The 60,948-nt window shown below is 44.7% G+C and overlaps 1 protein-coding gene across 1 annotated transcript; it reads right to left on the bottom strand.

The window, feature by feature from the left end:
• Positions 1 to 26,965: 26,965 nt before the first annotated feature.
• adamts8a (ADAM metallopeptidase with thrombospondin type 1 motif, 8a) lies at positions 26,966 to 42,696 on the bottom strand. The gene is made up of 9 exons (XM_045716239.2): positions 42,661 to 42,696; positions 41,881 to 42,120; positions 40,726 to 40,858; positions 40,295 to 40,462; positions 38,053 to 38,363; positions 35,208 to 35,394; positions 32,941 to 33,113; positions 32,578 to 32,753; positions 26,966 to 32,358 (listed from the first exon to the last, which is right to left on the bottom strand). The coding sequence occupies exons 1-9, from the start codon at positions 42,694 to 42,696 to the stop codon at positions 31,626 to 31,628; spliced, it is 2,157 nt and encodes a 718-aa protein (XP_045572195.1). The 3' UTR covers positions 26,966 to 31,625.
• Positions 42,697 to 60,948: the final 18,252 nt, after the last annotated feature.

Here is a 60,948-nt window from a genome sequence, read left to right on the forward strand (position 1 = left end):
AGGTTGTGTTTTGTATTTGGATGTGCTGGCGATCTACTACTGTTCTATTTTCATGCATGCTGTGCACCTGTTGTTTGGGCACTTTGCATTTTTCACGCCCGTTGTGTTGGCGTCGATCGTGTTGTGTTTTTATTGAATAAACACACAGTTCCTCACCTCTGCTCTCTGCGCCTGACTCCTACCACCACTCCTAGCAACGACTGACAGAATCCCGCACCAGCTATGGAGTCAGCAGGAGCAGCCTCCCCTCCTCTCCCATCGATGGAGGAACGGGTCCTTCACCATACCACCATCCTCCATCGAATCGGCTCAGCGATGGAGCAGATGATGGAGAGGATGGACCGATGGGAGAGGAGTGGCCTCCCTACCGCATCCCCAGCACCAACTCCTCCTCCACCATCTACCCCTCCACCGACGTCCGGACCCGGAGCCCTACGCCTGGCTCTCCCCAGGGAGTACGATGGAGCGGCGGCGGGGTGCCAGGGGTTCCTGCTACAGTTGGATTTGTACCTGGCTACCGTTCATCCAGCTCCCTCCGGAGAGGAGAGCGTAAGCGTCCTCGTCTCCTGCTTAATGGGACGTGCCCTGGAGTGGGCCAACGCAGTGTGGTACGGCCCAGACTCGGCAAGGGATCACTACCCTGAGTTCACCCGCCGGTTCCGGGCCGTGTTCGACCACCCAGCAGAAGGCCGGGCGGCGGGTGAAAGGCTGTTCCACCTGCGTCAGGAGACGAAGAGCGCACAGGACTTTGCTCTGGAGTTCCGGACCTTGGCTGCTGGAGCGGGGTGGAACGACAGGGCCATGATGGACCACTATCGGTGTAGCCTCCGGGAGGACGTCCGCCGTGAGCTAGCCTGTCGGGACACTACCCTGTCGCTAGACGAACTAATCGACATGTCCATTCGTCTTGACAATCTGCTGGCTGCGCGCGGGCGTCCAGACGGGGCCCTGTTGGTTCCACCTCCAGGTCCTCCAGCTCCCATTCCTATGGAGCTAGGGGGGGCCGCGTCCAGGGGAACCGGAGGAGGAGGCTCCCCTTGTATCCAGTGTGGTCGGAGAGGACACACTACCGACAGGTGCTGGGGGAGCTCCTCTGGGAATCGGGATGGCAGGCGGAGCACTCCTCGTCCATCTCAGGTGAGTAAGCACCAACCTCACCCAGAGCTCCCTGTTGGTCACATGTTCGTTTTAGTAATTTTCCCCTTGTTTTCTCCCTCTTTCCAGCATAAGGCGCTAGTCGATTCAGGCGCAGCTGGAAACTTTATGGATCGTGGGCTCGCATTAAGGCTAGGGATTCCCCTGGTGTCATTGGACCAACCTTTCCCCGTGCACTCCTTAGATAGCAGACCATTAGGGTCAGGACTGGTCAGGGAGGCCACGGTGCCACTGGACATGGTAACGCAGGGGGATCATGGGGAACGGATTAGTCTCTTCCTCATTGATTCTCCTGCGTTTCCGGTGGTGCTGGGGATTCCCTGGCTGGCCAATCACAATCCCAATATTTCGTGGAGACAGGGGGCTCTCAGAGGGTGGTCAGAGGAGTGCTCAGGCAGGTGTAAGGGAGTTTCCATCGGTGCGACGACGGTGGAGAGTCCAGACCAGGTTTCCACTGTGCGCATTCCCTCAGAATATGCCGATTTGGCTATCGCCTTCTGTAAAAAGAGGGCGACCCGATTACCACCTCATCGACGAGGGGATTGCGTGATAAATCTCCAGGTAAACGCTGCACTTCCCAGGAGTCACGTGTACCCATTGTCACAGGAGGAGACGTTGGCTATGGAGACATATGTCACGGAATCTCTGAGACAGGGGTATATTCGGCCCTCCATGTCACCCGTCTCCTCGAGTTTCTTTTTCGTGAAGAAAAAGGATGGAGGGTTGCGTCCGTGCATTGATTATCGAGGTCTAAATTCCATCACAGTAGGGTTCAGTTACCCACTACCTCTCATCGCTACGGCGGTGGAATCATTTCACGGCGCGCGTTTTTTCACGAAACTGGACCTCAGGAGCGCGTACAATCTGGTGCGTATCCGGGGAGGAGACGAGTGGAAAACCGCATTTAGTACCACATCGAGCCACTATGAGTACCTCGTCATGCCGTACGGGTTAAAGAATGCTCCAGCTGTCTTTCAATCCTTTGTTGACGAGATTCTCAGGGACCTGCACGGACAGGGGGTGGTGGTGTATATTGACGACATCTTGATTTATTCCGCCACCCGCGCCGCGCATGTCTCCCTGGTGCGCAAGGTGCTTGAGCGACTGCTGGAGAATGACCTGTACGTCAAGGCTGAGAAATGTGAGTTTTTCAAATGAGCCGTTTCCTTCCTGGGGTATCGCATTTCCACCTCGGGGGTGGTGATGGAGGATGACCGCGTTAAAGCCGTGCGTAATTGGCCGACTCCGACCACGGTAAAGGAGGTGCAGCGGTTTTTAGGGTTTGCCAATTACTACCGGAGGTTTATCCGGGGCTTTGGTCAAGTTGCTGCTCCCATTACCTCACTGCTGAAGGGGGGTCCGGCGCGCTTGCGCTGGTCAGCATAGGCGAACAGAGCGTTCAGTCGCCTGAAGGAGCTGTTTACCGTCGCTCCAGTGCTGGCTCATCCGGATCCCTCTTTGGCATTCATAGTGGAGGTGGACGCGTCCGAGACTGGGGTGGGGGCCGTGCTATCACAGCGCTCGGGCACGCCACCCAAACTCCGCCCGTGCGCTTTCTTCTCTAGGAAGCTAGGGCCGGCGGAGCAGAACTATGATGTGGGGGACAGGGAGTTGTTAGCTGTGGTCAAGGCTCTGAAGGTGTGGAGACATTGGTTTGAGGGGGCAAAGCACCCTTTCCTCATCTGGACTGACCACCGTAATCTCGAGTACATCCGGGCAGCTAGGAGACTGAATCCGCGTCAGGCCAGGTGGGCCATGTTCTTTACCCGTTTCTGGTTCACCATCTCTTATCGGCCAGGTTCACTGAACACGAAGGCCGACGCACTGTCCCGCCTATATGACACCGAGGAGAGGGCCATCGATCCGGCTCCCATTCTTCCGGCGTCGTGTTTGGTAGCTCCGGTGGTGTGGGAGTTGGACGCGGAGATCGAGCGGGCGTTAAGGTCGGAACCTGCACCATCGCAGTGTCCGACAGGGGTTCAGTACGTACCGCTTGGTCTCCGTGATCGATTGATTCGATGGGCCCATAATCTCCCCTCTTCGGGTCACCCTGGGATCGAGAGGACAGTGCGGAACCTGAGGGGGAAGTACTGGTGGTCCACCTTGGGTAAGGACGTGCGGTTTTATGTTTCCTCCTGCTCGGTGTGCGCTCAGAGCAAGGCTCCTCGACACCTGCCTAGAGGGAAATTACACCCCCTTCCCGTTCCACAGCGGCCGTGGTCACACTTATCAGTGGACTTCCTCACTGACCTTCCCGTATCACAGGGGAACACCACTATCCTGGTCGTTGTGGATCGGTTCTCGAAGTCCTGTCGTCTCATCCCGTTGCCCGGTCTCCCTACGGCTCTGCAGACTGCGGAGGCCCTGTTTACCCATGTCTTCCGGCACTATGGGGTGCCCGAGGACATCGTTTCTGATCGGGGTCCCCAGTTCACGTCCAGAGTTTGGAGGGCGTTCATGGAACGTTTGGGGGTCTCGGTCAGCCTGACCTCGGGTTTCCACCCCGAGAGTAATGGGCAGGTGGAGAGGGTGAACCAAGAGGTGGGTAGGTTTCTAAGGACGTATTGCCAGGACCGGCCCAGAGAATGGGCGAGATACGTGCCATGGGCAGAAATAGCCCAGAATTCTCTACGGCACTCATCAACCAACATGTCACCGTTCCAGTGCGTGTTGGGCTACCAGCCGGTCCTGGCTCCATGGCACCAGAGCCAGACCGAGGCTCCTGCGGTGGAGGATTGGGTGCAGCGCTCGAAGGACACCTGGAGAGCCGTCAAAGACGCACTTACAAAGGCGAGTGGACGGCAGAAGAAGAGCGCTGACCAGCACCGCAGTGAGACCCCTGTGTTTGCACCAGGGGATCGAGTCTGGCTCTCGGCTAGAAACCTGCCCCTCCGCTTGCCCTGCCGGAAGCTGGGCCCGCAGTGTGTAGGGCCGTTTAAAGTCCTGAGGAGGATAAACGAGGTGTGTTACCGGTTACAACTTCCATCTTACTACCGTATTAACCCCTCGTTTCATGTGTCTCTCCTCAGGCCGGTGGTGGCTGGTCCCATGCAGGAAGGTGAGGTGCCGGAGGTTCCTCCCCCCCCGCTGGACATTGGGGGGTCCCCGGCGTATAAAATATGCGCCATTCTGGACTCCAGACTTCGGGGGCGGGGCCTACAGTACCTCGTCGACTGGGAGGGGTACGGGGGGGAGGAGAGGTGCTGGGTACCCAGGAGGGACATTTTGGACCCTCCACTACTGAGGGAGTTCCACCGCCTTCATGGGGATCGCCCTGCGCCTCGTCCTCCGGGTCGCCCTCGAGGTCGGTGGCGGCGCGCTGCGGGAGCCGCGCGTCAGGAGGGGGGTACTGTCACGAATCCCACCGAAGGTGGCTCCCCTGCCTGCTCGGGCGGCGCTCGGCGGTCGTCGTCACCGACCTACTAGCCGCCGCTGATCCTTTTTTCCTTTTCGTTTGGTTTGTCTTATTGGTTGCACCTGTTCCTCATTTGTCTTTTGATTTTGGTTATTTAAGCCTGGTTAGCCCGCCCAGTGTTGTGCGGGATTATTTAGCGTCAGGTTGTGTGTTGTATTTGGATGTGCTGGCGATCTACTACTGTTCTATTTTCATGCATGCTGTGCACCTGCTGTTTGGGCACTTTGCATTTTTCACGCCCGTTGTGTTGGCGTCGATCGTGTTGTGTTTTTATTGAATAAACACACAGTTCCTCACCTCTGCTCTCTGCGCCTGACTCCTACCACCACTCCTAGCAACGACTGACAGAACCTTTATTTTGAAGGGACAGGAAGTGTTGGCTGTGCATTTGGTCAATAACAGGCATTCCACATTTAATACCACCCACATGTGAAAATCTAAATATAATTTTTTGGTTGTTGTTTATTTGCAAAAATGAGAACAAAAAAAACAACAAAAAAACAAGCAAAAACACTAAAACCCCCGAAATAATAGATTGTGATAACGTTGCCGATTGCTCCGTTTTAACACAGAAAAGGAATTAACCACACGTACATGGACCTCATATATTTGTTATATTTGGTATTAGAACACGTCAAATAACAATACTATATGCTTTTAAACAATTTAATTCTGAAATCTATAATCAAAATATATACACTGATGTCATTTTATTGATTTTTTTTCTCACATTTTCTCAAAATCGCAAATTTGTTTGACACTGGAAGTATGATAGATAATGACAATTTTAAAATGTCAATGTGGCCTGTCTAGACACTTGTACTAACTTTGTTGACACCGCATTTCATGCATTTACATCAAACAGAATTTGTTCTGTGGCACATTTTGATATATACTAAATATAGTACAACCAAATATTAAAATAAGTTTCTTATTGAAAGATGGGAATCTGTAGGATTACCCATTGAGCACAAATTATGACCACATTTCCACTATCTTTCTTAAACTATCAGTATTTATTTATTCTATATAGCTGAGCATCTCTCTATCGTCTTCTTGAAATGCACTTTGAAGTAAATCTCAACAATTTATTGACCACCAATATTAGACCACTATACAAAAAGCCCTAAAATTGCTGAAATAAGTAGTCAATGAGAGAATATTAGATTAACTGATAACTGACACAGACATGGTGGCGTAGCAGGAAGTTTGGAATGACGTGAACTAAGCGGTTCAAATCCCAGGTGAGGATATGCTGAATAAGAAATTCTGTATAAATTAACATGCACAATGTTATCATGTACACTGAGTATACCAAACTTTAGGAACACCCTGCTAATATTGAGTTGCACCCCCCTCCCTTTTGCCGTCAGAACAGCCTCAATTCTTCAGGGCATGGACAGTTGTATCATGTTGGCTGGATGTCCTTTGGGTGGTGGACCATTCTTGATACACAAGCGAAACTGTTGAGTATGAAAAACCCAGCAGCATTTCAGTTAAGTGATGCCAGAGAAGCCGGTGTTTGGAGAATATATTGGCATGGGTGCTGTTAGGCCCGAAACGAAGTGGCAACACTGGCAACCATGTTCTGTATATTTTTTTGTGGGACACTAATGGAATATTGTCCTAACCCTCAGAAAACTAAATTGGTTCTCAGGAGGTTTTTATAACAGACATGTTCCCCTAACTAACGTAAAACTGCGACACTCAAACATCTGGGGAACATTATGGGCTACATTACGTAAATGTTCTCTCACCCTAGAATTGTTAGCTGGGATGCCTGGAATGTTTCATGCCAGGCGTCCTTGTGGTTGGTGGAACAGCGGGGGATTGAACACAGGTTCTGTTATATTGCCATGCTGGCATTCTCTCTCTTTACATCCTGGAATAGTGAGCTTTCTCTTGGAGTTGGAGATTTGTGATTTGTGTATAATGATTTATTTGACATAGGCTACGGCCATACAGTAACCTGTTTGAGTTGCATAATAAACCGTTTAATTCGAGAACACGATCCACTGTCCTGGATATTCTTTTATTCATAATATATCGAGGTCATTACATTGGTGTCAGAAGCAGAAACAAAAATGGAGGTAGTTAGCTGACTAACATTATGGTGGCTAGGTAGCTACGTGGATTACGGTAGCTGAGAAAAAGGACTGATAATACTTTGTGGTAGTCTGAGAGTAAAGGAGGAAGAGAAGGCACATTGGGAAGCTTTTCATGCCCAGTTTCAACTGTTAGCTCAATCACGCGAGTGGTCAGTTGAAGATTAGGCACTTCAGCTAGCTTTGTGCCTCACGGACGATGCTCTGTTCTGTTTGATATTAATTAGCCCGGAGGACAGACGTGATTATGAGGCTTTAGTTAGAGCACTGAAGAGGCGTTTTGGACATTGTTTACAACCCGGGCTGCTGTGCTCCGAACTGACTAATAGATGCATGCGGCCAGGGGAGCCACTATGTGTGGTAGCTAATGATTACAGAATGCCTTGGAGATGTATATGAAGAGGGAGATTGTGTGGGCTGGGGTTTCAGTGGGGGTGTGTGGAAATACACCCACTTTCCGGGCTGTGGTGCAAAGCAGCCCAGAGCCGTAAAAGCCTGCATGGGTGGCTGAAATAACTTAACTCATTCGTGCTGTAGCACTACAGATGGCATGCAACACACTAACTGCACGCAACACACGCTCTGGCCCCATGGTCTGTTGGGGTTGTGGAAAAGTCAGGCCATCTGCACAGGGATTGCCCCATGTCCCCCAGGGCCCAAGGAAACGGCGCAGTGTCCGTATAGATAGTGCAGTGTGGACCCCTGGCTCTCTTTCCCAATCCCCACCATTGTCAGGAGGAGCCCAATGGCACAGACAGGGGAGCAAGGCTCCACTTCCCCCAGATGTGTGCTGGACCTGTGTTGGGGACTTTTTTCATGTCCCTGCCACTGTGGAGGGAGTGCCCTGCTCTGCCCTGGTGGACACTGGGTCCACAGTCACCCTGGTGAGGCCAACATTGTACCAGGTTGGACACAGTTCAAGCCCACAACTGTGCAGCTCCACATAGTCACAGGTAAGCTGGCACCCATGAAAGGGAAGGGGATAATGACTCTGACACTAGGGGGCTGGACTGTGCATCATCCTGTGTGGGTAGTGCCTGTACAGGACCCCTGTATCCCTGGGGTTGGACTTTCTTAAGAGCACAGACTTCCAGCTAGACCTAGACAGGGGCACATTGAGCTTCCAGGGAGGGCCTGCAGTCACTATGCCCCCCCCCCCCCCAATGTCACATCCCAATAGCCCTCTAACGCAGGCAGTAAAAGCAGCAGAGACCAATGGCCCTCCCCATATCTATGTATGACTTTCCCCCAGCCCCTCTGTCACCTGCCCACCATAGCTGTCCCTCTCCCCCAGAGAGGGGGACAGGTGTCCTTCTTAGGGCACAAAGTGGGGGGAGAGAGCATCAGCACCATGGAGGACAAAGTGTGGGCTGTCCGAGATTGGCTCACCCCCACTGACCAGCAGCAGCTGAAGAACTTCCTGGGTGTGGCCTCATAGTACAGGAGGTTTGTAAAGGGATTATCTGGTGTCACTGCTCCAATAAACCACCTGCTGTCGAAGAACAAGACCTTCACGTGGACAGTGGAGTGCCAGGAGTCCTTCACAACCCTTCAGCATGCACTGGTCAAGGCCCTCGTGCTGCAGCCCCCCCCCCAGACCCCACCTTGCCCTTTATCTTGGAAGTAGACGCAAGCAATGTGGGCATGGGTGGGGTGCTGGCCTAGGTGGGGCCAGAGGAAGAGAGAAGGTTGTGGTGTACTTCAGCAAGACATTCAACAAACACGAGCGCCGCTGCTGTGGAGGGGTCCGTCAGACACTTCAAGTACTACCTGGTGGCCTGTACTTCACGGTAAGGACTGACAAGTCTGCTCTACAGTGTCTCATGTCTTTCAAAGAGCCAGAGGGGCAGGTTGCACGCTGGTTGGAGGAGTTTCAGCCATACAACTTCACAGCGTGCAACAGGCACACCACTCCAACACCGACACCATGTCCCGCAGTCCCTGTAGTACAGATGGGTGCCGCAACTGTGAGCTGAGAGAGGCCCGTGAGAGAGAGCTGTGTGCAGAGGAGGCATTCTATGCCTCAGTATGCAAAGTGTGCGTGCCTGTCTGCTGTGAGCTGCAGGCTGTAGACGTGGCTGAATGGAGGCAGGAGTAGGTCACAGGCCTACAGAACGTGCTACAGTGGGTGGAGGCTCAGCAGAGGCCACCATTGTCACGAAAACCCTCCGCCGCCTCTGAAAACGGACCTCGGCGATGGCATTCGAGTGGCCCTCTGATTGCACTGCTGTTCCCCTGGGCCAGAGTACGGCAGGAGACACCAGGACCGTCTGGAGATAGCTCACACCTTCGACACAGAGCAGCTGGTAGATGCAGGTTTGAGGCAGAAAAGGAACTATGATGTGAACATCCAGGGAAGGCACTTTAAGGCTGGGGAGCTGGTCTGGGTCTACAGCCCCCTGAGAAAGAAAGGCCGATGCCCCAAGCTTGACTGTCACTGGGCGGGGCTCTGCAGGGTCTTGGGGAGGTGGTGTACGGGGTCTAGCTATCTCCCGTGGTGAGAAAGATGGCACTGCACTGGGACAGGTTAGCCCATACAGAGGGGCCGCTTCTCCTCCACAAACCCCAGGGACCCCCACAATCCCTCCCTCTGGCAATGACATTCCCCAAACTCCCACACCCAGGCCCCACAGACAGGTTTCCAGATGGCCCACTCACCCAATCTCCACTGTGCCACTGCATGGTTCCCAAGAGCCATGGACTGTATGCCCTGTTCCGACTGTAGCCCCTGTTCCCTTATCCTTTTCTCCCATGTCCCTGCCTCCACCCCCTGTGCCCCAGAGGGACAACCCCCTACATTCTGTTGTTGTGTGGTTATCAGGGCACATTTACGAGTTACTCAAGGTTTCGCAGGGTCCAGCAACCCAGACCCCTGCTGTCTGCCAATCAAAAGAATACCTGGAATGTTTCGTGCCAGTGTCACGCTCTGACCTAGGAGAGCTGTGTTTTCTCTGTTTAGCTAGGCCAGGGTGTGATAGGTGGGTGGGCATTCTATGTTTTTGTGTTCTATGTCTTGGCTGGGTATGGTTTCCAATCAGAGGCAGCTGTCATTCGTTGTCTCTGATTGGAAGCCATACTTAGGTAGCCTGTTTTTCCCTGTGTTTTCGTGGGATCTTGTTTTTGTGCAGCTGTGTTTATGCTGCCCCAGAACGCCACGTTTGTTTCAGTTTCACCTGTTCTTGTTTTGTTCGGGTTCACTAATAAAATATGTGGAACTACCGGCACGCTGCGCCTTGGCTGATTTATGACAGGGAATTCGAAGACAGCACGCGTGACAGCCAGGCGTCCTTGTGGTTGGTGCAACTGCGGGGGGCTGGACAGGGGGCTAGACACAAGTTTGGTTATATTGCCATGCCGGTCATTGTTCTATCTTTCCATCCTGGATCAGTGAGATGGCTCTCAGAGTTGGTCATTTGTGATTTGTGTATAGTGATTTATTATAGCCTGTTCGAGTTGCATAATAAACCGTTTGATTCGAGAATGCGATCCACTGTTCTGGACATTCTTTTATTCATAATCTATTGAGGTCATTACAGTATGTAATAATTTAAGATAACTATTTTGCCTGTTCATGCTCTGGTCTGAATCGTTGCCTACCCAGGGAGATAGAAATTTTTTGCAATGTTACCCGTAATGTTCCCCTAATGTTTGAGTGTCTAGTTTTCTGTTAGTTAGGTGAACATTCTATCTATGTTAGAAAAACCTTCTGAGAACCTTTTTAGCATGTTTTGGTGTTAAAGTTAGGAGAACATTCCCTTAATTAAAGGAAAACTCCACCCAAAACGATATTTTGGTAGTTGTTTCATTAGTCCATGGTTGATATAGTCCCAAAACGTTTTGCATGTCAGCAATCAAGTTTTTAAGACATATAACTTTCAAAATACAGAAATAAAAGTGGAATGATGCATCTTGCATTATATGATGCTGTGCATTTGATCAGAAATTTGTATATTTACAGTAGCATGTCTGTACATTATTACATTTGCCATTTAAGCAATGATGATGCCAGTTATACCAAAACAATACACAAAACAATGTTCCAAGTTTATTGTGGAAAAATAGACAAATTGTTAAATAATGATAATTAATATATTACTTACAGTTTTATACATTTCATGAGTAACATAGTAATATAACGAGTTACTGTCTTCAAATATTGTAATATTATTACAGTTACTTTTGCAAGTAACCCATATATTACAGTGGTTCTTCCTTTAAAAGTTTTGAGCTTATGCCACAACCGTTTGTGGTAAATGGTGGCAGATTGTGGTAAATTGAGTCATTCTGGCAACAATGGCTGACACTTAAATAGCGTGCCATAGAATTCCTCGGCACCCCGCGAGCTGTGCCGCAGTGCGCCGCAACTTTTAAAGGACCTCTGTACTTTCAGAAGCATATCTTTACCGGCGTGTTATATATTTTCTAAGTCTTAATTCATGCTGTAGGCCAGCAGTTCCCAAACTTTTCACAATCCTGTACCCCTTCAAACATTCAACCTACAGCTGCGTACCCCCTTTAGCACCAGGGTCAGCGTACTCTCAAATGTTATTTTTTGCCATCATTGGAAGCCTGCCGCACACACACTATATGATACATTTATTAAACATAAGATTGAGTGTGAGTTTTTGTTATAATCCGGCTCACGGGAGGTGACAAAGAGATCTTATAGGACCAGGGCACAAATAATGATATAATAATAATCAATAATTTTGCTCTTTATTTAGCCATCTTAGATATAAAACGTTATTTGTTAATCAAAAATTGTGAATAACTCACCACAGGTTAATGAGAAGGGTGTGCTTGAAAGGATACACATAACTCTGCAATGTTGGGTTGTATTGGAGAAAGTCTCAGTCTTAAATCATTTTCCACACACACTCTGTGCCTGTATTTAGTTTTTATGCTAGTGAAGGCCGAGAATCCACTCTCACATAGATACGCGCTTGCAAAGGGCATCAGTGTATTAACAGCGCGATTTTCCAAGACAGGATATTCTGAGTGCAGCCCAATCCAGAATTCTGGCAGTGGTTCCTTATTAAAAAAAAAATTCACAGAGCCGCCTGTCGCAATTTCGACGAGGCTCTCTTGTTCAGATATCGTTACGTGGACTGGAGGCAGGGCATGAAAGGGATAATGAATCCAGATGTTTGTGTCATCCGTTACGGGATAGTACCTGCGTAATTGAGCAGCCAACTCACTCAGGTGCTTTGCTATATCACATTTGACATTGTCCGTAAGCTTGAGTTCATTTGCACACAAAAAAATCATACAATGATGGAAAGACCTTTGTGTTGTCCTTGTTAATGCATACAGAGAAGAGCTCCAACTTCTTAATCATAGCCTCAATTTTGTCCCACACATTGAATATAGTTGCGGAAAGTCCCTGTAATCCTAGATTCAGATCATTCAGGTGAGAAAAAACATCACCCAGATAGGCCAGTCGTGTGAGAAACTTGTCATCATGCAAGTGGTCAAACTAGTGAAAATGATGGTCAGTAAAGAAAACTTCAATCTCGTCTCTCAATTTAAAAAAAAGTGTCAATACTTTGCCCCTTGATAACCAGCGCACTTTTGTGTTGTAAAAGTGTTACTCTGTATCATTGTATAGTGCAGAAAATACACGAGAGTTCAGGGGCCTTGCTTTAACAAAGTTATTCACCATTTTCACTGTAGTGTCCAAAACGTCTTTCAAGCTGTCAGGCATTCCTTTGGCAGCAAGAGCCTCTCGGTGGATGCTGCAGTGTACCCAAATGGAGTCGGGAGCAACTGCTTGCACGTGCGTTACCACTCCACTATGTCTCCCTGTCATGGCTTTTGCACCATCAGTACAGACAACAACACATCTTGACCACCAAAGTCCAATTAATGTCACAAAGCTGTCCAGTACTTTAAAAATATCCTCTCCTGTTGTCCTGGTTTCCAGTGGTTTGCAGAAGAGGATGTCTTCCTTAATTAAACCCCCATAAACGTAACGGACTTATACCAGGAGCTGTGCCAGGCTTGCGAAGCAGTAATTGTTTCAAAACATCTCCTGCCATGTCACCGTTGTGTCGTGAAACAGTGTTGTTTGATGAAGGCATTTTCTGTATAGTTTTTTGGCCTTTTCCCCCAGGATTGTCCCAGCCATATCTGCGGCAGCAGGAAGAATTAAGTCCTCCACAATAGTATGGGGCTTGCCTGTCCTAGCCACTCGGTAGCTCACCATATAAGACTCTTCTAGCCCCTTCTTATTAACCTGTTATGGCTAGGGGGCAGTATTTTCACGGCTGGATAAAAAAACGTACCCGATTTAATCTGGTTACTACTCCTGCCCAGTAACTAGAATATGCATATAATTATTGGCTTTGGATAGAAAACACTCCAAAGTTTCTAAAACTGTTTGAATGGTGTCTGTGAGTATAACAGAACTCAAATGGCAGGTCAAAACCTGAGAGATTCCTTTACAGGAAGTGGCCTGTCTGACCATTTCTTGAACTTCTTTGCCATCTCTATCTTTTACAAAGGATCTCTGCTCTAACGTGACACTTCCTACGTCTTCCATGGGCGCTCAGAGCCCGGGAAAAACCTGAATGTCGTCATCCCAGCCCCAGGCTGAAACACATTATCGCCTTTCTCAAGTGGCCGATCAAGGGACTGTGGGGTTAGACGCGTGCCCTGGCCCCGTCTATGTGCCCTGGCCCCGTCTATGTGATTTTTCCTCTGTTTGCCGAAAAGGAGATTCCCGGTCGGAATATTATCGCTTTTTTACGAGATAAATTGCATAAAAATTGATTTTAAACAGCGGTTGACATGCTTCGAAGTACGGTAATAGAATATTTAGAATTTTTTTGTCACGAAATGCGCCATGCGTGCGACCCTGATTTACCATTTCGGATAGTGTCTGGGACGCACGAACAAAACGCCGCTATTCGGATATAACGATGGATTATTTTGGACCAAACCAACATTTGTTATTGAAGTAGCAGTCCTGGGAGTGCATTCTGACGAAGACAACAAAAGGTAATCAAACTTTTATAGTAAATCTGATTTTGGTGAAGGCTAAACTTGCCGGGTGTCTAAATAGCTAGCCCGTGATGGCTGGGCTATGTACTTAGAATATTGCAAAATGTGCTTTCACCAAAAAGCTATTTTAAAATCGGACATATCGAGTGCATAGAGGAGTTCTGTATCTATAATTCTTAAAATAATTGTTATGTTTTTTGTGAACGTTTATCGTGAGTAATTTAGTAAATTGTTAGCAAATTCTCCGGAAGTTTGCAGGGGGTATGCTAGTTCTGAACGTCACATGCTAATGTAAAAAGCTGTTTTTTGATATAAATATGAACTTGATTGAACAAAACATGCATGTATTGTATAACATAATGTCCTAGGTTTGTCATCAGATGAAGATCATCAAAGGTTAGTGCTGCATTTAGCTGTCTTCTGGGTTTTTGTGACATTATATGCTAGCTTGAAAAATGGGTGTCTGATTATTTCTGGCTTGGTACTCTGCTGACATAATCTAATGTTTTGCTTTCGCTGTAAAGCCTTTTTGAAATCGGACAGTGTGGTTAGATAAAGGAGAGTCTTGTCTTTAAAATGCTGTGAAATAGTCATATGTTTGAAAAATTGAAGTTTTTGTATTTTTGAGGAATTTGTAATTCGCACCACGCCTATCATTGGATATTGGAGCAGGTGTTTCGCTAGCGGAACGTCTAGATGTAAGTTAATGGAATCTGTTGCTTTTATACGTCTTACTACTCAAAAGTCATCTTAATTCGCGCTCAAAAAACTCCTGTGGCTTATTTTTCTAATTGGCATGTTTTGTTTCTAAATGTCTGCACAAGAGTGAAGATTTCAATGAGTTTTGAGATAGTTATTTTGCACATATAACACACTGTGGCTTAGGAAAGTGTCACGTCCTGACCCTTGTAAGAGGTCATTTGCCATAGTAGAGTGGTCAGGGCGTGACACTTGGTTGTTTTGGGTGGTTTTGGGTTTTCTGTTTATATGTGGGGTTTTTCTAGATTTCTATTTCTATGTTTTGTTTTCTTTGTTTTGGCTGGGTATGGTTTCCAATCAGAGGCAGGTGTCTTTCGTTGTCTCTGATTGGAAGCCATACTTAGGCAGCCTGTTTTTCCTTTGGGTTTTGTGGGTAGTTGTTTTCCGTTTTGTCAGAGTGTACCTTACGGAACTGTTGTCGGTCGTTTTATTGTTTCGACTGGCGGGCAGCTCTGGTAACTGTTGACTGGCACTCCAGTCTTGCCCCGTCAACCAGCCCTTGTGCCCCCCCCTAAAAAAATCTTGGGGGTGCCTCTCGGTCTCCCTTACCCGTCGTGTCTCCCAGTCCTCGCCAGCCTTCTTCCGCTGCTTGGTCCTGGTTTGGTGGGGAATTCTGTCACAAAATAAGTCTTACTCGTCGTTGAAAATGTCATACAGGAGAGAGAAGGACCAAGGCGCAGCGGAAGTGTGGACACTCATTCTCTTAATTGGTAAATGAAAAAAAGCATCCACAGGGAAAACAAAACAATGAACGGTACTCACGATTTACAACATTTTTGCAGGCTCTCGAAAACGCAGTGCAAAAACAATTCCCCACAACCCCAAAGACAAACACACACACCTATATAGGACTTCCAATCAAAGGCAACTATACACACCTGCCTTCAATTGGAAGTCCCAATCATCAACCCAACATTTAACAAACACAAACCCCCTGCCACATCCTGACCAAGACTAAGCAAAACGCCCTCTGCTGGTCAGGACGTGACAGTACCCCCCCCTCAAGGTGCAGACTCCGGGATGCACCTTAAAAAAGAAAAAACACAAGAAAATCCCCAATACCCCAACAAAACCAACAAACAATAACCCCTAAACCATAAGGGAGGGAAGGGAGGGTGGCTGCCGTCACCGACGGCACTGTGCTACACCCTCCCTCCCCAACCCACCTATCCTGGAGGTGGCTCAGGTGCAGGACGTGGACCTCGTTCCCCCTTTGGCGTCGCCCACTTTGGTGGCGCCGCTAGCTGCGCCGGGCAGACGTGCCACTCGGGCTGGGCCGGAGGACAGGAGGGCCACTCGGGCTGGGCCGGAGGACAGGAGGGCCCCTCGGGCTGGGCCGGAGGACAGGAGGGCCCCTCGGGCTGGGCCGGAGGACAGGAGGGCCCCTCGGTCTGGACCGGAGGACAGGAGGGCCCCTCGGGCTGATCCTGACTGACGGGCCACTCTGGCAGCTCCTGACAGGCAGGGCACTCTGGCAGCCCCGAACAGGCGGGCCACTCTGGCAATTCGGGGCAGTCTGGCCACTCTGGCAGCTCAGGGCAGTCTGGCCACTCTGGCAGCTCCGGGCAGTCTGGCCACTCTGGCAGTTCCGGGCAGTCTGGCCACTCTGGCAGTTCCGGGCAGTCTGGCCACTCTGGCAGTTCCGGGCAGTCTGGCCCATCTGGCAGTTCCGGGCAGTCTGGCCACTCTGGCAGTTCCGGGCAGTCTGGCCACTCTGTCAGTTCCGGGCAGTCTGTCCACTCTGGCAGTTCCGGGCAGTCTGGCCACTCTGGTAGTTCCGGGCAGTCTGGCTACTCTGGCAGTTCCGGGCAGTCTGGCCACTCTGGCAGTTCCGGGCAGTCTGGCCACTCTGGCAGTTCCGGGCAGTCTGGCCACTCTGGCAGTTCCGGGCAGTCTGGCCACTCTGGCAGTTCCGGGCAGTCTGGCCACTCTGGCGGCTTCTGACTAGCGGGCGGCTCTGGCGGCTCCTGACTAGTGGGCGGCTCTGGTGACGTATGACTGGCGGGCAGCTCTGGTGACGTATGACTGGCGGGCAGCTCTGGTGACTGTTGACTGGCGGGCAGCTCTGGTGACTGTTGACTGGCGGGCAGCTCTGGTGATTGTTGACTGGCGGGCAGCTCTGGTGACTGTTGACTGGCGGGCAGCTCTGGTGACTGTTGACTGGCGGGCAGCTCTGGTGACTGTTGACTGGCGGGCAGCTCTGGTGACTGTTGACTGGCGGGCAGCTCTGGTAACTGTTGACTGGCACTCCAGTCTTGCCCCGTCAACCAGCCCTTGTGCCCCCCCCTAAAAAAATCTTGGGGGTGCCTCTCGGTCTCCCTTACCCGTCGTGTCTCCCAGTCCTCGCCAGCCTTCTTCCGCTGCTTGGTCCTGGTTTGGTGGGGAATTCTGTCACAAAATAAGTCGTACTCGTCGTTGAAAATGTCATACAGGAGAGAGAAGGACCAAGGCGCAGCGGAAGTGTGGACACTCATTCTCTTAATTGGTAAATGAAAAAAAGCATCCACAGGGAAAACAAAACAATGAACGGTACTCACGATTTACAACAGTTTTGCAGGCTCTCGAAAACGCAGTGCAAAAACAATTCCCCACAACCCCAAAGACAAACACACACACCTATATAGGACTTCCAATCAAAGGCAACTATACACACCTGCCTTCAATTGGAAGTCCCAATCATCAACCCAACATTTAACAAACACAAACCCCCTGCCACATCCTGACCAAGACTAAGCAAAACGCCCTCTGCTGGTCAGGACGTGACAGAGACGTTGGCTATGGATACATATGTCACGGAAGCTCTGGAGCAAGGGTACATTCAGCCCTCCATTTCACCTGTCTCCTCGAGTTTCTTTTTCATTAAAAAAGGGGGGAGGTTTGCGTCCGTGCATTGATTATAGAGGTCTCAATTCTATCACAGTGGGGTTCAGTTACCCGCTACCTCTCATTGCTACCGCAGTGGAATCATTTAACGGAGTGCGTTTTTTCACGAAACTGGATCTCAGGAGCGCTTATAATCTGGTGCGTATTCGGGAGACGAGTGGAAAACCGCATTTAGTACCACATCGGGCCACTATGAGTACCTCGTCATGCCGTATGGGTTGAAGAATGCTCCAGCCGTCTTTCAATCTTTTGTGGATGAGATTCTTAGGGACCTGCACAGGCAGGGAGTGATTGTGTATATCGATGATATCCTTATATACTCCTCCACACGCGCCGAGCATGTGTCTCTAGTGCGCAAAGTGCTTGGTAGACTGCTGAAGCATGATCTATACGTCAAGGCTGAGAAATGTGAGTTCTTCAAAAAAGCCATTTCCTTCCTGGGTTATCGCATTTCCACCTCAGGGATGGTGATGGAGTGTGATCGTGTTAATGCCGTGCGTAATTGGCCGACTCCCACCACGGTGAAGGAGGTGCAGCGGTTTTTGGGTTTTGCCAATTACTACCGGAGGTTTATCCGGGGTTTTGGCCAAGTTGCGGCTCCCGTTACCTCACTTTTGAAGGGGGGACCGGTGCGTTTGTGGTGGTCGGCTGAAGCGGACAGAGCCTTCAAGCAGTTGAAGGCGCTGTTCACTGATGCGCCCGTGTTGTCGCACCCGGACCCCTCTTTGCCGTTCATAGTGGAAGTGGACGCATCCGAGGCTGGGGTGGGTGCCGTTCTATCACAGCGCTCGGGTGTGCCACTGAAACTCCGCCCCTGCGCTTTCTTTTCTAAGAAGCTCAGTCCGGCGGAGCGTAACTATGATGTGGGGGACCGTGAGTTGTTAGCTGTGGTTAAAGCTTTGACTGTGTGGAGACATTGGCTTGAGGGGGCTAGACACCCTTTTCTCATCTGGACTGACCACTGGAACCTGGAGTATATCCGGGCAGCCCGGAGACTGAATCTACGTCAGGCAAGGTGGGCCATGTTTTTCACACGATTTCAGTTCAGGATGTCATATAGACCAGGCTCTATGAACACTAAGGCTGACGCGCTGTCCCGCCTCTATGACGCTGAGGATAGGCCCATCGATCCTACTCCCATCCTTCCAGCCTCTAAGCTGGTAGCACCAGTAGTATGGGAGGTGGACGCGGACATTGAGCGGGTGTTGCAAATGGAGCCTGCGCCTTCAAATTGTCCTACCGGTCGTAAATACGTTCCGCTTGGTGTTCATGATCGATTGATTCGAAGGGCTCATACACTACCTTCGTCGGGTCATCCTGGGGTGGCGAGGACAGTGCAAGGCCTTAGGGGGAAGTACTGGTGGCCCACCTTGGCTAAGGACATGAGGTTTTATGTCTCTTCTTGTTCGGTATGCGCCCAGAACAAGGCTCCTAGGCACCTTCCTAGAGGGAAGTTACAACCCCTCCCCGTTCCACAACGGCCGTGGTCTCACCTGTCGGCAGACTTTCTTACCGATCTTCCCCCGTCTCAGGGAATACCACGGTTCTGGTAGTTGTGGATCGGTTTTCTAAGTCCTGCCGTCTTCTCCCATTGCCCGGTGTCCCTACGGCCCTACAGACTGCGGAGGCTCTATTCACCCATGTCTTCCGGCATTACGGGGTGCCGGAGGACATCGTCTCTGATCGGGGTCCCCAGTTCACGTCCCATGTATGGAGGGCGTTTATGGAGCGTCTGGGGGTCTCGGTTAGCTTGACCTCCGGTTATCACCCCAAGATCAATGGGCAGGTGGAGAGAGTGAACCAGGAGGTGGGTAGGTTTCTGCGGTTGTACTGCCAGGACCGGCCAGGTGAGTGGTCGAGGTATTTACCCTGGGCTGAGGTGGCGCAAAATTCACTCCGCCACTCATCCACTAACATGTCGCCTTTCCAGTGTGTCTTAGGCTACCAGCCGGTCCTGGCACCATGGCATCAGAGTCAGACCGAGGCTCCTGCGGTGGAGGATTGGGTACAGCGCTCCAAGGACACCTGGAAAGCTGTGGAGGAAGCTGTGCAGGAGAAAGGCAAAAGAGGAGCGCTGACCGCCATCGCAGTGAGGCTCCCATATTCGCACCGGGAGACAGGGTCTGGCTCTCGACCCGAAACCTGCCCCTCCGCAAGCTGGATCCGCAGCGTGTAGGGCCCTTCAAAGTCCTGAGGAGAATAAACGAGGTGTGTTATAGATTAAAACTCCCTTCTTATTATCGTATTAACCCCTCGTTTCATGTGTCTCTCCTCAGGCTGGTGGTAGCTGGTCCCCTACAAGACGGTGAGGTGCCGGAGGTCCCTCCGCCCCCTCTGGACATCGAGGGGGGCCCGGCGTATACAGTACGCTCCATTCTGGACTCAAGACGCCAGGTGGGGGGCCTGCAGTACCTCATGGACTGGGAGGGGTACGGTCTGGAGGAGAAGTGCTGGGTCCCAGTGGGGGACATACTGGATCCATCATTGTTAGTTGATTTCCATCCCCTCCATCCAGATCACCCTGTGCCTCGTCAACCTCAGCACGCTGCGGGAGCCACGCGTGGGGGGGTACTGTCACAACTACTGCCGAGGGCAGTTCCTCTCCCTGTTCGGTTGGCGCTTGTCATCACCGGCCTACTAGCTGCCATCAATCCCTTTTTCATTTTTCTGTTAGTTATGTCTTACATTTTACATCATTTAGCAGATGCTCTTATCCAGAGCAACTTACAGTAGTGAATGCATACATTTCTTTAAATATTTTTTGCGTACTGGTCCCCCGTGGGAATCGAACCCACAACCCTGGTGTTGCAAACACCATGCTCTACCAACTGAGCCACACGGGACCATGAGTTACACCTCTTTTCCATTAGTAATTAGTTTTATTATTTAAGCCCGCCTCTCCACCTGTTCTGTGTGCGGGTTTGTTACGTGTCGTCACTTTGTATGTTTTGTGGTACATGTATTTTGGACTTCGGGGTTATTGTTTCGCCCAGTTGTTTGGACATATTTCCTCGGTTTTCAGTACTTATTAAATTACATATTGTACCAAACATTTTCCTGCTTCCTGCGCCTGACTCCACACCCACGAAGCCCAAAGTGTTACACCAAGCAGCGTGCATTCTCCAGGAGGATGAGCAGGATCAAGCAGTATGGTTCAGAGGAGTGGACCTGGGAGGAGATCCTAGATGTGGCAGGACACTGGACAAGGCCTGGGGAGTATCGCCGTCCGCAATGGGAGATAGAGGCAGCGAAGGCGGAACGGCGATACTGGGAGGAACGGCTAGGCAAGCAACAGGAGGCCGAGAGGCAGTGGCAAAACATTTTTTGGGGGGGGGGCACACGGATAGATTGGCTAAGGCGAGGTTAAGAGCTGAGCCAAATCCCCGTGCTTACCGTGGGGAGCGAGTGACTGTAGAAGCACCGTGTTATGCGGTGGTGTGCACGGTGTTGCCCATGCACACTCACAGCCCGGTGCGCTTGGTGCAAGCTCCTCACCGTTGCCGTGCTAGAGTTGGCATTCAGCCAGGAAGGAGTGCGCCAGCTCAGCGTTCCTGGTCTCCGGTGCGTCTCCTCGGCCCAGGTTATCCTGTGCCAGCTCTACGCACGGTACCCCCAGTTCGCCAGCTCAACCCAGTGCGGCCTATTCCAGCTCCCTGCCCTTGCCGGGCTATAGTCAACATCGAGCCAGGACGGGTTGTGCCAGCCCTCAGCACCAGACCTCCAGTACGCCTCCAAGGCCCAGTATACCCTGTGCCTGCTCCGCTCACTCTCCCTCCAGTGCGCCACCATATTCCAGTAAGTCCTGTGCCTGCACCATGCACTCTCCCTCCAGTGCGCCACCATAGCCCAGTACGCCCTGTGCATGCTCTGCGCACCCAGTCTCCTGTGCGTCTCCCCAGTCTGGTGAGACCAGTTCCAGCTCCCCGTAGGAAGCCTCCAGTGATAATCAATGGTCCGAAGCCTCCAGTGATAATCCATGGCACGAAGCCTCCAGTGATGATCCATGGCCCGGAGCCTGTAGTGATAATCCATGGCATGAAGCCTCCAGTGATGATCCATGGCCCGGAGCCTGTAATGATAATCCATGGCACGAAGCTTCCAGTGATGATCCATGGCCTGGAGCCTGTAGGGATGATCCATGGCACAAAGCCTCCAGTAATGATCCATGGCACAAAGTCTCCAGTGATGATCCATGGCACGGAACCAGTAGTGATGATCCATGGCACGGAGCCTGCAGAGACGGTCCCCTGTCCGGAGCCTCCAGCGACGCTCCTCAGCCCGGAGCCTCCAGCGACGCTCCTCAGCCCGGAGCCTCCAGCGACGCTCCTCAGCCCGGAGTCTGCACCTTTGGGGGGGGGGGGTACTGTCACGTCCTGACCTTTGTAAGAGGTCATTTGCCATAGTAGAGTGGTCAGGGCGTGACAGGTGGTTGTTTTGGGTGGTTTTGGGTTTTCTGTTAATATGTGGGGTTTTTCTAGATTTCTATTTCTATGTTTTGTTTTCTATGTTTTGGCCAGGTATGGTTTCCAATCAGAGGCAGGTGTCTTTCGTTGTCTCTGATTGGAAGCCATACTTAGGCAGCCTGTTTTTCCTTTGGGTTTTGTGGGTAGTTGTTTTCCGTTTTGTCAGAGTGTACCTTACGGAACTGTTGTCGGTCGTTTTCTTGTTTTGGTTCAAGTGTCTTCATTAAAAGTTTAAAACTATACACGCTGCACCTTGGTCTACTCATTTCGACGCCTGTGACAGAAAGGCACTATTCCCAATATAAGTGAACCCCAAATCAATGTAGTTCTCATCATATTTGTGCCTCTTCGATGGTCCAACGTCCCTGTCTGTTGTTCGGTGCTTTCCGGGGTAAGGGGGCAGTAGCTCTACGGCTGCATCAGATTCACAACTGTCAGTGTCCATAATAGCTGAGTTAACAACAAATGTAGAATTACTGATGCTAGCATTGGATGTTCTCGTGGAAGCAGAACAACTTGTGTGGTCGACAGGTGCAGGTGTAGTACTGCTGGTAGTTGCAGTACTACCAGTAGAGCTGGTATGTGTCCCTATGGACACAGGCCTTACTGTTCTTAACTATTTATCCATTTTCGAGCAAACGGAATGAGCAGCAGCTACGTTTGGCTACATACGGACTGTTAGTGGAATTCCTGTGAAAGAGTAACTGTTAATGTGATTGGATGTTAATTATTTAACTAGGCTACCTGTGTTTGACATTGTGTTGTTCTTTTGCTGAACACTAGACGTTTGTTACATTTTATTTTTGGCAGTGAAACGAGGCTACCCAGGCGGAGGAAAAAAAACTCACCCAAATGTATAGCCCGTTAGAAAATATAAAGGACTGTTTGAAAATGTGAAGAATTTTTTATTCTTTTTTAAATAACTTTTGTTTTGTATTTGATTTTTTTTAAAAATGTGAATCACATTTTTATTTGGCGTACCCCCGACGGCATTGCGCGTACGTACCCCAGTTTGGGAATACCTGCTGTAGGCTAACTTGTTTCCAATAGTCTATCGTAAAGCCGAAAATCAAAGAAAGATGGCATCTGTGTTGTTACACTGCTTAACGTTTTCCTTGTGGTAATGCTCCCATTATTTTGAGTTAAATGAGAAAAAATATCTCTTTGTCCAGAAACACCACATCAAACCTGAAAAAACATCTGGAGGTCACTCACAAAGGCACAATGCTGAAAGCCAAAGTTCTAGAAGTGGATGAAATAGGAGAAATCTATGCACACTATGGTAATAAACAAATATTATTTCCAAGTGTTCTAACGAAATTTCCATATGAAAAGTTGAAATGTCTGATAAATGCTATTCAAACAGCAATAATGACATTAACATATATTGCTAAAAATGCGAGAGTAGGGTGACTCCTCTAGCCAGTCTCACACCCAGGCCACCAGCACCAATGACAAACACCCTAACCACTGTCGCAATAAGGAATATCCCCAGGGTATGTGCTTATTAGGCCCTGTCCAGAACAAAATCTGTCCAGAAGTAAATCTCAGCCCTGTTAAAATATTTGATTGATCATAGTGATACAGGAGTATCATTAAAACAGGCTAATTAACATGCCACACCAACATTAGACAACTATACAGAAAGCCCATCAATTGCTGAAATAAGTAAATAAAATCAATAATGAGAGAATGGTCAGATTAACTGATACCTGACAAAGACATGGTTGCGTAGCAGGAAGATCGGAGTCCCGCGAACTAAGATGTTGTGAGTTCAAATCCCAGGTGAGGACATGTTGAATAAGAATTACTGTATAAATGAACATGCAAATGTAATCATGTCTGTCAAATATGTATGGTGAAAGCACTGAATTTTAAAAGCACTGTGTGCGTGAGTATCCCAAACCTTGCCAACAGGCAAAGAGCAATGAGTGGATCAGTGGTTCACCAATCAGGGCCTCGGCAAAAGACATAATGTGTAATTATTTATTTTTGCACACATAAATGTTCGTGCAATGTTCCCATAAAAATGTGTCTATTACTGATGCTAGCATTGGATGTGCACTATATATATATATATAAAAGTATGTGGACACCCCTACAAATTAGTGGATTCGGCTAGTTCAGCCACACCCGTTACTGACAGGTTTATAAAATTGAGCACACAGACATGCAATCTCCATAGACAAACATTGGCAGTAGAATGACCTTACTGAAGAGCACAGTGGCTTTTAACACATTTCTGCCCTGCTAGAGCTGCCAGTCAACTATAAGTGCTGTTATTGTGAAGTGGAAACGTCTAGGTACAACAACGGCTCAGCCAAGAGGTGGTAGTCCACATTAGCTCACAGAATGGGAGTGCTGAAGCATGTAGCGTGTAAAAATCATCAATCCTTGTTTGCAACACTCACTAAGGAGTTCCAAACTGCCTCTGAAAGCAACGCCAGCACAAGAACTGTTCGTCGGGAGCTTCATGAAATGGGTTTCCATGGCCGAGCAGACGCACACAAGCCTAAGATCACCATGTGCAATGCCATGGGTCGGCTGGAGTGGTGTAAAGCTTGCCACCATTGGACTCTGGAGCAGTGGAGTGATGAATCACGCTTCACCATCTGGCAGTCCAACGGACGAATCTGGGTTTGGCGGATGCCAGGAGAACGCTACCTGCCCGGATGCATAGTGCCAACTGTAAATGTTGGTGGGGCTGTTTTTCATGGTTCAGGCTAGGCCTGTTAGTTCCAGTGAAGGGAAATCTTAACGCTACAGCACAGAATGACATTATAGACGATTCTGTGCTTCCAACTTTGTGGCAACAGTTTGGGGAAGGCCCTTTCCTGTTTCAGCATAACAATGTCTCTGTGCACAAGCGAGGTCCAAAAATAAATTGTTTGTCGAGATCAGTGTGGAAGAACTTGACTGGCCTGCACAGAGCCCTGACCTCAACCCCATCGAACACCTTTGGAATGAATTGAAACGCTGACTGAAAGCCAGGCCTAATCGCCCAACATCAGTGCCTGACCTCACTAATGCTCTTGTGGCTAAATGGAAGCAAGTCCCCTTAGCAAAGTTCCAACATCTAGTGGAAAGCCTTCCCAGAAGTGTGGAGGCTGTTATAGCAACAAAGGAGGGAACAACTCCATTTTAATGCCCATGATTCTGAAATGAGATTTTCGACGAGCAGGTGTCCACATACTTTTGGTTATGGAGTATCCATATCCAGGCTATCTGCAATGACGTTCGAACCTACCTATCTGTTCATTTTTAAATGCCAAATCAGAACAGAACTGAACCATAAAAAGTGAAGCAGTATTGTACGGTACAGTTCAGTACCCAGGTAAAAAAAAACTATGATTATCCCAAGGTTGGGAAATTAATTTGGTCCACTATGTATATGTATATATACAGTACCAGTCAAAAGTATGGACACACCTATCTTGCTCTATAGAATGTCCTTCCAAGGTCGTAATTACATGGCTTTCAGAGTGTTTCGTATTGGAAAATACTATGTATTTTATATACACAGTACCAGTCAAAAGATTGGACACACCTTCTCATTCAAGGTTTATTTTTTATTTTTACTATGTTCTAAATTGTAGAATAATAGTGAAGACATCAAAACTATGAAATAACACATATGGAAGGAATCATGTAGTAACCAAAAAAGTGTTAAACAAATAAAAATATATTTTATATTCTTCAAAGTAGCCACCCTTTGTCTTAATGACAGCTTTGCACACTCTTTTCATTCTCTCAACCAGCTTCATGAGGAATGCTTTTCCAACTGTCTTGAAGGAGTTCGCACATATGCTGAGCTCTTGTTGGCTGCTTTTTCTTCAGTCAGCGGTCCAACTCATCACAAACCATCTCAATTGGGTTGAGGTCGGGTGATTGTGGAGGCCAGGTCATCTGATGCAGCACTACATCACTCTCCTTCTTGGTCAAATAGCCCTTAGACAGCCTAGAGGTGTGTTTTGGGTCATTGTCCTGTTGAAAAACAAATGATAGTCCCACTAAGCACAAACCAGATGGGATGACGTATTGTTGCATAATGCTGTGGTAGCCATGCTGGTTAAGTGTGCCTTGAATTCTAAATAAATCACTGACAGTGTCACCAGCAAAGCACCCCCACACCCTCACACCTCCTAACCCCATGCTTCATGGTGGGAACCACACATGCGGAGATCATCCGTTCACCTACTCTGCTTCTCACATAGACATAGCGGTTGGAACCAAAAATCTCAAATATGGATTTATCACACCAAAGGACAGATTTCCACCGGTCTAATGTCCATTGCTCGTATTTCTTGGTCCAAGCAAGTCTCTTCTTCTTATTGGTGCCCTTTAGTAGTGGTTTCTTTGCAGCAATTTGACCATGAAGGCCTGATTCACGCAGTCTCCTCTGAACAGTTGATGTTGATATGTGTTGCATTTATTTGGACTGCAATCTGAGGTGCAGTTAACTCAAACTTATCCTCTGCAGCAGAAGCAATTCTGGGTCTGCCCTTCCTGTGGCGGTCCTCATGAGGGACAGTTTCATCATAGTGCTTGATGGTTTTTGCGACTGCACTTGAAGAAACTTTCAAAATCTGTGATTTTTTTCACATTGTCTGACCTTCATGTCTTAAAGTCATGATGTTTGACTGTCATTTCTCTTTGCTTATTTGAGCTGTTCTTGTCAAAATATGGACTTGGTCTTTTACAAAATAGGGCTGTCTTCTGTATACCCCCCTACCTTGTCACAACACAACTGATTGACTCAAACACATTAAAAGGAAAGACATTCCACAAATTACATTTTAACAAGGCACACCTGTTAATTGAAATGCATTCCAGGTGACTATCTCATGAATCTGGTTGAGAGAATACCAAGTGTGCAAACCTGTTAAAGGGTAGCTACTTTGAAGAATCTCAAATATAAAATATATTTTGATTTGTTTAACAGTCTTTTGGTTACTATATGATTCCATATATGTTATTTCATAGTTTTGATGTCTTCACTATTATTCTAACATGTAGAACATAGTAAAAATAAAAAATAAACTTGACTGGTAGTGTATATATCATTTATTTATTTTTAAAAGAAAACATTTTCAGGCCTCAAAATATGGACAATGAGGCTTGCAAGACAAGGGAATCCTCTTGTGTTGAAGAACAAATTGAACAAGACAGACCCAACAAAAGTGTTTCAGTCAAGAGATATCTTTATTGTTAAATTATGAATCAGTCTAATTTCTTACAATTCAGGAAGACAGACAGCAGCAACGTAAAGATGAAACTGTAGTAATTAGTCTGAAAGTATTAAAAAATAAATAGCTTTGTAGGGAAGCTATAACAATAGCATTGTAAATACCTTCATTGAAGGGATAGAATGCTTTGAAATCAGTTCTACATCTTTTCTCCTTTAAATACATTCTGGAATGCTCTATCATTACATACCAAGTGAGAGAAAATCTGAAAACAAATCTGTTTTCAACTAACAACACATAAGGGGTGGCGTAATAGCTAACTACCCCCTTTTACTCTGTCACCATCAGCATCTTCAATTAAATAAAGCATAACACTCAGGGATTTACCTGGCAGAAATATAATCATTTTAAAATACAGTTGAAGTTGGAAGTTTACATACACTTAGGTTGGAGTCATTAAAACTCGCTTATCAACCGCTCCACAAATGTCTTGTTAACAAACTATAGTTTTGGTAAGTCGGTTAGGACATGTACTATGTGCATGGCACAAGTCATTTTTCCAACAATTGTTTACAGACAGATTATTTCACTTATAATTCACTGTATCACAATTCCAGTGGGTCAGAATTTTACATATATTAAGTTGACTGTGCCTTTAAACAGCTTTGAAAATTCCAGAAAATGATGTCATGGCTTTAGTAGCTTCTGATAGGCTAATTGACATAATTTGAGTCAATTGGAGGTGTACCTGTGGATGAATTTCAAGGCCTACCTTCAAACTCAGTGCCTCTTTGCTTGACATCATGGGAAAATCTAAAGAAATCAGCCAAGACCTCAGAAAAAAAGTGTAGACCTCCACAGGTCTGGTTCATCCTTGGGAGCAATTTCCAAACGCTTGAAGGTATCACATTCATCTGTACAAACAATAGTACGCAAGTATAAACACCATGGGACCACACAGCCGTCATGCCGCTCAAGAAGGAGATGGGTTCTGTCTCCTAGAGATGAACGTACTTTGGTGCGAAAAGTCCAAACCAATCCCAGAACAACAGCAAAGGACCTTGTGAAGATGCTGGAGGAAACAGGTGCAAAAGTATCTATATCCACAGTAAAACGAGTCCTATATTGGCATAACCTGAAAGGCCGCTCAGCAAGGAAGAAGCCACTGCTCAAAAACCGCCATAAAAAAGCTAGACTATGGTTTGCAACTGCACATGGAGATAAAGATCGTACTTTTTGGAGAAATGTCCTCCGGTCAGATGAAACAAAAATATAACTGTTTGGCCATAATGACCATCGTTATGTTTGGAGGAAAAAGGTGGAGGCTTGCAAGCCAAAGAACACCATCCCAACCATGAAGCACAGGGGTGGCAGCATCATGTTGTGGGGGTGCTTTGCTGCAGGAGGGAATGGTGCACTTCACAAAATAGATGGCATCACGAGGATGGAAAATTATGTGGATATATTGAAGCAACATCTCAAGACATCAGTCAGGAAGTTAAAGCTTGGTCGCAAATGGGTCTTCCAAATGGACAATGACCCCAAGCATACTTCCAAAGTTGTGGCAAAATGGCTTAAGGACAACAAAGTCAAAGTATTGGAGTGGCCATCACAAAGACCTGACCTCAATCCCATAGAAAATTTGTGGGCAGAACTGATAAAGCGTTTGCGAGCAAGGAGGCCTACAAACTTGACTCAGTTACAACAGCTCTGTCAGGAGGAATGGGCCAAAATTCACCCAACTTATTAAAGGCAATGATACCAAATGCACTCAATTAGTATGTAAACTTCTGACCCAATGGGAATGTGATGAAATAAATAAAAGATGAAATAAATAATTCTCTCTACTATTATTTTGACATTTCACATTCTTCAAATAAAGTGGTGATCCTAACTGACACGGCATTTTTACTAGGATTAAACGTCAGGAATTGTGAAAAACTGAGTTTAATTGTATTTGGCTGAAGTGTATGTAAACTTCCAACTTCAACTGTAGCTATTAACTATTAACTAAAATGACCGTTAAACAGTTTCAGTTGTTGCCTTGTCTTACAAACTTCTGTTCTCATTCCACCCAGAGAGTGGAAATGACTCTTAGCTCAAATATACAATATATTTTATTTCTACTTAACAGAGGACATGGAAACCATTACCTCTTTCTCTGTTACTCTGAGTTGTACAGTCTTAGAAAAAAGGTGCCATCTAGAACCTAAAATGGTTATTTGGCTACCCACATAGGAGAACCCTTTGGAGAACCCTTTTTGGTTCCAGGTAGAGCCCTTTTGATTCCAGGTACAACCCTTTTGGGTTCCTCTACATGGAACCCAAAAGGGTTCTGGTTTACTCTACATGGAACCAAAAATAGTTATCCTATGGGGACAGCTGATGAACCCTTTTGGAACCCTTTTTTCTAAGAGTGTATGGATTAGACTTTAACCACATTAGGAGTGTATCTGCTATCTACGTAAACAACTTCTAATTTCTTATTTCACTTCCAAAAGAAGCTGTGATTCTACATGCTATTTAACACAAATTAATGAATGACATCTAGGTTGTGGCATCATAAAGTACATTTACACCATTTCAATAGCTGCTATGCTCGTTTCAGTTGAGCTCAAAAGTATTATTCTTCAGCTAACCTTTCATAATGCCATATTTTCAGGGACAGCATATTTAAAATGAAGCATCATATACATGTTTTACATTAGATACAGATATTCCATTGTTTTCCTTGTCATTAGTTGATGAAAAAACATAACTCATAAAATGTTTATCTACAGCATTCACTATGGCCAAGAATAATAACGAACACAAAGTTAAGAAAATAAATACAATCTCCTTGTTATTAACATGACAGACATTTGTTTTAAAAGAATGCCACAAAACCATTCCAACTAGCTGTGGATACAAAATTAAGTCTAAAGAACTAGTACTTCTATCATGAATATGCATATTTCAGCAAGCTATAAATAGTCAAGCAACTTGAAAAGGTTATGTGGGTTTGTGTCAATCATCCCTACTTGATTAAATAGCTCTGATTTATGTGAGAAATATGATAGTGTGAGTTTAACTCTGTGGCCAGAGACTTGACATCAAAAACATGCTCCAGTGTTCCAGAAATACAGACAGAATGGAACAGGGTTTCAGATGTTCCGATATGGCTCCTCAACACGGGGGCCCCTCAGGTGTGTGTGCTCAGTCCCCTCCTGTACTCCCTGTTCACTCATGACTGCAGGGCCAGGCACGACTCCAACACCATCGTTAAGTTTAATGATGACGCAACAGTGGTTGGCCTGATCACCAAAAACGATGAGACAGCCTATAGGGAGGTCAGAGACATGACCATGCAGTGCAAGGTCAACAACCTCTCCCTTAATGCGATCAAGACAAAGGAGATGATTTTGGACTACAGGAAAAGGAGGACCAAGCATGCCCCCATTCTCATCGACGGGGCTGTAGTGGAGCAGGTTGAGAGCTTCAAGTTCCTTGGCGTCCACATCACCAACAAACTAACATGGTCCAAGCACACCAAGATAGTCGTGAAGAGGGCACAACAAAACCTATTCCCCCTGAGGAGATTGAAAAGATTTGGCATGGGTCCTCAGATCCTCAAAAGGTTTTACAGTAGCACCATCGAGAGCATCCTGATGGGTTGCATCACTGCCTGGTATGGCAACTGCTCGGCCTCCAACCGCAAGGCACTACAGAGGGTAGTGCGTACGGCCCAGTACATCACCGGGGCCAAACTTCCTGCCATCCAGGACCTCTATACAAGGCGGTGTCTTAGGAAGGCCCTAAAAATTGTCAGACTCCAGCCACCCTAGTCATAGACTGTTCTCTCTGCTACTGCACGGCAAGCAGTACCGGAGCACCAAGTCTAGGTCCAAGAGGCTTCGAAACAGCTTCTACCCCAAAGCCATAAAACTCCTGAACAGCTACTCCAGACTATTTGCATTGCCCCTCCCCCCTCTTCTACGCTGCTGCTACTCTCTGTTATTATCTATGCATAGTCACTTTAATAACTCTACCTACGTGTGCATATTACCTCAATTACCTCGACACCGGTGCCCCCGCACATTGACTCTGTGCCGGTACCCCTTGAATACAGCCCTGCTATTGTTATTTACTGCTGCTATTGTTATTTACTGCTCTTTCATTATTTGTTATTCTTATTTCACTTTTTTGGGTATTTTCTTAAATCTGCACTGTTGGTTAAGGGCTTTTAAGTAAGCATTTGACTGTAAGGTGTTGTACACCTGTTGTATTCGGCACGTGAGAAATAACATTTTATTTGATTTGAGCTATTGTCTCTATTCATATGAAAAAGGTTTTTCTTTATTCCCTAAAACATTGAATGTCACTTAATTTGATTAAGTAGTATACTTTGAATTGATTTGAGGGCATATGTGTTCAAAAGGGGAGCATGTGGCCCGCCAAAAATGAATGATAGTGGTATTCAACCACTCCAGCGGAATATCAGCAGCATTTGTGGAAAGGTAAGATGTGCCTTTGATAATGTGTTAAGCTAGATGCAAACAGAAACTTCAGGTTAAGAAGTGATAGTTGATAATTTTTTACATCCTTTGAGGTAGATCTCTGTTGGAAAACAAACCGTCAATAGTCGTTTTGAAGCTATGACATCTTTATCAGCACAGACTCAGCAGTCCTGGTAGCTGCACTGTGAAGAAACCACCTCTGGCCTCTTGGCAAGGTTACATTTCCCTAGCTCCACCATCTTACCGGTGTAGTCAATACACAGCACGCTTCGATGGCGCACCCCCACACCACATGTCCTCGAGCATGCCGACCAGGGACCCATCTGCCAGACAGGGCAGGGCAGGTCCCCACACGGCCGGATGTCTGCCGGCCGCAGGTCCTCATCACAGGTGAAGGACAGGGTGCCTGCCCCGTCTCGGCACTCTACGTTCCTTCTCGACCAACCTGAGCCGCAGCTCTTGGAGCACTCGGACCACTCCCCCAGAGCCCACTCTGAGCCCCCTAGTGGCAGAATCGCATGTAGTGAAGCTCTGCCCTCAGCTCCAGGCTTGGTGAAGGGGACATCCCTGGGGAGGAAAAAGGTGTACTTGACCCTAGGGGGAGAGGCGTCTCCGGCTGTGGACAGGAGTTGGACAGTGACTGCCTGTCGGAGCTTCTGGTAACTCAAGACCCTCTCCAGGGTGGTGGAGGAACCACTGTACCGGAGTACGGCGCCCAGGACTGGGATGTCCTGCTCTGCTGTGGACACAGAGAAATTTCCGTTCAGGATGTAGGAAACCTCTGTCTTCAAGGCCAGGTAGTTGCCGTCGTGTTTGATCCCGCGGTGGCTCTTTTGCTTGATGTCGATGTTGGTGGCCCCGGCCGGAATGGTCACAATGTCGTTGTAGCCGAATCTGTGTTGAATTAAATTAAGACAGAGGAAAGTTTCAGTTGAAAGCTTATACTTATCTACAGGATGTATGCTAATGGGTTTCCATGACCAGCATTGTAATGCTGTCTATGACATCAGAATCATCTTAAAAAGACGGGAATCAGTCAATCATTTTCACAATTTTAGAGAGACAACTCTGCCCTCAAAGGAATTTAATCCTGAATATCTTTATTTTACTCACATGGCTTTATTCATCGATCCAGTGATCTTCCTGCAGGTTGTTCCATCACCCCCACACATGCCACATTTGTCCAGCTTCACACTGGAGCCGATCACCTGGTCGCAGCCAGCTTTGACGCACTGTCCTTGGACACAGATGGAGGTGGTGTCTGGGCCACAGGTGGTGCCATCAACAACCTGAAACAACATAGAAAAATATGCAAAGTATTAGCCTAAACTCCTAGAGCACTGTAAATCAAGCGTGTTAATGAGTTGGAAATGAATCAACCCAGTGATCAAAACTAGGCAAAACTGGTTTCTGGTTATAATGATGTAATTTCAACCAGCTGGTAACTATTTCAAATTTGAGTAGTGTTATAGCTACCTTGGCCTCGAAGACTTTGAATTCATTGCTGCCTCTTGCTCTGCAGAACAGTTTGCACCTGTCCCTTGGTGAGACACCGTTGTACTTGGGGATCCACTGCTTGATGTTCCCATGGCTGTCCAGATATCGGTCGCTGTTGTACTTCTCACACTGCTCATCTCTGAAGCTCTTACCTGGGAGAACGAACATAGCATATCATTATCAATCCTATCTCTACTGATGACATTCGAGCATGTCAAGGAAACTCTTATACTATTAATTAAACTAGCCTTGTATCTATACTGTATGTGATAATGCCAACTGTATACATTAGAAATGCTATCATTGCCATGCACCATATGGAAGATGTATTTGTATTTATTAAGGATCCCCATTAGCTGCTGCCAAAGCAACATTAACTTCTTATGGATGGTGGCAGTATTGAGTAGCTTGGATGACTGACGTTCCCAGAGTAAACTGCCTGCTACTCACTCCCAGAAACGAAGATATGCATATTATTAGTAGATTTGGATAGAAAACACTCTGAAGTTTCTAAAACTGTTTGAATGATGTCTGTGAGTATAACAGAACTCATATGGCAGGCAACAACCTGAGAAAAAATCCAAACAGGAAGTGGTCTGTAGGACTTCAATTAATTCCCTATACAAACTACAAATCAAATCAAATTTATTTATATAGCCCTTCGTACATCAGCTGATATCTCAAAGTGCTGTACAGAAACCCAGCCTAAAACCCCAAACAGCAAGCAATGCATGTGAAAGAAGCACGGTGTCTAGGAAAAACTCCGTAGGAAAAACTCCCTAGAAATGCCAAAAACCTAGGAAGAAACCGAGAGAGGAACCAAGCTATGAGGGGTCATGTTGCACTTCCTAAGGCTTCCACTGGATGTCAACAGTCTTTAGAACCTTGTTTGAGGCTTCTACTGTAAAGTGATGATGAATAAGAGCTACTGGAGTCAGAACACTGCCAGCAGGGCATGAGCCTCAGGCATGCGTGCTCACGTGAGAGGTACCTCAGTTCCATTGCATTTCTGAAGACAAAGGATTTCTCCGGTTGAAACTTTATTGCGGATTTATGATAGAAACATCCTAAAGATTGATTCTATACATTGTTTGACATGTTTCTACGAACTGTAATGGACATTTTTGAGTTTTCGTCTGACATGCGCGTCCTGAATTTGGATTTGTGAACTGAAGGCGCAAACATAAAGGATGGACTTTATCGAACAAAACAAACATTTATTGTGGACCTGGGATTCCTTGGAGTGCATTCTGATGAATGTCACCAAAGGTAAGTGAATATTTATAATCCTATTTCTGACTATTGTTGACTCCAACATGGCGGATATATTGTATGGCATGTTTTTGTGTCTGAGCGCCGTACTCAGATTATTGCTTTTTTGGTAAAGCTTTTATAAAATCTGACACAGCGGTTGCATTAAGGAGAAGTTTATTTAAAGTTCCATGTATAACACTTGTATTTTCATGAACATTTATGATGAGTATTTCTGTAAATTGATGTGGCTCTCTGTAAAATCACCGGATGTTTTTGGAGGCAAAAGATTACTGAACATAACGTGCCAATGTAAACTGAGATTTTTGGATATAAATATGAACTTTATCGAACAAAACATACATGTATTGTGTAACATGAAGTCATATGAGTGTCATCTGATGAAGATCATCAAAGGTTAGTGATTCATTTTCCCTCTATTTCTGCTTTTTGTGACTCCTCTCTTTGGCTGGAAAATGGCTGTGTTTTTGTGTGTGTTGGCGCTGACCTAACATAATCATATTGTTTGCTTTCACCGTAAAGCATTTTTTAAATCTGACACTGTGGCTGGATTAACAAGAAGTAAAGCTTTAAAATGGTGTATAATACTTGTATGTTTGAGGAATTTTAATTATGAGATTTTTGTTGTTTTGAATTTGCCGCCCTGCACTTTCACTGGCTGTCGTCATATCGATCCCGCTAACGGGATCAAGCCATAACAGGTTTTAAGGCAGTTATATACAATTAAAAATATTACATGACATTACATTTCATAACACTTTTCACAACACATTAAGTGTGTGCCATCAGGCCACTACTTCACTACCTCATATCTACAATACAAAATCCATGTGTACGTGTGTGTAGAGTGCGTCTGTTCACATGTGTATGTGTGTGTCTGTGCTTGGGTGCCCGCCCAATGTGATTGTTGAGGTGTGGATATATTGGTCATTTATTGATTTGGATATAGTGATTCATTGTTGGTGTTAATTTACCATGCTCATCTTGGCAGGCCTGTATGTTACAGGCCTGGTACTTGGCTCTCTGTCCCGCACAGTATGCTCCTCCGTTCTGTGGCTTGGGATCAGTGCATTCTCTCTCGGAAAACTCCACCCCTCCGCCACATGATCTGGAGCACGACCCCCAGGGGCCCCACACACCCCACCCTCCGTCCACAGGCTCCTACAAGATACAACCAGACAGATCAATCAGTAATTAAATCAATGAAATTGTGTTTAGAACCCTTCAACAGTTGTCACGAAGTTTACAGGCCTTGAGTGAACATGTGAAATTAAGTTATTCACACTACAAAAATGGAATCTCTATGCTCAGTAATGATATTCCCTACCCTTGTCATTTGAAAACAATTACTACATGGCAGTCTTGATAAGAGTTTTTCTTTGCTTGGTTAGGGTTTTTAGTTTGGCATCTCTTGTGGCATGTAGTGGCCTGGCCTGCAGTCTGCCACGCGTGTAACTGCCTCTTGTGCGTACTCACAGCTCCTGGCATGTGCTACTAAGACACAGCATTTCATTTCTCTGGGGTTTTTACGAGTTGGCTGCAACAACTCCTCTAACAGCCAGAGTGTCTGGAATCACAAGCTAGTCCCTTGGAATAGGCCTGGCTGTTTTTAAATATACTTACTTTTTAAAGGCCTGCACCAAATATACTAAGCCGGGCCCTCAGACTGACATTTGGGGGTCTGAATAAGAGAGGGATTTATTATTTTCAGCTGCCACGCGACAGGGCTGGTGCTGGGGCCGGGCATAGGGCCAGGGCCGGATGGGGGCACATGACGAAATGAGACTACATTATATTTCTGAAGATGAAGTATTGAAACAGACGGGAGCCAGAAACTGTCTCTCACCAAAGCAGTGAAAATAAATAACACCTGTCATGGTCAAGTGTAGACGGTGAGAGAAACAGAGCGCAAGAGAGAGAAAGTCAGAAGAGAAAGACCGCAAGAGAGAAATCCTGTAGGTTATGACATAAACACTGCATACAAAAAGCAGAAGTAGGTAGTAAATCGTTGAGGTAGCCTATTTAAACATGTTTTTTCAGGCAGGTACGAGGGTTCATAAATCACACAATCAGAGACTGGAGGAGTTAGTGCCTCAGACACAATCATCCGATCCCTATGCAGAAGGATGGAGGATTTAGCCAGTCACTCAGACAGACAGAGCGAGAATCAGAATGGTTCAGAATACAGTTGAAGTCAGAAGTTTACATACACCTTAGACTAATACATTTAAACTCCGTTTTTCACAATTCCTGACATTTAATCCTAGTAAAAATTCCCTGTTTTAGGTCAGTTAGGACCACCACTTTATTTTAATGATGAAATGTCAGAATAATAGTAGAGAGTGATTTATTTCAGTTTTTATTTCTTTCATCACATTCCCTGTGGGTCAGAAGTTTACATACACTCAATTAGTATTTGATAGCATTGCCTTTAAATTGTTTAACTTGGGTCAAACTTTTCAGTTAGACTTCCACAAGCTTCCCACAATAAGTTGGGTGAATTTTGGCCCATTCCTCCTGACAGTGCTGGTGTAACTGAGTCAGGTTTGTAGGCCTCCTTGCTTGCACACACTTTTTCAGTTCTGCCCACAAATGTTCTATAGGATTGAGGTAAGGGCTATGTGATGGCCACTCCAATAGCTTTACTTTGTTGTCCTTAAGCCATTTTGCCACAACTTTGGAAGCATGCTTGGGGTCATTGTCCATTTGGAAGACCCATTTGCGACAAAGCTTTAACTTCCTGACTGATGTTTTGAGATGTTGCTTCAAAATATCCACATAATTTTCCATCCTCATGAGGCCATCTATTTTGTGAAGTGCACCAGTCCCTCCTGCAGCAAAGCACCCCCACAACATGATGCTGCCACCCCCGTGCTTCACGGTTGGGATGGTGTTCTTTGGCTTGCAAGCCTCCCCCTTTTTCCTCCAAACATAATGATTGTCATTATGGCCAAACAGTTCTATTTTTGTTTCATCAAACCAGAGAACATTTCTCCAAAAAGTACGATCTTTGTTCCCATGTGCAGTTGCAAACTGTAGTCTGGCTTTTTTATGGCGGTTTTGGAGCAGTGGCTTCTTCCTTGCTGAGCGGCCTTTCAGGTTATGTCGATATAGGACTCGTTTTACTGTGGATGTAGATACTTTTGCACCTGTTTCCTCCAGCATCTTCACAAGGTCCTTTGCTGTTGTTCTGGGATTGATTTGCACTTTTCGCAAACAAAGTACAGTCATTTCTAGGAGACAGAACGCATCTCCTTCCTGAGTGGTATGACGGCTGCGTGGTCCCATGGTGTTTAAACTTGCGTACTATTATTTGTACAGATGAACGTGGTACCTTCAGGTGTTTGGAAATTGCTCCCAAGGATGAACCAGACTTGTGGAGGTCTACACTTTTTTTTCTGAGGTCTTGGCTGATTTCTTTTGATTTCCCCATGATGTCAAGCAAAGAGGCACTGAGTTTGAAGGTAGGCCTTGAAATACATCCACAGGTACACCTCCAATTGACTCAAATTATGTAAATTAGCCTATCAGAAGCTTCTAATGCCATGAATTTTCCAAGCTGTTTAAAGGCACAGTCAACTTAGTGTATGTAAACTTCTGACCCACTGGAATTATGATAAAGTGAATTATAAGTGAAATAATCTGTCTGTAAACAATTGTTGGAAAAATTACTTGTGTCATGCACAAAGTAGATGTCCTAACCGACTTGCCAAAACTATAGTTTGTTAACAATAAATTTGTGGAGTGGTTTAAAAACGAGTTTTAATGACTCCAACCTAAGTGTATGTAAACTTCCGACTTCAACTGTACATATAGTACCTCTCTTTTCTGCTGATCAGTCACTGCAGCACAGACACCTCCCTGACAGGTGGTGTTGGCCCCAGCTCCAGCCCCAGCCCAGCAGAGCGTGCCATCAGCCCAGGGCAGGCTGCCGTTCCGGGTGGTGCAGTGTGGCTGGCCCTCCTCCCGGCACCATAGCTGGCTGCAAGTCTGGTCCTCTGGGGTGTCCGGACACAGGGTGAACTCCTCCCCGAAGGCCTGCTGGCACTGACGGTCCAGGTTGTAGGAGACACCTGGGGGATCAACAGGGAGAGGGAGTGTCTGCTCTGGAGGATCCAACAGACAGTCACCTGGGAGAGAGGAACATAAGCAGGCACAAATCAGTCAATTTATAAAGCCCTTTCTAGATCAGCCGACAGTCACCTGGAAAAAGACACATTTTTATTGAATTAGTCAGTTGAGAATAAATTATTGTATACAACGATGGTCTAGCTACATAAACAAACAGGCACAGACACATCAACAGGCGTGAAAGTTCCAGTAAACTCAGGGGTGACAAAATGTCAATAAGATCTGGAGGACGTGTTAGTCATTGACTGACATTTGGGAGACCTGTACATACTGTATTATACTGAAGGTGTTAAGAAGACCTAGGGGGGCTAAAGCTCTGATAAAGGTGGGAACACACGTTCCTCTTCTATCAATCACCAGGAAACGACAACTGCAACTGGGTGCCAGTCCGCCTGAAGCACGTGAAATTTGACTGTTATGTTTATTTTTTTGCAAACCTAAAACAGGTGTACAACAGTTTTAGCTTGAGGGGGCTATTTTCATAGCAGAATGGAATGACCAAATACACAAAGATGTGTTTAAGGGAAGATACATTCTTTGCCTCTAAAGATTTTGTTGCCAGAAGGTAACATCATATCCAGTGGCAGAATCAGGTGATAGAAATGGTTATAGATCATTGCCAAACATTACATTTAACTTTAGACTTTGAAGCAGCTTTTCTTCATAAACTCTATGTAGAAAAATATACTTTAACTCTTGGCATTGATGTGCATGTCGGACAGATGAGTTACTGCCTCTCTGCCCTGGTACAGTATGTTGCTTAATCCTATTTTGTTAGATCTTTTTAGTGGTATGGCCCCTTTAACAGAGGAGAATTCTGCAACATCAGTTCACTATATATCTGTGGCAGGGCCGGTAAAGACAACATGTGCTTGGCTACTCTCGTTTTCTCTTCTCTGTGAGGGAAAACAGTTGTTAAAGCTGGAATGTGTGACTCACCAGCAGATGAGTCAGAGAAGCAGAGAGAGAGAGAGAGACAGAGAGATTATTTTATTACAATGTATATTGTATATATTGTTGCTTTGGCAATGTTGACGCAATGGTTTTTTCATGCCAATAAAGCAGCTTGAATTTGAGAGAGAAATCAAAGTGGAGACTGAAATATCGATGGGGGATAAAACATTGACTGAGAAAAATGTATGCTATTTCGCAACACAAATATCTGCTTTGCCTTAGATTTGCTATATTCCATTCTAGGAGCAGGAACATCAATCTTGAGATGCCTTCTCCCAGCAATCTCAGGCATGTCTGCTGTGTGTGTGTGTCATCTGAATTATTACAGTGCTGTCTGTGTCTCTGCCCTGCCATGAGCAGACAGAAGTGAAGAGAAGAGCCTCACTGCAAAGAGAGAGGAGCTTACTCTCCAAGGATTGTTAGTTTGGACACTCAGCAAAATTACAAATAGTGGTTTTCACAGACCATAAATAGTGGTTGATGGAGTGAGTTTAGGCAGAATGAGCTTTTTTAAAAAGAGAGAGAAATAAAATAAACTTGTGAAATGTTAGGGGTTCATATTATATAGGGATTTCTCCCCACTCTCTGAGTCCTAAATTACATAGCACACTCTCTGTGGCAAGTGTCTATTAATTGCATAATAACAGCCTATGGCCGTTTAGGACAAATGTCTCAAAACTGTTATTCAAACTTAATGAAACCGCAAACTGTTTTTACTCAGATTCAGTTTGTCTGGAATACTACCTCATGACCAAAACCAAATGAAAGCTGGGAACCACATGTTAACCAATAAGAACTAACTGTCGATACAATTATGTTTGTGTGTAGTAAGTAGTGCATCGGGGAATCATGATTCCAGCCAATACATCCTACTCAATACATTAACCCTTGATACAGTGGTTGAGGGAATAGAATAGAATAAAAGAGAAGAGAGGAAAGCACTTGGATAAAGGTTTAAAAGGGTAAGTTATCCTACCATATCCATTGTCGAAGAACTCTGTGACATAGCGGGCGCTACATGGCGACCATGGCAAAGTCTTGTTGAGGCTAAAAAACACAGACGCCATCATGTGGGGCCCATCCAGGTGTCCGAACCATCTGATACAGTTATTAGAGTCGTCATGAGGCATGCTGAGTACATGACCTGAGGAGAGAAAGAAGAAGATGCTGCTGAGAGCTGACGTATGGCTTACATCATGCACTTTTCTAACTTTATTCTCATTTAAACAAGAGGCAAAGCAGGACAGCCATGACAGGTGACTCAGGAGAAGTACTGGACATCCATCCACATTGGCCTTTACTAAAGTTTCATACCTTGTGAGATAGGAAACACACAAGTATGCAGTTTGTTCCATAGTGTGTTACTGTAACATACCAAGCTCATATTTCTATAGCGTATTAACATACCTAGCTCGTGTGTCACGGTGTAGGCGGCCTGCAGACCGTTATCCTCTATTACAGAGCAGCTTCTCTTAGGGTCACACATGGTGCCCACGTCAGCCACCCCCAGGGTGTCACAGCTCCTCTGACCACAGATGTCCTGCATAGGGGGTACAGGGAGAGAGGGCATGAGGACTTTATCACAATGGGAAAGACGACAAGAGGAGTGAAAAAGGGCTAGAGGAGTAGGGATCTCACAACTCATCTGCCCATAGATGTCCTACATGGGGTAGAGGGAGAGGAGAGGAGAGGAGAGAAGAGGAGAGGAGAGGAAAAGGGCTAGGGGAGTAGGGAGAGTAGGAAGAGGAGGGACACATTTCAGACACTGATATCCAGACATTGCTACGTTTGTTCCAGACAGAGGGGGTTTTCCCCCTAAAAGTGAGGCTCTTGCCAGCAAAACATATTTGTCAGTGTTTCCATCGTAAAATGAAGCAAATACATGGCAGCCAGTAGATTTGGGGAGAAAGGAAATTTAACTGTGTGGTATCTAAAGCATACAGTGAAGGGGGATTCAGTATTAACAAGGCCATTGAAGCTCTAGTTTCAGTTACACTTACAGACAGGCATTCCCCCCAAAATATACCACAATCCAAAAGGGTACTTTGGAGACTGGAAGGGCAAAGGGGCATGTGCTCTGCACAACACAGGAGGTTGATGGCACCTTAATTTGCGAGAACGGGCTAGTGGTGATGGCTGGAGCGGAATAGGTGGAATGGTATCAAATACATCAAACATATGGTTTCCATGTGTTTGATGCCATTCAATTTGCACCGTTCCGGCCATTATTATGAGCCGTTCTCCCCTCAGCAGCCTCCTGTGCTGCACAGGTGGAGCCCTATCTGTGCACGTGCCACCCTATCTGTGCACGTGCCTGCTTTTCACACTAAACAGAGCCAAACCAAGCTGTACTGAGCATGGCCTGGTTTTGCATCCACCATAGTTGCTGGAACCATACTGAAAAAGACAATGTTAAAATACAATATTTGAGCTAGTACTGTTTGGTCAGCACAAGAGAGTAAAAGGGTAATAGGGTTCATCTCACCTGTCTGGTGAATTGGATAGTTGTGTCGTAGTGTGCTGGGTGATTGAGGTGGAATGTCTAATGTTCTAAGTTCTCACTTGTCTGGTGAATAAGATGGCTGTATCGTAGTGTTCCAGGTGCCTCTGGCTAGAGGGGTTGAAGAGCTGCTGCCAGTTACAGAAGTTCCTGAGGGCCATTCCTCCATTGCTGGACACCTGTGGCCCAACATCTTCGTCCTCCACCACCAGCATCTTCACAACCACCAGGCTCACTGAGTTCTTCAGACTGGGGTGGCGGTAGACCCGCGCCGCCACTGCCATCAGAGTCAGTAGGTAGTGCTGGAGAGGGAAGAGAGAGATATGCCTTGTAATATGGTAATTTAGTAGAACTGTCAGCATTGACAGTGACACATATATTATGGAAATGTGGCTCATGCGGGAATCGAACCCTGGTGTTGCCAGCACCATGCTTTAACCAAATGAGCGACTGGAAGCACGTGGAAGCATGGGCAACAATGACCTGACCAATGATCTGTAACACTCAACAGTTCACTAACAGTTCACTTTTAGCTAAAGGCAAAACGTTTTCTGCAATGACATGGTGAGCAAGGCAACATGAACTCATCAACTCAATGCATGTACTGAATATTATGAACATACAGTACAAACCAAGCAAACCTAAATTGATTCTGGTTCCCAGGACATTCGTTAGGTCACGGCTAATGTTCTCATAACACAACAACTGTCCAGTCGTGTTTATATAAAACATTCACCTGATGTTGCAAGAACGTTCCTAGAACACATTTGATCTGTTCTTTAAAGGTTCCCAGAATGTTTCATTAGGTTGTGGGAAGACAGCATCCTGACCGGTTGCATCACCGCCTGGTATGGCAACAGCTCGGCCTTCGACTGCATGGCACAACAGAGGGTAGTGCGTATGGCCCAGTACATCTCTGGGGCCAAGCTTCCTGTCATCTAGGACCTCTATACCAGGCAGTGTCAGAGGAAGGCCCTAAAAATAGCCAAAGACTCCAGCCACCCTAGTCATAGTTCTCCCTGCTACCGCACGCTTCCTAACAGATTGTACCCCCAAGCCATTAGACTCCTGAACAGCTAATCAAATGGCTACCCTTTTACGCTGCTGCTACTCTCTGTTTATTATCCATGCATAGTTGCTTTACTTCTACCTACATGTACCTATTACCTCAATTACCTCGACAAACCTGTGTCCCCGCACATTGACTCTGTACCCCCAGTATATAGCCTCGCTACTGTTATTTTATTGTTGCTCTTTAATTATTTGTTATTTTCTATTTTTCTTATTTTTTTTACTTCAGTTTATTTAGTAAATCCTTTCTTAACACTTATTTTTCTTAAAACTGCATTGTTGGTTAAGGGCTTGTAGGTAAGCATTTCACTGTAAGGTTGTATTCACCATAGGTGACAAATACAATTTGATTTGATTTGATTACAATATTTCTATTAGGTTGCAAAACACTTTTGTTGGTGTTGCAAGAACATTCCCACAACACATTTTATGTTCTTTAAAAATTCCTAAAATATGTATTTAGGTTGTGGGAACATTGTGGGGATATGACAGGAGATTCTGTATGTTCCCAAAACACAAAAACTGTCCAGTTGTGCTGACATTTAGATAATGTTTGTATCAGGGTGCACAAAACATTCCTTTGATGTTGCAAGAAAGTTGACAGAACAGACTTTCTGAGTTCTTTAAAGGTTCCCAGAATATTTAATTAAGTTGTGGGAACAGTGTGGGTACATTACAAGAGATAAGTTCTCAACACAGAAAATATGCTCAGTTGTGATGACATTCTTACAATGTTTAAGTTACGTTGCACAGGACATTCCCTTAATGTTGTAAGAATGAAATAAGTCAATTTTTATGACGTTCATAGCACATTTGTTTTAGGTTTAATATAATATTCCTTTGATGTTCACATAATATACATTGTACCTTGTCTTTGAGGTTTAGAAAAATTATATTTAAGTTTTACCTAATATTAACAAAACATTCTCAGCATGCAAAGGTGTAGCTCCTTAAAGCATATTGGAAAACATTCCAATTATGTTCCTCTCCAGATGCAATGCCAAATTACATTTGAAGACTATATAGTATAATTATATAATTCGAGCAAGGGTTGCCTTCCAGAGAGACATCAGAGATTGTAACATTTTCTGCTTCACGGAAACATGGCACACTCGGGATACGTTATCAGAGTCGGTACAGCCCCCTGGTTTCTTCACACATCGCGCCGACAGAAACAAACATCTCTCTGGTAAGAAGAAGGGCGGGGGTGTATGCCTTATGATTAACGAGTCGTGGTGTGATCATAACATCATACAGGAACTCAAGTCCTTTTGTTCACCTGACCTAGAATTCTTTACAATCAAATGCCGACCGCATTATCTACCAAGAGAATTCTCTTAGATTATAATCACAGCCGTGTATATCTCCCCCAAGCAGACACCTTGACGGCCCTGAAGAACTTCATTGGACTCTATGTAAACTGGAAACCACATATCCTGAGGCTGCATTTATTGTAGCTGGGCATTTTAACAAAGCTAATCTGAAAACAAGGCTCCCTAAATTTTATCAGCATATCGAATGTGCAACCTGGGCTGGCAGCATTCTGGATCATTGCTACTCTAACTTCCGCGATGCATACAAAGCTCTCCCTCGCCCTCCTTTTGGCAAATCTGACCATGACTCCATTTTGTTGCTCCCAGCCTATAGGCAGAAAATAAAACAGGAAACGCGGATAAAACAGTCAATCACGGATTACAAAAAGAAAACCATCCCTGTCGCGGACACCGAAGTCTTGCTCCCAGATGAACTAAAAAACTTCTTTGCTCGCTTTGAGGACAATACAGTGCCACTGACACGGCCGCTACCAAAACCTGCGGGCTCTCCTTCAACGTGAGTAAAACATTTAAACGTGTTAACCCTCGCAAGGTTGCCGGCCCAGACGGCATCCCTAGCCGCGTCCTCAGAGCATACACAGACCAGCTGGCTGGTGTGTTTACGGACATATTCAATCAATCCCTATCCCAGTCTGCTGTTCCCACATGCTTCAATAGGGCCACCATTGTTCCTGTTCCCCAGAAAGCTTAGGTAACTTAGCTAAACTATTATCACCCCGTAGCACTCACTTCCGTCATCATGAAGTGCTTTGAGGGACTAGTCAAGGACCATATCACCTCCACCCTACCTGACACCCTAGACCCACTCCAATTTGCTTACCGACCCAATAGGTCCACAGACGACGCAATCGCCATCACACTGCACACAGCCCTAACCCATCTGGACAAGAGGAATACCTATGTAAGAATGCTGTTCATCGATTACAGCTCAGCATTTAAAACCATAGTACCCTCCAAACTCGTCATTAAGCTCGAGACCCTGGGTCTCGACCCCGCCCTGTGCAACTGGTTCCTGGACTTTCTGATGGGCCGCCCCCAGGTGGTGAGGGTAGGAAACAACATCTCCACCCTGCTGATCCTCAACACTGGGGCCCCACAAGGGTGCACTCTCAGCCCTCTCCTGTACTCCCTGTTCACCCATGACTGCATGGCCATGCACGCCTCCAACTCAATCATCAAGTTTGCAGACGACACAACAGTGGTAGGCTTGATTACCAACAACAACTACATTACTCATCTCATATGTATATACTGTACTCTATACCATCTACTGCATCTTGCCTATGCCGCACGGCCATCGCTTATCCATATATTTATATGTACATATTCTTATTCATTCCTTTACACTTGTGTGTATAAGGTAGTTGTTGTGAAATTGTTAGATTACTTGTTAGATATTACTGCACGGTCGGAACTAGAAGCACAAGCATTTCGCTACACTCGCATTAACATCTGCTAACCATGTATATGTGACCAATCAAATTTGATGATATAGAGACACATGGCATTTTAATTTAATTCACAGGACATTTGAACAGCATTTAATCATACAAACACAACTATCTGTATTACTCTTCATATGCTGACAAACTGCACATGTGGGGTTTGAACTTTCAATGTTTTCCAACTAGATAATCCAACTAGATCCAACTAGGTTTTCCAACTAGATAATTAACCATCTGAGCCACCAGGGGATAGCCTTATGGCTTTGTTCAGCCAAATATGGTCAATCAGGACACAGAACACATAAAAATGTACCCATCCTCTTCATATGCTGTGTACTTGTAACACTGTATTTCATGATTTTCTTTCTACATCACGTGTTGAAAGTCTTATTATTCACACCCCTTGACTTTTTCAAAATGTTGTGGTGTCACAGCCTGAATTTAAAATTGATTAAATGTAGATTTTTTTTGTCACTGGCCTACATACAATAACTTGTAATGTCAAAATGAGATGGTTTTTTTTTTTACATTTTTACAAGAAAATTGAAATGAACATCTGAAATGTATCGAGTCAATAAGTATTCAACCCCTTTGTTATGGCAAGCCTAAATAGGTTAGGGAGTAAAAATGTGCTTACCCAGTCACGTTACCCGGACTCACTCTGTGTGCAATAATAGTGTTCAACATGATTTTTTAATGACTGCCTCATCTCAGTACCCCCACACATACAGTTATCTGTAAGGTCCTTCAGTAATGCAGTGAATTTCAAACAGAGATTCAACCACGAAGACCAGGGAGGTTTTCCAATGCCTAGCAAAGAAGGGCACCTATTGGTAGATGGGTACAAATAAAAAAGCAGACATTGAATATCCCTTTGAGCATGGTGAGGTTATTAATTACACTTTGGATGGTGTGTCAATACACCCAGTCACTACTGGCGTCCTTCCTAACTCAGTTGCCGGAGAGGAAGGAAACCACTCAGGGATTTCACCATTAGGTCAATGGTGACTTTAAAGTAATTACAGAGTTTAATGGCTGTGATAAGAGAAAACTGAGGATGGATCAACAACATTGTAGTTACTCCACAATAATAACCACATTGACAGAGGGAAAATAAGGAAGCCTGTACAGAAGAAAAATATTCCAAAACATGCATCCTGTTTCTAACAAGGCACCAAAGTAATATTGCAAAAAATGTGGGAAAGTAATGTACTTCTTGTCCTGAATACAAAGCGTTATGTTTTGGGCAAATTGAATACAACACATTACTGACTACCCTTCTCCATATTTTCAACCATAGTTGTGGCTGCAATATGTTATGGGTAAGCTTGTAATCGTTAAGGACTGGGGAGTTTTTCAGGATAAAAAATAAATGGATAAGCACAGGCAAAATCCTAGAGGAAAACCTGGACCAGTCTGCTTTTACACACTGAGAGATGAATTCCCCTTTCAGCAGGACAATAACCTAAAACACAAGACCAAATCTACACTGGAGTTGCTTACCAAGAAGACAGTGAATGTTCTTGAATGGCCGAGTTACAGTTTTGACTTATATCTACTTGAAAATCTATGGCAAGATCTGAAAATGGTTGTTTAGCAATGATCACCAACCAATTTGACAGAGCTTGAAGAATTGTGACTAATGGGCAAATGTTGCACAATCCTGGTGTGGAAAACTCTTAGAGACGTACCCAGAAAGACTCATAGCTGTAAGCGCTGCCAAAGGTTCTTCTACAAAGTATTTTCTCAGGGGTGTGAATACTTACGTAAATTCGATATTTCTGTATTTGATTTTCAATACATTTGCAAAATTTTCTAAAAACATGTATTAACTTTGTCATTATGGAGTATTGTGTGTAGATGGGTGAGAAAAAAAGGCTGTTACACAACAAATGTGGAAAAAGTCAAGGGGTATGAATACAGAATAATGTGGTTTCTGAAGGCACTGTATGAAGTGTAAAAATACATGTTTATTTTTATTTTTATGATGAAATGCTTTTCAAATTTCCCATTCATGAAACTCGATGCAGATTGTTTACATAGGAAGTGTAAAAAAAATCTGGTTGTGTTTGTATGATTAAATGTTCAAATTCAAATGTCCTATGAATGAAATTATATACAGATTGTCAACATATGAAGTGTTAAAAATATGGATGTGCTTGTATGATTAAATGCTGTTCAAATGTCCTATGAATCAAATAAGAATGTCCTGTGTCTCTTCAGTGCATTCGGAAAGTATTCAGACCCCTTGACCTTTTCCACATTTTGTTACGTTATAGCATTATTATGAAATAGATTAAATTGTTTTTTTTCCCTTCATCAATCTACACACAATACCCCATAATGACAAATCAAAAGAAGCTTTTTAGAAGTTTTTGCAAATGTATTAAAAATAAAAACAGAAATATAAAATTTACATAAGTAATTAAGTGATTACAGCCTCGAATCTTCTTGGGTATGACGCTACAAGCTTGGCACACCTGTATTTGGTGAGTTTCTCCCATTCTTCTCTGCAGATCCTCTCAAGCTCTATTAGGTTGGATGTTGAGCGTCGCAGCACAGCTATTTTCAGGTCTCTCCAGAGATGTTCGATTGGGTTCAAGGACATTCAGAGATTTGTGTTGTCTTGGCTGTGTGCTTAGGATTGTTGCCCTGTTGGAAGGTGAACCTTCGCCCCAGTCTGAGGTCCTGAGCACTCTGGAGTAGGTTTTCATCAAGGATCTCTCTGTACTTTGCTCCGTTCTTCCCTCGATCCTGACTAGTCTCCCTGATGCTAAAACACATAACCACAGCATGATGCTGCCACCACCATGCTTCACCATAGGGATGGTGCCAGGTTTCCTCGAGACGTGGCACTTGGCATTCAGGCCAAAGAGTTCAATCTTGGTTTCATCAGAGCAGAGGATCTTGTTTAGAGGATCTTGTTTCTCATGGTCTGAGAGTCTATAGGTGCCTTTTGGCAAACTCCAAGCGGGCTATCATGTGCATTTTACTGAAGAATGGCTTCCGTCTGGACACTCTACCATAAGGACCTGATTGGTGGAGCGCTGTAAAGATGGTTGTCCTTCTGGAAGGTTCTCCCATCTCCACAGAGGAACTCTGGAGCTCTTTCAGAATTACCATCGGGTTCTTGGTCACATCCCTGACGAAAGCCCTTCTCCCCGATTGCTCAGTTTGCGGCCAGCTCTAGGAAGTCTTGGTGGTTCCAAAATTCCTCTATTTGAGAATGATGGAGTCCACTGTTTTTTTGGGGACCTTCAATGATGCACATATTTTTTGGTACCCTTCCCCAGATCTGTGCCTCGACACAATCCTCAATCGGAGCTCTACAGACAATTCCTTTGACCTCATGGCTTAGTTTTTGCTCTGACAAGCATTGTCAACTGTGGGACCTTATATAGACAGTTGGGTGCCTTTCCAAAATATGTCCAATTAATTGAATTTACCACAGGTAAATACTTAAGTAAATAAGGTATTTCTGTTTTTTATTTGCAAAAATGTCTATAAACCTGTTTTCGCTTTGTCATTATGGGGACCTGTGCGTAGATTAATGAGGAAAAACATAGCGTAACAAAATGTGGAAAAAGTCAAGGGGTCTGAATACTTTCCGAATGCATTATTTCTTAAATGCAGTCCTCAAATGTGAATTGCCATTAAATCCGGAGAGAAACATAATGTGGATGCATTCCAATCTGATTTCCTATGCTTTAATTTGCATGCTAAGTATGTTGTGGTAATATTAGGTCAAACGTAAATACACCATTTTCTAAATGCTCTTGAATGCTCTGAAGACCTCCAAGACAAGGTAAAATGTATATTGAGTGAACATCAATGGAATATTATGTTAAATTTAAAAGAAATATGCTATGAACTTCATAAAAACTGACATTTCATTCTTACAACATTAAGGAAATGTCCTGTGCAACCTAACTTAAACATTGTATGAATGTTATCACAACTGAGCATATTTTGTGTTTTGGTAACCTATCGTAATTTACCCATACTGTTCCCACAACCTAATTACATGTTCTTGGAACCTTTAAAGAACTCAGAAACACTGTTTTGTCAACATCAAAGAAATGTTTTGTACACGCTGATAGAACGACGGCCTGGCAGTTGCTGGGAGAGCGTGTCTCTTGTTATGTCCCAACAATGTTCCCACAACCTAATGACATTTGTGGGAATCAACAGATGAAATGTGTTGTGGGAACGTTCTTGTAACATCAGGTGAATGTTTTTTGCACCCTAAAAGAAACATTGTGAAATCATCTGCACAACTGGACAGTTTTGGTGTTTTGAGAACATATACTTTGTCCCCACAATGTTCCCACCAGACTCTTCTCACAAGCTAATGAAACATTCTGGGAACCTTTAAAGAACAGATTAAATGTGTTATAGGAACATTCTTGCAACATCAGGCAAATTATTTATACAAACATACAAACTTTTGGGGAATGTTCTGTGGTCGTTGTTACAGATGTTGTGCACAACATTTTTGTGAATGTTAGAACATTCCAAGGATATTTAATATAAAACATTTATGATAAATACATAGATTTTATCAAAACAATTCTCTGAATGTTTTTGGTATGTTATATTCTTAGTGTTAGATAAATCCCTAACTAGAACTTAATGTGAATCTAGGTTAATGTTATGGGAATGTTCCTGGGTTTGCTGGGAAGGCACTATCAATTGTGCACTACCTAGTTGTTGTCAATAAACATTGAATCCTGGATTCATTTCACTGCTTAATTAATTGCAAAGAGAACTGACAACACACGCTCTGCAGGCAGTCAGAGAAGGGACCCAAATCCATAAGCCAATTGGAATCAAATGTTTAAACATTTGTGTTTTTCTTTCCATCAATAAAATGGGTGGAAGGACCACAAAAACAAACTCCTCTTGGCCTCCTCTCATTCCCAGATGGTTTAAACTCAAACACAAGACTCTGTGCCAAAATTGTTATTTACCGTTTCAGATTGACACAAACTTAGTCGGATTGTATAACATCACACGATATATTAAGACCAGAATGTCTCCATCTTTTCTGAGGTTATTAGGTATTGACAGAGATATATAGTGAGCTCCAAGAGTATTGGTACAGTGACATTTTTTGTTTTGTTTTGGCTCTGTACTCCAGTACTTTGGTTTGGAAATTATAAAATGACTATGAGAGCAGACTGTCAGCCTTAATTTGAGGATATTTTCATCCACATCGGGGGAAATATTAGAAATTACAACACTTTTTGTACATAGTCCCCCCATTTTAGGGGACCAAAAGTTTTGGGTCAAATTCACTTACATTACTGTTCAAAAGTTTGGGGTCACTTAGAAATGTCCTTGTTTTTGAAAGAAAAGCAATTTTTTGTCCATTAAAACAACATCAAATTGATCAGAAATACAGTGTAGACATTGTTAATGTTGTAAATGACTATTGTAGCTGGAAACATAGGCGTACAGAGTTCCATTATCAGCAACCATCACTCCTGTGCTCCAATGGCACGTTGTGTTTGCTAATCCAAGTTTATAATTTTAAAAGGCTAATTAATTGATCATTAGAAAACCCTTTTGCAATTATGTTAGCACAGCTGAAAACTGTTGTTCTGATTAAAGAAGCAATAAAACTGGCCTTCTTTAGACTAATTGAGTATCTGGAGCATCAGAATTTGTGGGTTCGATTACATGCTCAAAATGGCCAGAAACAAAGAACTTTCTTCTGAAACTCGTCAGTCTATTCTCGTTCTGAGAAATGAAGGCTATTCCATGTGAGAAATTGCCAAGAAACTGAAGATCTCGTACAATGCTGTGTACTACTCCCTTCACAGAACAGCGCAAACTGGCTCTAACCAGAATAGAAAGAGGAGTGGGAGGCCACGGTGCACAACTGAGCAAGAGGACAACCCAACCAAATATCAACATTTGAAAGAGATGTATCTTTGGCTTGGATAGTTTATTTGATTTAGTCCTATTTTTTTTACTTAGATTGTGCGTTGAAATGGAGACGTGAATCCAACATATCAATTATTCATTTGTAGACTTAACTATCCAAGCAGAAGATGCATCTCCTTCAAATGTTGATATTTGGTCGCTAAATATAATTACATTTGAAATCGACCAGAGTTTGAAACCGTAGGCCTATACTCCGAGTCGGTATTCATGTCATAAGCAGGAATTCCCCTCGACCACACCCATAAATTGGGGAAGACAAACATCACCGACAACGATGAGACAGCCTATAGGGAGGAGGTCAGAGACCTGACCGTGTGGTGCGAAGACAACAACCTCTCCCTCAACGTGATCAAGACAAAGGAGATGATTGTGGACTACAGGAAAAGGAGAACCAAGCACGCCTCCATTCTCATCGATGGGGCTGTAGTGGAGCAGGTTGAGAGATTCAAGTTCCTTGGCGTCCACATCACCAACAAACTAACAAGGTCCAAGCACACAAAGACAGTTGTGAAGAGGGCACGACAAAACCTATTCTCCCTCAGGAGACTGAAAAGATTTGGCATGGGTCCTCAGATCCTGAAAATGTTCTACAGCTGCACCATCAAGAGCATCCTGACCTGTTGCATCACTGCCTGGTATGGCAACTGCTCGGCCTCTGAAGAGGGTAGTGCGTACGGTCCAGTACACCACCGGGGCCAAGCTTCCCGCCATCCAGGACCTCTATACCAGGCGGTGTCAGAGGAAAGCCCTAAACATTTTCAAAGACTCCAGCCACCCTAGTCATAGACTGTTCTCTCTGCTACTGCACACAAAGCGGTACCGGAGCGCCAAGTCTAGGTTCAAGAGGCTTCTAAACAGATTCTACCCCCAAGACTCCTGAACATCTAATCAAATGGCTACCCAGACTATTTGCATTGCCCCCCCCACACCCCTTCTACGCTGCTGCTACCCTCTTATTATCTATGCATAGTCACTTTAATAACTCTACTTACATGTACATATTACCTCAATTACCTCGACCAACCGGTGCCCCCACACATTGCCACATTGACTCTGAACCGGTACCCCTGTACATAGCCCCGCTATTGTTATTACTGCTACTCTTTAATTATTTGTTTTTCTTATCTCTTACTTTTGTTTTTTGGGGGGTATTTTCTTCAAACGAAATAGTTGGTTAAGGGCTTGTAAGTAAGCATTTCACTGTAAGGTCTACACCTATTGTATTCGGCGCATGTGACAAATACAATTTGATTTGATTTAATACTGTGGTTAAAATTTCAAACTCATAACAACAGTTTTTCAAATCCATTGTGTTTTCCACGTAGATTCCACATCACAATACATTGGCAAATTACGTTGAAAGAACGTTGATTCAACCAGTTTGTGCCCAGTGGGGAACTTGACCCAAGCCAAAATACCAATTAAAATACCTAACGTGTTGAAATGCTCTTTAAATTATTAACAGAGGGGATGCTTTTGTGGACTTGCAGACTAATTAGGCCTACTGTAGACCTACTAGAAAGTAAAAGCACATTTGTCCCCCAGCGTGGCAAGATATTGAATAACTAATATTTAGTCTTACTTTCAATATAGCCACATGGCCATTGGGGAGTTTTTCAAGAGAATTGGCTTTCCCGACAAGCACTGTGCTGGGCCTGTCATGGTTGTGAGAATGTGGGATGATATTGGAATTGCACAGCCTCACATGAGTCATGGCTGCCCAACCTGGTCTCAGAGCATTTCGTTTTATTCTGTACGTAAACCCGCGAGGCAAAAATGTTGTATGATATGTTATATTTTGTATGGTATGTATTAACATGTGATTACAATTTATATATTATGATACATTACGAATTGCAATTCATACAATATTACGAATTACAATTCGTAATGTACAGTAACAGGCAAAAGTTTGGACACACCTATTCATTCCTGGAGTTTTCTTTGTTTTTACTATTTTCTACATTGTAGAATAATAGTGAAGACATACACATATATTTTATTTATTTTAATTAAACCTTTATTTAACTAGGCGAATCAGTTAAGAACAAATTCTTATTTACAATGATGGCCTACCAAAAGGCAAAAGACCTCCTGTGGGGCTGGAATTAAAAATTTAAATTAGAAATATAGGACAAAAAACACACATCACGACAGGAGAGACACCACAACACTACATCAAGAGAGGCTTAAGACACCTCATAGCATGGCAGCAACACATGACAACACAGCATAGTAGCAACACAACATGACAACAACATGGTAGCAACACAACATGGCATCGGCACAACATGGTAGCAGCACAAAACATGGTACAAACATTATTGGGCAAAGACAACAGCACAAAGGGCAAGGAGGTAGAGACAACACTACATCAAGCAAAACAGGCACAACTGTCAGTAAATGTCCGTGATTGATTCTTTGAATGAAAATATGGAGATAAACTGTCCAGTTTGAGTGTTTTTTGCAGATCGTTCCAGTTGCTAGCTGCAGTGAACTGAAAAGAGGAGCGACCCAGAGATGTGTGTGCTTTTGGGACCTTTAACATAATGTGACTGGGAGAACAAAGTGTTGTATGTGGAGGATGAGGGCTGCAGTAGGTATCTCAGATAGGGGGGAGTGAGGCCTAAGAGGGTTTTATAAATAAGCATCAATCAATGGGTCTTGCGATGGGTATACAGAGATGACCAGTTTACAGAGGAGTATAGAGGGCAGTGATGTGTCCCATAAGAAGTATTAGTGGGAAATCTGATGGCCGAATGGTAAAGAACATCTAGCCACTCCAGAGCACCCCTACCTGCCGATCTATAAATTACGTCTTGGTAATCTAGCATGGATAGGATGGTATAAGACTGTATTATCTGTATATAAATGGAGGAGAGAGCTTCCTACTGCCGAGCTATGTTGTTGATGTGTATTGAGAAGAGCGTGGGGCCTAGGATCAAGCCTTGGGGTACTCCCTTGGTGACAGGGAGTGGCTGAGACAGCAGATTTGTTTGACTTTATACACTGCACTCCTTGAGAGAGGTAGTTAGCAAACCAGGCCAAGACCCCTCAGAGACACCAATACTCCTTAGCCGGCCCACAAGAATGGAATGGTCTACCATATTTGGGGCGGCAGGTAGCCTAGTGGTTAGAGCGTTGGACTAGTAACCGAAAGGTTGGAAGATTGAATCCCTGAGCTGACAAGGTAAAAATCTGTCGTTCTGCCCCTGAACAAGGCAGTTGTTCCTCGGCCGTCGAAAAAAAGAATTAAGAAAGGTAAAAAATAAATAAAATCAAAAGCTTTGGCCAAGTCAATAAAAATAGAAGCGCAACATTGCTTAGAATCAAGGGCAATGGTGACATCATTTAGGACCTTTAAGGTTGCAGTGACACATCCATAACCTGAGCGGAAACCAACTGGGACTAGATACTATAGACATCAAGAAAGCCAGTCAGTTGATTATTGACAAGTTTTTCCAACACGTTTGATAAACAGTGCAAAATATAAATTGGCCTATAACGTTTAGGATCAGCTTGAGCGCCCCCTTTAAATAAATGATGCACCGTGGCTGCCTTCCAAGAGAGACAGTTTAAAAAGGTCAGAGATAGGCTTGGTGATGATAGGGGCAGCAACCTTAAAGAAGAAAGGGTCTAAACCATCTGACCCAGATGTTTTCTGTGGGTCAAGTTTAAGGAGCTCCTTTAGCACCTCAGACTCAGTGACCACCTACAGGGAGAAACTTTGTAGCGGGACAGGGGAAAACATTAGAAGGGGTGGGTGATGAGGAAATGTTGGACGGGCAAGGAGGCATGGCTGAATCAAAAAGGAATCCTAACTTAATGAAGTGGTGAGTATAGAGATCAGCCATGTGCTCCTTGTTAGTAACAACCACATCATCAACATTAAGGGACATGGGCACCTGTGAGAAGGAGGGTTATTTCTCTAGATCTTTAACAATTTTTTTAGAACTTCTTGGGGTTAGACCCACAGAGAGAGAACTGCTCCTTAAAGTAACTAACTTGGCCTTCCAGATAGCCTGAGTGCACTTATTTCTCATTTGCCTGAACGAGAGCCAGTCAGCCTGAGTATGTGTGTGCCTTGCGCCAAATTGAATTCTTGAGGTGGAGTAACTCTGCCAGATCATGGTCGAACCAGGGGCTGAACCTGTTTTAATTCTTGTTTTAATTTATGGGGGTGTGTTTGTTAACAATACCACTGAAAATATCAAAAAAGAAGGTCCAAGTCTTCGACAGAGGGGATCAAGCTGATTCTATACCAATTTACAGAGGCCAGGTCTGAAAGCGTGAACCACTGCATTTAATCATGGCAAGGTGACTGGGAAAATGGCAGAATACAAACAGTGTAGTTATTCCCGCCGTAAGGCAATCCCAGGCAAAACGTCAGTATAGAGACAAAGTGGAGTCGCAATTCAATGGCTCAGACACGAGACGTACGTGGCTGGGTCTACAGACAATCACAGACTACATAAGGAAAACCAGCCATGTCGCAGACATCGACATCTTGCTTCCGGACAAGCTAAACACCTTCTTCGCCCGCTTTGAGGATAACCCAGTGCCAAAGACGCGGGCCGCTACCAAGGACTGCGGCCGATGTGAGTAAGACGTTTAAGCATGTTAACCCTTGCAAGGCTGCCGGCCCAGACGGAATCCCTAGCCGCATCCTCAGAGCATCCGCAGACCAGCTTTCTGGAGTGTTTACGGACATATTCAATCTCTCCCTATCCCAGTCTGCTGTCCACACATGCTTCAAAATGGCCACCATTGTTCGTGTACCCAAGAAAGCAAAGGTAACTAAACTAAATTACTATCTGTCATCATGAAGTGCTTTGAGAGACTAGTCAAGGATCATATCACATCCTCACCTACCTTTCCCGACACCATAGACCCACTTCAATTTGCTTACCGCCCCAATATATCTACAGATGATGCAATAGCCATTGCACTGCACACTGCCCTACCCCATCTGGACAAGAGGAATACCTATGGAAGAATGCTGTTCAGTGACTATAGCTCAGCATTCAACACCATAGTACCCATCCAAGCTCATCATTAAGCTCGAGGCCCTGGGTCTGAACCCCGCCCTGTGCTAATGGGTCCTGAACTTCCTGATGGGCCACCCCCAGGTGGTGAAGGTAGGAAACAACACCTCCACTTCACTGATCTTCAACACAGGGGCCCCACAAGAGTGCATGCTCAGCCCCTTGCTGTACTCCCTGTTCACCCATAACTGCATGGTCACGCACGCCTCCAACTCAATCATCAAGTTTTCAGACGACACAACAGTAGTAGGCTTGATTACCAACAGTGACGAGACAGCCTACAGGGAGGAGGTGAGGGCCCTGGGAGTGTGGTGCCAGGAAAGTAACCTCTCACTCAACGTCAAAAAAACAAAGGAGCTGATCGTGGACTTCATGAAACAGCAGAGGGAGCACCCCCCTATCCACATCGACGGGACCTCAGTGGAGAAGGTGGAAAGCTTCAAGTTCCTCGTCGTACACATCACTGACAAACTGAAATGGTCCACCCACACAGACAGTGTGGTGAAGAAGGTGTAACAGCACCTCTTCAACCTCAGGAGGCTGAAGAAATTTGGCTTGGCACCTAAAACACTCACAAACTTTTACAGATGCACAATTGAGAGAATGCTGTCATGCTGTATCACCGCCTGCTACAGCAACTGCACTGCCCACAACCACAGGGCTCTCCAGAGGGTGGTGCAGTATGCCCAATGCAACTACCAGCCCTCCAGGACACCTACACCACCCGATGTCACAGGAAGGCTAAAAAGATCATCAAGGATAACAACCACCCGAGCCACTGCCTGTTCACCCCGCTATCATCCAGAAGGCGAGGTCAGTACAGGTGCATCAAAGCTGGGACCGAGAGACTGTTAAATAGCCATCACAAGCACATTAGAGACTGCTGCCTATGTATATAGACTTGAAATCACTGGCCACTTCAATAATGGAACACTAGTCACTTAAATAATGTTTACATATTTTGTATTACTCATCTCATATGTACAGTATATACTGTATTCTATTCTACTGTATCTTAGTCTATGCCACTCTGACATTGCTCGTCTATATATTTATTATTTTCTTAATTCCATTCCTTTACTTAGATTTGTGTGTATTGTGGGTATTTTTGTGAAATTGTTAGATATTACTTGTTAGATATTACTGCACTGTTGGAGCTTAAACACAAGAATTTCGCTACACCCGCAATAACATCTGCTAAACACGCGTATGTGACTAATAAAATTGTATTTTATTTGATTTGAAGGAAGGCTTGCTAATTAAAGTTTTTTAGCAAGCTTCTATGACAAATCAGTACAGGTCGTTTCACTGAGCAGCCATTATGAACACAGGCTGTAAAACAATGATCGATAAGGTCATTACAGAAAACACCAGACTGATACCTATCAGGATTATTTGTGATGATAACATCAAGGAAAGTAGCTGGTTTAAGCATCTGCCAGTTTAGGTCACCTAGCAGGACAAATTCAGACATAGCGCATTTAGGGAACAGGCCAGTGCTGATGGTGGACAATAACACCCAGCAACAGTCAACAAAGAGCGATTTGAAAGTTTAATGCTTAAAACCAGAAAATCGAATTGTTTGGGGACAGACTTGGTGGAGACAACCGAGCACTGAAGGTGTTCCTTGTTAAAGATTGCTACTCCACCAACTTTGGAAGATCTGTCTTACCGAAAAAGGTTATGACCAGAAAGGTTAACATCAGTGTTCAAAACACTTCTTATTAACCACGTCTCGTAATGACCAACACATCTGGATTGGAGCTGTGAACCGACACTTTCAATTGATCAATTTTAGGCAATAAGCTTCTAGGGTTAACGTGTAGAAAACCCAGGCTTTTACGAGAGCAGAAATCAGTGAAGCAGATATCAGAGCAGATATCAAGTCTGAATTGCAGCTAGCAACAGTAGATGGTCCAGGTTAGATAGTCCAGTAATACATTCAGGGCACAGCAGAGAATAGAGAGAGCTCTGCAGTGTTGATTTATGACATTTGAATGTGCATGAAATGGCAACAAGATCATATTGTACAGCAATTTCATCAGGTAACATGAATTCCAAAGCCGGCAAGAGGTACAAAGCCGGCAATAGGATGGGTGGACAAGAGTCTGTATAACCAATAGAGAGTCAGAGTCCCGAGTGTGGAAACAAACATAGTCTGTCCTACTATGAAATACGAAATAACACATATGGAATCATGCAGTAACCAAAAAAGTGTTAAACAAATCCAAATATATTTTATACTTGATATTTTTCAAAGTAGCCACCCTTTGCCTTGATGACAGCTTTGCACACTCTTGGCATTCTCTCAACCAGCTTCATGAGGTAGTGTCCTGGAATGCATTTCAATTAACAGGTGTTCCTTGTTAAAAGTTAATTTGTGGAATTTCTTTCCTTCTTAACCTCTATGGGCTAGGTGGGACGTTTGCGTCCCACCTACTCAACAGCCAGTGTAATCCCGTGGCGCGTTATTCAAATTCCTCAAAAATGCAAAAACTTCAATTTTTCAAACATATGACTATTTTACACCATTTTAAAGACAAGACTCTCGTTAATCTAACCACACTGTCCGATTTCAAAAAGGCTTTACAACGAAAGCAAAACATTAGATTATGTCAGCAGAGTACCCAGCCAGAAATAATCAGACACCCATTTTTCAAGCTAGCATATAATGTCACATAAACCCAAACCACAGCTAAATGTAGCACTAACCTTTGATGATCTTCATCAGATGACAACCCTAGGACATTATGTTATACAATACATGCATGTTTTGTTCAATCAAGTTCATATTTATATCAAAAAACAGCTTTTTACATTAGCATGTGACTAGCATGTGACTAGCATTCCCACCGAACACTGCCGGTGAATTTACTAAATTATTCACGATAAACGTTCACAAAAAGCATAACAATTATTTTAAGAATTATAGATACAGAACTCCTATGTTTAAAATCAATTTTTATGCCATTTTTCTTGTAAAAAAGCGATAATATTCAGGCCGGGAAAGCGTGTATACGTACAAAGAGAGAGAGCCCAAATGAACAACAACTTGTCAGACAGGCCACTTCCTGTTCAGAATCTTCTCAGGTTTTTGCTTGCCATATGAGTTCTGTTATACTCACAGACACCATTCAAACAGTTTTAGAAACTTTATGGTGTTTTCTATCCAAAGCCAATAATTATATGCATATTCTAGTTACTGGGCAGGAGTAGTAACCAGATTAAATCGGGTACGTTTTTTTATCCGGCCGTCTGGTTACTAAACAAGAAAAACCACACAGCCATTTTCCAAGCAAGGAGAGGCGTCACAAAAACCAGAAATACAGCTAAAATTAATCACTAACCTTTGATGGTCTTCATCAGATGGCACTCATAGGACTTCATGTTACACAATACATGTATGTTTTGCTTAATAAAGTTCATATTTATATCCAAAAACCCCATTTTACATTGGCGTGTAATGTTCAGAAATGTTTTGCCTCCCAAAACTTCCAGTGAATGAGCACATCAATTTACAGAAATACTCATCATAAACGTTGATAAAATATTCAACAGTTATTTAAAGAATTATAGATACACTTCTCCTTAATGCAACCGCTGTGTCAGATTTCAAAAAGCTTTACGGCGAAAGCAAATTTTGCAATAATCTGAGTACAGCGTTCAGACACGAAACCAAACCCGCCATTTTGTGGAGTCAACAAAACTCAGAAATAATATTATAAATATTCACTTACCTTTGATGATCTTCATCAGAATGCACTCCAAGGAATCCCATGTCCACAAGAAATGTTTGTTTTGTTCGATAAAGTCCCTCATTTATGTCCAAATACCTCCTTTTAGTCGCGCGTTCAGTCTACTACTCCAAATGCAGGAAGTGCGCGCAAATGTCACGACGGAAAGTCAAAAAAAGTTATATTTACGTTCGTAGAAATATGTCAAATGATTTATAGCATCAATCTTTAGGACGTTTTTAACATAAATCTTCAGTAATATTCCAACCGGACAATTCCAATGTCTTCAGAAAAGAAAAGGAACACAGCTAACTCTCACGTGAGTGCGCGCCTCTGAGCTCATGTCATTTTCTCACTCATCAACTTCCAGGCCCTCTTGTTCACTCCATATTCACAGTAGAAGCATGAAACAACGTTCTAAAGACTGTTGATATCTAGTGGAAGCCTTAGGAAGTGCAAAATGAACCCTAAGTTACTGTATACTGGATAGGGAATCACTTGAAAAACTACAAACCTCAGATTTCCACACTTCCTGGTTGGATTTTTCTCAGG

This window comes from Salmo salar, chromosome 04, assembly GCF_965601325.2.
Source record: "Salmo salar chromosome 04, fSalSal1, whole genome shotgun sequence".
NCBI lineage: Eukaryota > Metazoa > Chordata > Actinopteri > Salmoniformes > Salmonidae > Salmo > Salmo salar.

What these genes read in the sequence shown, in the direction of transcription:
- adamts8a (XM_045716239.2), bottom strand. Translation starts at nt 42,696, where the DNA reads ATGCAGTCGAAGGCCGAGCTGTTGCCATACCAGGCG. An exon ending in TCAAAGTCTTCGAGGCCAAG is followed by an intron (nt 32,754 to 32,940) that starts GTAGCTATAACA and finishes ATGTTGTTTCAG; the next exon opens with GTTGTTGATGGCACCACCTG. An exon ending in GGATCGATGAATAAAGCCAT is followed by an intron (nt 32,359 to 32,577) that starts GTGAGTAAAATA and finishes AATTCAACACAG; the next exon opens with ATTCGGCTACAACGACATTG.